At 43.7% G+C, this 72,089-nt stretch overlaps 2 protein-coding genes across 2 annotated transcripts; both read right to left on the minus strand.

The window, feature by feature from the left end:
- Positions 1-2,945: 2,945 nt before the first annotated feature.
- On the minus strand, positions 2,946-19,169 carry LOC126354132 (keratin-associated protein 5-4-like). Its single transcript, XM_050003528.1, has 7 exons — positions 19,156-19,169; positions 13,931-14,079; positions 11,880-13,534; positions 11,783-11,846; positions 7,110-8,091; positions 3,586-3,717; positions 2,946-3,024 (listed from the first exon to the last, which is right to left on the minus strand). The coding sequence occupies exons 1-3, from the start codon at positions 19,167-19,169 to the stop codon at positions 12,735-12,737; spliced, it is 963 nt and encodes a 320-aa protein (XP_049859485.1). The 3' UTR covers positions 2,946-3,024; positions 3,586-3,717; positions 7,110-8,091; positions 11,783-11,846; positions 11,880-12,734.
- A 791-nt stretch (positions 19,170-19,960) lies between these two features.
- Positions 19,961-58,404, minus strand: LOC126354133 (keratin-associated protein 16-1-like). The gene is made up of 8 exons (XM_050003530.1): positions 58,399-58,404; positions 57,213-58,191; positions 50,276-50,308; positions 35,060-35,389; positions 32,993-33,058; positions 28,601-28,765; positions 20,200-20,529; positions 19,961-20,034 (listed from the first exon to the last, which is right to left on the minus strand). The coding sequence occupies exons 1-8, from the start codon at positions 58,402-58,404 to the stop codon at positions 19,961-19,963; spliced, it is 1,983 nt and encodes a 660-aa protein (XP_049859487.1).
- Positions 58,405-72,089: the final 13,685 nt, after the last annotated feature.

Below are 72,089 nucleotides of genomic sequence, written 5' to 3' on the forward strand. Positions count from 1 at the left end.
TGTCAAACTCTTTCAGAAAATCAACGTCGAAATCCCATAAATAATAATTTGCTTCCCTCTGTCTGACAGATAGCATAACAAAGAATCAATGTTTTTCAGAAATAGCTGAAAATTTCGCTGTGGGGACCCATACACAGCTACAATCATAAAGTACCGCTATTTAGTTCAAGCTCACAGCCTGCAACCCCCCCCCCCCCCCCCCCCCACACACACACACTCGTACTAAACCTCCTGAAATGTCTCAGTGTAGCCGGTGAGTTCGTAGGTGGTGATGTACAGAGGGGGGGGGATCGCACACAGGATAACAGGCCACGCTTCTCCACTCGGGCTCTTTGCGATAATTAAGCCAGTGACGCAGTGAGCCAAAGGGTACGAATTCTCCTTACCTGTTGTGTGCAGATGCTCTCATAGTTTTATGTACCCTTGCAGGGCCGTAGCACCACGGTCGGTTTCTGAACGTGCACTACTGCTGCTTATGTTTTACATATTGAAGCGGGAACAAGTTCTTTTTTGTGCAAATAATTATTGCACAGGATGCGACTAAGGTGCGCTTATTGAAGAACCACCATAAAACATAGGAAACGTTTGTTAGCAAATGTTTATTAATAACAATTATTTGATTCGAGCCATAATGAATGTACTTTCTCTGCGTATCTCTTCGCTGACGTCACGAGCAATTTCTTTATCGGCACCTCATTCCACTGGCTCTCAAAGCGTCTTTGCTAGCTCGCGCGGGAACCTACCTTACGTACTGCAGCGCTGATACAATTACTTCACGTATGTGAAATAGCAAACTTGGAAATAAAATAAAATACGCTCTTATCTGCAAATAAGGGGTTATTTCTTTTCAAAAATGAGTTTTTTTCGTTCAAACAAAATAGTAGCATTACAAAAGCGTACTTAGGTAATTTTATTTTCTGCCAGCTACCTTAAATAATCTATTTCTCTTCAAATAAAATTTTAGTAGTTTGACATAAGTGTTTAAACGCAAAATCTACTGGTTTATGAAATCTTATTACATTCGCACCAACTGAAAGAGTTTTATTAGCTCACGATTATTAGTAGTTGTATAATCTTTGAGTTTCGATTGCCATGCTCTGCTAAATTTTAACTACCAAAGTTCTTTCACAATATCACACTGGTATACATATCAGCAAAACATATCATAGAAAGCACTTCAAGCATACTCATAAAGACAGATAAACATTAGATTTTTTAACATTTATCAAGCAGATACAAAATGTTTAGCAGATATCATGCGGATACAATCTGTTTAACTTTAACAGAAATCTATAAAAATAGTTACAAAGGTTTAGCTCACGTTTCCAAGCAAATGGCTGGCTGTCCCACGGAAGTCCATTGCAGCACAATATTTAAGAATTTTCGGAAATATACGAAATACACAATACATTTCATAAAAGTACATAGGAATTTTGTTCTTCTTGCGCTGTTATGATGTTGTCCTGATTATCACTGAAAATCATAGACGACGTACAACTCGACGTCGCACTCTGATGAATCACTGCACTTGCACACACTTATTTGGGAAGAAGGACTACACTGACACACACTTATTTGGGAAGAAGAAACTACACTGACACACACCTATTTGGGAAGAAGCAATACACTGACACACACATATTTCGGAAGAAGCAATACACTGACACAGACTTATTTGGGAAGAAGCACTACACTGACACACACTTATTTGGGACAAAGCACTACACTGAACCACACTTATTTGGGAAGAAGGACTACACTGACACACACTTATTTGGGAAGAAGCACTACACTGACACACACTTATTTGGGAAGAAGCACTACACTGACACCCATCTATTTGGGAAGAAGCACTACACTGACACACACCTATTTGGGAAGAAGCACTACACTGACACACACCTATTTGGGAAGAAGCACTACACTGACACACACCTATTTGGGAAGAAGCACTACACTGACACACACCTATTTGGGAAGAAGCACTACACTGACACACACCTATTTGGGAAGAAGCACTACACTGACACACACCTATTTGGGAAGAAGCACTACATTGACACACACCTATTTGGGGACAAGCACTACACTGACACACACCTATTTGGGGACAAGCACTACACTGACACACACCTATTTGGGGACAAGCACTACACTGACACACACCTATTTGGGGACAAGCACTACAGTGACACACACCTATTTGGGGACAAGCACTACACTGACACACACCTATTTGCGGACAAGCACTACACTGACACACACCTATTTGGGAAGAAGCACTACATGGACACACATCCATTTGGGAAGAAGCACTACACTGACACACACTTATTTGGGAAGAAGGACTACACTGACACACACTTATTTGGGAAGAAGCACTACACTGACACACACTTATTAGGGAAAAAGCACTACACTGACACACACCTATTTGGGAAGAAGCACTACACTGACACACACTTATTTGGGACAAAGCACTACAATGACACACACTTATTTGGGAAGAAGGACTACACTGACACACACTTATTTGGGAAGAAGGACTACACTGACACACACTTATTTGGGAAGAAGCTCTACACTGACACACATCTATTTGGGAAGAAGCAATACACTGACACACACTTATTTGGGAAGAAGGACTACACTGACACACACTTATTTGGGAAGAAGCACTACACCGACACACACTTATTTGGGAAGAAGCACTACACCGACACACACTTATTTGGGAAGAAGCACTACACTGACACACACTTATTTGGGAAGAAGCACTACACTGACACACACCTATTTTGGAAGAAGCACTACACTGACACACACCTATTTGGGAAGAAGCACTACACTGACACACACCTATTTGGGAAGAAGCACTACACTGACACAAACCTATTTGGGAAGAAGCACTGCACTGACACACACCTATTTGGGAAGAAGCACTGCACTGACACACACCTATTTGGGAAGAAGCACTACACGGACACACACTTATTTGGGAATAAGGACTACACTGACAAACACCTATTTGGGAAGAAGCACTACACAGACACACACTTATTTGGGAAGAAGGACTACACTGACAAACACCTATTTGGGAAGTAGCACTACACTGACACACACTTAATTGGGAAGAAGCACTACACTGACAAACACCTATTTGGGAAGTAGCACTACACTGACACACACTTATTTGGGAAGAAGCACTACACTGACACACACTTATTTGGGAAGAAGCACTACACTGACACACACCTATTTGGGAAGAAGCACTACACTGACACACACCTATTTGGGAAGAAGCACTACACTGACACACACCTATTTGGGAAGAAGCACTGCACTGACACACACCTATTTGGGAAGAAGCACTGCACTGACACACACCTATTTGGGAAGAAGCACTGCACTGACACACACCTATTTGGGAAGAAGCACTGCACTGACACACACCTATTTGGGAAGAAGCACTGCACTGACACACACCTATTTGGGAAGAAGCACTGCACTGACAAACACCTATTTGGGAAGAAGCACTACACAGACACACACTTATTTGGGAAGAAGGACTACACTGACAAACACCTATTTGGGAAGTAGCACTACACTGACACACACTTATTTGGGAAGAAGCACTACACTGACACACACTTATTTGGGAAGAAGCACTACACTGACACACACCTATTTGGGAAGAAGCACTACACTGACACACACCTATTTTGGAAGAAGCACTACACTGACACACCTATTTGGGAAGAAGCACTACGCGGACACACACATATTTGGGAAGAAGGACTACACTGACAAACACCTATTTGGGAAGAAGCACTACACTGACACACACTTATTTGGAAAGAAGCACTACACTGACACACACTTATTTGGGAAGAAGCACTACACTGACACACACCTATTTGGAAAGAAGCACTACACTGACACACACTTATTTGGGAAGAAGCACTACACTGACACACCTATTTGGGAAGAAGCACTACACTGACACACAATTATTTGGGAAGGAGCACTACACTGACACACACTTATTTGGGAAGAAGCGCTACACAGACACACACCTATATATGAAGAAGCACTACACAGACACACATCTATTTGGGAAGAAGCACAACACTGACACACACCTATTTGGGAAGAAGCACAACACTGACACACACCTATTTGGGAAGAAGCACAACACTGACACACACCTATTTGGGAAGAAGGACTACACGGACACACACTTATTTGGGAAGAAGGACTACACTTACACACACCTATTTGGCAAGAAGCACTACACTGACGCACACCTGTTTGGGAAGAAGCACTACACTGACACACAGCTATTTGAGAAGAAGCACTACACTGACAGACACCTATTTGGGAAGAAGCACTACACTGACTCACACTTATTTGCGAAGAAGATCGACACTTACACACACTTATTTGGGAAGAAGCTCTACACTGACTCACACTTATTTGGGAAGAAGCACTACACTGACACACACTTATTTGGGATGAAGCAATACACTGACACACACTTATTTGGGATGAAGCAATACACTGACACACACTTATTTGGGAAGAAGCTCTACACTGACTCACACTTATTTGGGAAGAACCACTACACTGACACACACTTATTTGCGATGAAGCAATACACTGACACACACTTATTTGGGATGAAGCAATACACTGACACACACTCATTTGGGAAGAAGCACTACACTGACACACACGTATTTGGGAAGAACCACTACACTGACACACGTATTTGGGAAGAAGCACTACACTGACACACACTTATTTGGAAAGATGCACTACACTTACACACACTTATTTGGGAAGAAGCACTACACTGACACACACTTATTTAGGGAAGAAGCACTACACTGACACACTTACTTGGGAAGAAGCACTACACTGACTCACACTTATTTGCGAAGAAGCTCGACACTTACACACACTTATTTGGGAAGAAGCGCTACACAGACACGCACCTATATACGAAGAAGCACTACACAGACACACACCTATTTGGGAAGAAGCACTACACTGACACACACCTATTTGGGAAGAAGCACAACACTGACACACACCTATTTGGGAAGAAGGACTACACGGACACACACTTATTTGGGAAGAAGGACTACACTTACACACACCTATTTGGCAAGAAGCACTACACTGACACACACCTATTTGGGAAGAAGCAATACACTGACACACACCTATTTCGGAAGGAGCAATACACTGACACAGACTTTTTTGGGAAGAAGCACTACACTGACACACACTTATTTGGGACAAAGCACTACACTGAACCACACTTATTTGGGAAGAAGGACTACACTGACACACACTTATTTGGGAAGAAGCACTACACTGACACACACTTATTTGGGAAGAAGCACTACACTGACACCCATCTATTTGGGAAGAAGCACTACACTGACACACACCTATTTGGGAAGAAGCACTACACTGACACACACCTATTTGGGAAGAAGCACTACACTGACACACACCTATTTGGGAAGAAGCAATACACTGACACACACCTATTTGGGAAGAAGCAATACACTGACACAGACTTATTTGGGAAGAAGCACTACACTGACACACACTTATTTGGGAAGAAGCACTACACTGACACACATCTATTTGGGAAGAAGCAATACACTGACACACACCTATTTGGGAAGAAGCAATACACTGACACACACCTATTTGGGAAGAAGCACTACACTGACACACACCTATTTGGGAAGAAGCAATACACTGACACACACCTATTTGGGAAGAAGCAATACACTGACACAGACTTATTTGGGAAGAAGCACTACACTGACACACACTTATTTGGGACCAAGCACTACACTGAACCACACTTATTTGGGAAGAAGGACTACACTGACACACACTTATTTGGGAAGAAGCACTACACTGACACACACTTATTTGGGAAGAAGCACTACACTGACACCCATCTATTTGGGAAGAAGCACTACACTGACACACACCTATTTGGGAAGAAGCACTACACTGACACACACCTATTTGGGAAGAAGCACTACACTGACACACACCTATTTGGGAAGAAGCACTACACTGACACACACCTATTTGGGGACAAGCACTACACTGACACACACCTATTTGGGGACAAGCACTACAGTGACACACACCTATTTGGGGACAAGCACTACACTGACACACACCTATTTGCGGACAAGCACTACACTGACACACACCTACTTGGGAAGAAGCACTACATGGACACACATCCATTTGGGAAGAAGCACTACACTGACACACACTTATTTGGGAAGAAGGACTACACTGACACACACTTATTTGGGAAGAAGCACTACACTGACACACACTTATTAGGGAAAAAGCACTACACTGACACACACCTATTTGGGAAGAAGCAATACACTGACACAGACTTATTTGGGAAGAAGCACTACACTGACACACACTTATTTGGGACAAAGCACTACACTGAACCACACTTATTTGGGAAGAAGGACTACACTGACACACACTTATTTGGGAAGAAGCACTACACTGACACACACTTATTTGGGAAGAAGCACTACACTGACACACACTTATTTGGGAAGAAGCACTACACTGACACACATCTATTTGGGAAGAAGCAATACACTGACACACACCTATTTGGGAAGAAGCACTACACTGACACACACCTATTTGGGAAGAAGCACTACACTGACACACACCTATTTGGGAAGAAGCACTACACTGACACACACCTATTTGGGAAGAAGCACTACATTGACACACACCTATTTGGGAAGAAGCACTACATTGACACACACCTATTTGGGGACAAGCACTACACTGACACACACCTATTTGGGGACAAGCACTACACTGACACACACCTATTTGGGGACAAGCACTACACTGACACACACCTATTTGGAAAGAAGCACTACACTGACACACACTTATTTGGGAAGAAGGACTACACTGACACACACTTATTTGGGAAGAAGCACTACACCGACACACACTTATTTGGGAAGAAGCACTACACCGACACACACTTATTTGGGAAGAAGCACTACACTGACACACACCTATTTTGGAAGAAGCACTACACTGACACACACCTATTTGGGAAGAAGCACTACACTGACACACACCTATTTGGGAAGAAGCACTGCACTGACACACAACTATTTGGGAAGAAGCACTGCACTGACACACACCTATTTGGGAAGAAGCACTGCACTGACACACACCTATTTGGGAAGAAGCACTACACGGACACACACTTATTTGGGAATAAGGACTACACTGACAAACACCTATTTGGGAAGTAGCACTACACTGACACACACTTATTTGGGAAGAAGCACTACACTGACACACACTTATTTGGGAAGAAGCACTACACTGACACATACCTATTTGGGAAGAAGCACTACACTGACACACACCTATTTTGGAAGAAGCACTACACTGACACACCTATTTGGGAAGAAGCACTACGCGGACACACACATATTTGGGAAGAAGGACTACACTGACAAACACCTATTTGGGAAGAAGCACTACACTGACACACACTTATTTGGAAAGAAGCACTACACTGACACACACTTATTTGGGAAGAAGCACTACACTGACACACACCTATTTGGAAAGAAGCACTACACTGACACACACTTATTTGGGAAGAAGCACTACACTGACACACTTATTTGGGAAGAAGCACTACACTGACACACACTTATTTGGGAAGAAGCACTACACTGACACACACCTATTTGGGAAGAAGCACTACACTGACACACACCTATTTTGGAAGAAGCACTACACTGACACACCTATTTGGGAAGAAGCACTACGCGGACACACACATATTTGGGAAGAAGGACTACACTGACAAACACCTATTTGGGAAGAAGCACTACACTGACACACACTTATTTGGAAAGAAGCACTACACTGACACACACTTATTTGGGAAGAAGCACTACACTGACACACACCTATTTGGAAAGAAGCACTACACTGACACACACTTATTTGGGAAGAAGCACTACACTGACACACCTATTTGGGAAGAAGCACTACACTGACACACAATTATTTGGGAAGGAGCACTACACTGACACACACTTATTTGGGAAGAAGCGCTACACAGACACACACCTATATATGAAGAAGCACTACACAGACACACATCTATTTGGGAAGAAGCACAACACTGACACACACCTATTTGGGAAGAAGCACAACACTGACACACACCTATTTGGGAAGAAGCACAACACTGACACACACCTATTTGGGAAGAAGGACTACACGGACACACACTTATTTGGGAAGAAGGACTACACTTACACACACCTATTTGGCAAGAAGCACTACACTGACGCACACCTGTTTGGGAAGAAGCACTACACTGACACACAGCTATTTGAGAAGAAGCACTACACTGACAGACACCTATTTGGGAAGAAGCACTACACTGACTCACACTTATTTGCGAAGAAGATCGACACTTACACACACTTATTTGGGAAGAAGCTCTACACTGACTCACACTTATTTGGGAAGAAGCACTACACTGACACACACTTATTTGGGATGAAGCAATACACTGACACACACTTATTTGGGATGAAGCAATACACTGACACACACTTATTTGGGAAGAAGCTCTACACTGACTCACACTTATTTGGGAAGAACCACTACACTGACACACACTTATTTGCGATGAAGCAATACACTGACACACACTTATTTGGGATGAAGCAATACACTGACACACACTCATTTGGGAAGAAGCACTACACTGACACACACGTATTTGGGAAGAACCACTACACTGACACACGTATTTGGGAAGAAGCACTACACTGACACACACTTATTTGGAAAGATGCACTACACTTACACACACTTATTTGGGAAGAAGCACTACACTGACACACACTTATTTAGGGAAGAAGCACTACACTGACACACTTACTTGGGAAGAAGCACTACACTGACTCACACTTATTTGCGAAGAAGCTCGACACTTACACACACTTATTTGGGAAGAAGCGCTACACAGACACGCACCTATATACGAAGAAGCACTACACAGACACACACCTATTTGGGAAGAAGCACTACACTGACACACACCTATTTGGGAAGAAGCACAACACTGACACACACCTATTTGGGAAGAAGGACTACACGGACACACACTTATTTGGGAAGAAGGACTACACTTACACACACCTATTTGGCAAGAAGCACTACACTGACACACACCTATTTGGGAAGAAGCAATACACTGACACACACCTATTTCGGAAGGAGCAATACACTGACACAGACTTTTTTGGGAAGAAGCACTACACTGACACACACTTATTTGGGACAAAGCACTACACTGAACCACACTTATTTGGGAAGAAGGACTACACTGACACACACTTATTTGGGAAGAAGCACTACACTGACACACACTTATTTGGGAAGAAGCACTACACTGACACCCATCTATTTGGGAAGAAGCACTACACTGACACACACCTATTTGGGAAGAAGCACTACACTGACACACACCTATTTGGGAAGAAGCACTACACTGACACACACCTATTTGGGAAGAAGCAATACACTGACACACACCTATTTGGGAAGAAGCAATACACTGACACAGACTTATTTGGGAAGAAGCACTACACTGACACACACTTATTTGGGAAGAAGCACTACACTGACACACATCTATTTGGGAAGAAGCAATACACTGACACACACCTATTTGGGAAGAAGCAATACACTGACACACACCTATTTGGGAAGAAGCACTACACTGACACACACCTATTTGGGAAGAAGCAATACACTGACACACACCTATTTGGGAAGAAGCAATACACTGACACAGACTTATTTGGGAAGAAGCACTACACTGACACACACTTATTTGGGACCAAGCACTACACTGAACCACACTTATTTGGGAAGAAGGACTACACTGACACACACTTATTTGGGAAGAAGCACTACACTGACACACACTTATTTGGGAAGAAGCACTACACTGACACCCATCTATTTGGGAAGAAGCACTACACTGACACACACCTATTTGGGAAGAAGCACTACACTGACACACACCTATTTGGGAAGAAGCACTACACTGACACACACCTATTTGGGAAGAAGCACTACACTGACACACACCTATTTGGGGACAAGCACTACACTGACACACACCTATTTGGGGACAAGCACTACAGTGACACACACCTATTTGGGGACAAGCACTACACTGACACACACCTATTTGCGGACAAGCACTACACTGACACACACCTACTTGGGAAGAAGCACTACATGGACACACATCCATTTGGGAAGAAGCACTACACTGACACACACTTATTTGGGAAGAAGGACTACACTGACACACACTTATTTGGGAAGAAGCACTACACTGACACACACTTATTAGGGAAAAAGCACTACACTGACACACACCTATTTGGGAAGAAGCAATACACTGACACAGACTTATTTGGGAAGAAGCACTACACTGACACACACTTATTTGGGACAAAGCACTACACTGAACCACACTTATTTGGGAAGAAGGACTACACTGACACACACTTATTTGGGAAGAAGCACTACACTGACACACACTTATTTGGGAAGAAGCACTACACTGACACACACTTATTTGGGAAGAAGCACTACACTGACACACATCTATTTGGGAAGAAGCAATACACTGACACACACCTATTTGGGAAGAAGCACTACACTGACACACACCTATTTGGGAAGAAGCACTACACTGACACACACCTATTTGGGAAGAAGCACTACACTGACACACACCTATTTGGGAAGAAGCACTACATTGACACACACCTATTTGGGAAGAAGCACTACATTGACACACACCTATTTGGGGACAAGCACTACACTGACACACACCTATTTGGGGACAAGCACTACACTGACACACACCTATTTGGGGACAAGCACTACACTGACACACACCTATTTGGAAAGAAGCACTACACTGACACACACTTATTTGGGAAGAAGGACTACACTGACACACACTTATTTGGGAAGAAGCACTACACCGACACACACTTATTTGGGAAGAAGCACTACACCGACACACACTTATTTGGGAAGAAGCACTACACTGACACACACCTATTTTGGAAGAAGCACTACACTGACACACACCTATTTGGGAAGAAGCACTACACTGACACACACCTATTTGGGAAGAAGCACTGCACTGACACACAACTATTTGGGAAGAAGCACTGCACTGACACACACCTATTTGGGAAGAAGCACTGCACTGACACACACCTATTTGGGAAGAAGCACTACACGGACACACACTTATTTGGGAATAAGGACTGCACTGACAAACACCTATTTGGGAAGTAGCACTACACTGACACACACTTATTTGGGAAGAAGCACTACACTGACACACACTTATTTGGGAAGAAGCACTACACTGACACATACCTATTTGGGAAGAAGCACTACACTGACACACACCTATTTTGGAAGAAGCACTACACTGACACACCTATTTGGGAAGAAGCACTACGCGGACACACACATATTTGGGAAGAAGGACTACACTGACAAACACCTATTTGGGAAGAAGCACTACACTGACACACACTTATTTGGAAAGAAGCACTACACTGACACACACTTATTTGGGAAGAAGCACTACACTGACACACACCTATTTGGAAAGAAGCACTACACTGACACACACTTATTTGGGAAGAAGCACTACACTGACACACCTATTTGGGAAGAAGCACTACACTGACACACACCTATTTGGGAAGAAGCACTACACTGACACACACTTATTTCGGAAGAAGCACGACACTGACACACACTTATTTGGGAAGAAGCAATACACTGACACACACTTAATTGGGAAGAAGCACTACACTGACACCCACTTATTTGGGAAGAAGCACTACACTGACACACACTTATTTGGGAAGAAGCACTACACTGACACACAATTATTTGGGAAAAAGCACTACACTGACACATACCTATTTGGGAAGAAGCACTACACTGACACACCTATTTAGGGAAGAAGCACTACAATAACACACACTTATTTGGGAAGAAGCACTACACAGACACACTTATTTGGGAAGAAGCACTACACAGACACACACCTATTTGGGAAAAAGCACCACACAGACACACACTTATTTGGGAAGAAGCGCTAGACTGACACACACTTATTTGGGAAGAAGCACTACACTGACTCACACTTATTTGCGAAGAAGCTCGACACTTACACACACTTATTTGGGAAGAAGCTCTACACTGACTCACACTTATTTGGGAAGAAGCACTAAACTGACACACACTTATTTGGGAAGAAGCACTAAACTGACACACACTTATTTTTGAAGAAGCACTACACTGACACACACTTATTTGGGAAGAAGCACTACACTGACACATACTTATTTGGGAAGAAGCACTACACTGACACATACTTATTTGGGAAGAAGCACTACACTGACACATACTTATTTGGGAAGAAGCACTACACTGACACACATTTATTTGGGAAGAAGCACTACACTGACACACACTTATTTGGGAAGAAGCACTACACTGACACACACTTATTTGGGAAGAAGCACTACACTGACACACACTTATTTACTTATTTGGGAAGAAGCACTACAATGACACACACTTGTTTTGGAAGAAGCACTACACTGACACACATCTATTTGGGAAGAAGCACTACACTGACACACACTTATTTTGGAAGAAGCACTACACAGACACACACTTATTTGGGAAGAAGCACTACACAGACACACACTTATTTGGGAAGAAGCACTACACAGACACACACTTATTTGGGAAGAAGCACTACACAGACACACACGTATTTGGGAAGAAGCACTACACTGACTCACACTTATTTGGGAAGAAGCATTACACTGACTCACACTTATTTGCGAAGAAGATCGACACTTACACACACTTATTTGGGAAGAAGCTCTACACTGACTCACACTTATTTGGGAAGAAGCACTACACTGACACACACTTATTTGGGATGAAGCAATACACTGACACACACTTATTTGGGATGAAGCAATACACTGACACACACTTATTTGTGAAGAAGCACTACACTGACACACACATATTTGGTAAGAACCACTACACTGACACACACGTATTTGGGAAGAAGCACTACACTGACACACACTTATTTGGGAAGAAGCACTATACTGACACACACTTATTTGGAAAGACGCACTACACTTACACACACTTATTTGGGAAGAAGCACTACACTGACACACACTTATTTGGGAAGGAGCACTACACTGATACACACTTATTTGGGAAGAAGCGCTACACAGACACACACCTATATATGAAGAAGCACTACACAGACACACATCTATTTGGGAAGAAGCACAACACTGACACACACCTGTTTGGGAAGAAGCACTACACTGACACACAGCTATTTGAGAAGAAGCACTACACTGACACACACCTATTTGGGAAGAAGCACTACACTGACTCACACTTATTTGCGAAGAAGATCGACACTTACACACACTTATTTAGGGAAGAAGCACTACACTGACACACACTTATTTAGGGAAGAAGCACTACACTGACACACTTACTTGGGAAGAAGCACTACACTGACTCACACTTATTTGCGAAGAAGCTCGACACTTACACACACTTATTTGGGAAGAAGCACTACACTGACACACACTTATTTGGGAAGAAGCGCTACACAGACACGCACCTATATACGAAGAAGCACTACACAGACACACACCTATTTGGGAAGAAGCACTACACTGACACACACCTATTTGGGAAGAAGCACAACACTGACACACACCTATTTGGGAAGAAGGACTACACGGACACACACTTATTTGGGAAGAAGGACTACACTTACACACACCTATTTGGCAAGAAGCACTACACTGACACACACCTATTTGGGAAGAAGCACTTCACAGACACACACCTATTTGGGAAGAAGCACTACACTGACACACACCTATTTGGGAAGAAGCACTACACTGACACACACTTATATGGGAAGAAGCACTACACTGACACACACTTATTTGGGAAGAGGCACTACACTGACACACACCTATTTGGGAAGAAGCACTACACAGACACACACCTATTTGGGAAGAAGCACTACACAGGCACACACCTATTTGGGAAGAAGCACTACACTCACACACACCTGTTTGGGAAGAAGCACTACACTGACACACACCTATTTGGGGACAAGCACTACACTGACACACACCTATTTGGGGACAAGCACTACACTGACACACAAATATCTGGGAAGAAGCACTACATGGACACACATCTGTTTGGGAAGAAGCACTACACGGACACACACTTATTTGGGAAGAAGCACTACAATGACACACTTATTCTGGAAGATGCACTACACTGACACACACTTATTTGGGAAGGAGCACTACACTGACACACACTTATTTGGGAAGAAGCACTACACTGACTCAAACTTATTTGCGAAGAAGCTCGACACTTACACACACTTATTTGGGAAGAAGCACTACACTGACACACACTTATTTGGGAAGAAGCACTACACTGACACACACTTATTTGGGAAGAAGCACGACACAGACATACACCTATTTGGGAAGAAGCACGACACAGACACACACCTATTTGGGAAGAAGCCCTACACAGACATACACCTATTTGGGAAGAAGCACTACACAGACACACACCTATTTGGGAAGAAGCACTACACAGACACACACCTATTTGGGAAGAAGCACTACACAGACACACACCTATTTGGGAGGAAGCACTACAGAGACACACACCTATTTGGGAAGAAACACTACACAGACACACACTTACTTGGGAAGAAGCACTACACGGACACACACTTATTAGGGAAGAAGCACTACGCAGACAAACACCCATTTGGGAAGAATCACTACACAGACACACACCTATTTGGGAAGAAGCACTACACTGACACACACCTATTTGGGAAGAAGCACTACACTGACACACACCTATTTGGGAAGAAGCACTACACTGACACACACCTATTTGGGAAGAAGCACTACACTGACACACACCTATTTGGGAAGAAGCACTACACTGACACACACTTATTTGGGAAGAAGCACTATACTGACACACACTTATGTGCAAAGAAGCTCAACACTTACACACACTTACTTGGGAAGAAGCACTACACGGACACACACTTATTTGGGAAGAAGAACTACACTGACACACACCTATTTGGGAAGAAGCAGTTCACTGACACACACCTATTTGGGAAGAAGCACTACACTGACACACACCTATTTGGGAAGAAGCACTATACTGACACACACTTAATTGGGAAGACGCAGTTCACTGACACACACCTATTTGGGAAGAAGCACTACACGGACACACACTTATTTGTGAAGAAGGACTACACTGAAAAACACCTATTTGGGAAGAAGCACTACACTGACACACACTTATTTGGAATGAAGCACTACACTGACACACACTTATTTGGGAAGAAGCACTACACTGACACACACCTATTTGCTGACAAGCACTACACTGACACACAAATATTTGGGAAGAAGCACTACACGGACACACATCTATTTGGGAAGAAGCACTACACCGACACACACTTATTTGGGAAGAAGTACAACACTGACACACACTTATTTGGGAAGAAGCACAACACTGACACACACCTATTTGGGAAGAAGCACTACACTGACACACATTTTTGGGAATAAGCACTACACTGACACACACCTGTTTGGGAAGAAGCACTACACTGACACACACCTATTTGCTGACAAGCACTACACTGACACACACTTATTTGGGAAGAAGCACAACACTGACACACACCTATTTGGGAAGAAGCACTACACTGACACACACATATTTGCGAAGAAGGACTACACTAACACACAATTATTTGGGAAGACGCAGTTCACTGACACACACCTATTTGGGAAGAAGCACTACACGGACACACACTTATTTGGGAAGAAGGACTACACTGAAAAACACCTATTTGGGAAGAAGCACTACACTGACACACACCTATTTGGGAAGAAGCACTACACTGACACACAGCTATTTGAGAAGAAGCACTACACTGACACACACCTATTTGGGAAGAAGCACTACACTGATACACACATATTTGGGAAGAAGCACTACACTGACACACACCTATTTGGGAAGCAGCACTACGCTGACACACACCTATTTGGGAAGAAGCACTACACTGACACACACCTATTTGCTGACAAGCACTACACTGACACACACTTATTTGGGGACAAGCACTAAACTGACACACACCTATTTGGGGACAGTCACTACACTGACACACAAATATTTGGGAAGAAGCACTACATGGACACACATCTATTTGGGAAGAAGCACTACACTGACACACACTTATTTGGGAAGAAGCACAACACTGACACACACCTATTGGGGAAGAAGCACTACACAGACACCCACCTATTTGGGAAGAAGGACTATACTGACACACACCTATTTGGGAAGAAGCACTACACTGACACACACCTATTTGGGAAGAAGCACTACACTGACACACACCTATTTGGGAAGAAGCACTACACTGTCACACACCTATTTGGGAAGAAGCACTACACTGACACACACTTATTTGGGAAGAAGCACTATACTGACACACACTTATTTGGGAAGAAGCACTATACTGACACACACTTATGTGCAAAGAAGCTCGACACTTACACACACTTACTTGGGAAGAAGCACTACACAGACACACACTTATTTGGGAAGAAGAACTACACTGACACACACCTATTTGGGAAGAAGCAGCTCACTGACACACACCTATTTGGGAAGAAGCACTACACTGACACACACCTATTTGGGAAGAAGCACTACACTGACACACACTTATTTGGGAAGAAGCACTGCACTGACACACACTTATTTGGGAAGAGGCACTACACTGACACACCTATTTGGGAAGAAGCACTACACACACACACCTATTTGGGAAGAAGGACTACACAGACACACACCTATTTGGGAAGAAGCACTACACTGACACACACCTATTGGGGAATAAGAACTAGACTGACACACACCTATTTGGGAATAAGCACTATTCTGACACACACCTGTTTGGGAAGAAGCACTACACTGATACACACATATTTGGGAAGAAGCACTATACTGATACACACATATTTGGGAAGAAGCACTACACTGACACACACTTATTTGGGAAGAAGCACTACACTGACACACGCTTATTTGGGAAGAAGCACGACACAGACACACACCTATTTTGGAAGAAGCCCTACACAGACACACACCTATTTGGGAAGAAGCACTACACAGACACACACCTATTTGGGAAGAAGCACTACACAGACACACACCTATTAGGGAAGAAGCACTACACAGACACACACCTATTTGGGAGGAAGCACTACAGAGACACACACCTATTTGGGAAGAAACACTACACAGACACACACTTACTTGGGAAGAAGCACTACACAGACTCACACTTATTTGGGAAGAAGCACTACACAGACAAACACCCATTTGGGAAGAATCACTACACAGACACACACCTATTTGGGAAGAAGCACTACACAGACACACACCTATTTGGGAAGAAGCACTACACAGACACACACCTATTTGGGAAGAAGCACTACACTGACACACTCCTATTTGGGAAGAAGCACTACACTGACACACACCTATTTGGGAAGAAGCACTACACTGACACACACCTATTTGGGAAGAAGCACTACACTGACACACACTTATTTGGGAAGAAGCACTATACTGACACACACCTATTTGGGAAGAAGCAGTTCACTGACACACACCTATTTGGGAAGAAGCACTACACTGACACACACCTATTTGGGAAGAAGCACTACACTGACACACACCTATTTGAGAAGAAGCACTACACTGACACACACTTAATTGGGAAGTAGCACTACACTGACACACACTTATTTGGGAAGAGGCACTACACTTACACACACCTATTTGGGAAGAAGCACTACACAGACACACACCTATTAGGGAAGAAGCACTACACAGACACACACCTATTTGGGAGGAAGCACTACAGAGACACACACCTATTTGGGAAGAAGCACTACACAGACACACACTTACTTGGGAAGAAGCACTACACAGACACACACTTATTTGGGAAGAAGCACTACACAGACAAACACCCATTTGGGAAGAATCACTACACTGACACACACCTATTGGGGAATAAGCACTACACTGACACACACTTATTTGGGAAGAAGCACTACGCTGACACACACCTATTTGCTGACAAGCACTACATTGACACACACCTATTTGGGGACAAGCACTACACTGACACACACCTATTTGGGGACAAGCACTACACTGACACACACCTATTTGGGAAGAAGCACTACACGGACCCACATCTATTTGGGAAGAAGCACTACACTGACACACATTTATTTGGGAAGAAGCACTACACTGACACACACTTATTTGGGAAGAAGCACAACACTGACACACACCTATTTGGGAAGAAGCACTACACTGACACACACCTATTTGGGAAGAAGCACTACACTGACACACACTTATTTGCGATGAAGGACTACACTGACACACAATTATTTGGGAAGACGCAGTTCACTGACACACACTTATTTTGGAAGAAGCACTACACTGACACACACCTATTTGGGAAGAAGCACTACACGGACACACACTTATTTGGGAAGAAGGACTACACTGACAAACACCTATTTGGGAAGAAGCACTACACTGACACACACTTATTTGGGAAGAAGCACTACACTGACACACACTTATTTGGGAAGAAGCACTACACTGACACACACCTATTTGGGAAGAAGCACTACACTGACACACACCTATTTGGGAAGAAGCACTACACTGACACACACCTATTTTGGAAGAAGCACAACACTGACACACCTATTTGGGAAGAAGCACTACGCGGACACACACATATTTGGGAAGAAGGACTACACTGACAAATACCTATTTGGGAAGAAGCACTACACTGACACACACTTATTTGGAAAGAAGCACTACACTGACACACACTTATTTGGGAAGAAGCACTACACTGACACACACTTATTTGGGAAGAAGCACTACACTGACACACACCTATTTGGGAAGAAGCACTACACTGACACACACTTATTTGGGAAGAAGCACGACACTGACACACACTTATTTGGGAAGAAGCACTACACTGACACACACTTAATTGGGAAGAAGCACTACACTGACACACACTTATTTGGGAAGAAGCACTACACTGACACACACTTATTTGGGAAGAAACACTACACAGACACACACTTATTTGGGAAGAAGCACTACACAGAAACACACCTATTTGGGAAGAAGCACTACACAGACACACACTTATTTGGGAAGAAGCACTACACTGACACATACTTATTTGGGAAGAAGCACTACACTGACACACAATTATTTGGGAAAAAGCACTACACTGACACACACCTATTTGGGAAGAAGCACTACACTGACACACACCTATTTAGGGAAGAAGCACTAGACTGACACACACTTATTTGGGAAGAAGCACTACACTGACACACACTTATTTGCGAAGAAGCTCGACACTTACACACACTTATTTGGGAAGAAGCTCTACACTGACTCACACTTATTTGGGAAGAAGCACTAGACTGACATACACTTATTTGGGAAGAAGCACTACACTGACACACACTTATTTGGGAAGAAGCACTACACTGACACACACTTATTTACTTATTTGGGAAGAAGCACTACAATGACACACACTTATTTTGGAAGAAGCACTACACTGACACACACCTATTTGGGAAGAAGCACTACACAGACACACACTTATTTGGGAAGAAGCACTACACTGACTCACACTTATTTGGGAAGAAGCACTACACTGACTCACACTTATTTGCGAAGAAGATCGACACTTATACACACTTATTTGGGAAGAAGCTCTACACTGACTCACACTTATTTGGGAAGAAGCACTACACTGACACACACTTATTTGGGATGAAGCAATACACTGACACACACTTATTTGGGAAGAAGCACTACACTGACACACACGTATTTGGGAAGAACCACTACACAGACACACACGTATTTGGGAAGAAGCACTACACTGACACACACGTATTTGGGAAGAAGCACTACACTGACACACACTTATTTGGGAAGAAGCACTATACTGACACACACTTATTTGGAAAGACGCACTACACTTACACACACTTATTTGGGAAGAAGCACTACACTGACACACAGCTATTTGAGAAGAAGCACTACACTGACACACACCTATTTGGGAAGAAGCACTACACTGATACACACATATTTGGGAAGAAGCACTACACTGACACACACCTATTTGGGAAGCAGCACTACGCTGACACACACCTATTTGGGAAGAAGCACTACACTGACACACACCTATTTGCTGACAAGCACTACACTGACACACACCTATTTGGGAAGAAGGACTACACGGACACACACTTATTTGGGAAGAAGGACTACACTTACACACACATATTTGGCAAGAAGCACTACCCTGACACACACCTATTTGGAAAAAAGCACTTCACAGACACACACCTATTTGGGAAGAAGCACTACACTGACACACACCTATTTGGGAAGAAGCACTACACTGACACACACTTATTTGGGAAGAAGCACTACACTGACACACACTTATTTGGGAAGAGGCACTACACTGACACACACCTATTTGGGGAGAGGCACTACACAGACACACACCTATTTGGGAAGAAGCACTACACAGACACACACCTATTTGGGAAGAAGCACTAGACAGACACACACCTATTTGGAAAGAAGCACTACACTGACACACACCTATTTGGGAAGAAGCACTACACTGACACACACCTATTTGGGAATAAGCACTACACTGACACACACCTGTTTGGGAAGAAGCACTACACTGACACACACCTATTTGGGAAGAAGCACTACACTGACACACACTTATTTGGGAAGAAGTACTACACTGACACACAGCTATTTGAGAAAAGCACTACACTGACACACACTATTTGGGAAGAAGCACTACACTGATACACACATATTTGGGAAGAAGCACTACACTGACACACATCTATTTGGGAAGAAGCACTACACTGACACACACCTATTTGGGAAGAAGCACTACACTGACACACACCTATTTGCTGACAAGCACTACACTGACACACACTTATTAGGGGACAAGCACTAAACTGACACACACCTATTTGGGGACAATCACTACACTGACACACAAATATTTGGGGAGAAGCACTACACTGACACACACTTATTTGGGAAGAAGCACTACACGGACACACACTTATTTGGGAAGAAGCACTACACTGACACACTTAGTCTGGAAGAAGCACTACACTGACACACACTTATTTGGGAAGAAGGACTACACTGACACACACTTATTTGGGAAGGAGCACTACACTGACTCAAACTTATTTGGGAAGAAGCACTACACTGACACACACTTATTTGGGAAGAGGCACTACACTGACACACACCTATTTGGGAAGTAGCACTACACACACACCTATTTGGTAAGAAGGACTACACAGACACACACCTATTTGGTAAGAAGGACTACACAGACACACACCTATTTGGGAAGAAGCACTACACTGACACACACCTATTGGGGAATAAGCACTACACTGACACACACCTATTGGGGAATAAGCACTACACTGACACACACCTATTTGGGAATAAGCACTATTCTGACACACACCTGTTTGGGAAGAAGCACAACACTGACACACACCTATTTGGGAAGAAGTACTACACTGCCGCACTCTTATTTGGGAAGAAGCAATACACTGACACACACCTATTTGTTGACAATCACTACACTGACACACAAATATTTGGGAAGAAGCACTACATGGACACACACTTATTTGGGAAGAAGCACTACACGGACACACACTTATTTGGGAAGAAGCACTACACTGACACACTTAGTCTGGAAGAAGCACTACACTGACACACATTTATTTGGGAAGAAGGACTACACTGACACACACTTATTTGGGAAGAAGCACGACACTGACACACACCTATTTGCTGACAAGCACTACACTGACACACACCTTTTTGGGGACAAGCACTACACTGACACACACCTATTTGGGAAGAAGCACTACACGGACCCACATCTAATTGGGAAGAAGCACTACACTGACACACACTTATTTGGGAAGAAGCACTACACTGACACACACTTATTTGGGAAGAAGCACTACACAGGCACACACCTATTTGGGAGGAAGCACTACACAGACACACACCTATTTGGGAAGAAGCACTACACAGACACACACTTACTTGGGAAGAAGCACTACACTGACATACTTATTTGGGAAGAAGCACTACACTGACACACACCTATTTGCTGACAAGCACTACACTGACACACACCTATTTGGGGACAAGCACTACACTGACACACACCTATTTGGGAAGAAGCACTACACGGACCCACATCTATTTGGGAAGAAGCACTACACTGACACACACTTATTTGGTAAGAAGCACTACACTGACACACACTTATTTGGGAAGAAGCACTACACTGACTCAAACTTATTTGCGAAGAAGCTCGACACTTACACACACTTATTTGGGAAGTAGCACTACACTGACACACACTTATTTGCGAAGAAGCACTACACTGACACACACTTATTGGGGAAGTAGGACTACACTGACACACACCTATTTGGGAAGACGCAGTTCACTGACACACACCTATTTTGGAAGAAGCACTACACAGACACACACCTATTTGGGAAGAAGCACTACACAGACACACACCTATTTGGGAAGAAGCACTACACAGGCACACACCTATTTGGGAGGAAGCACTACACAGACACACACCCATTTGGGAAGAAGCACTACACACACACACACTTACTTGGGAAGAAGCACTACACTGACACACACTTATTTGGGAAGAAGCACTACACTGAAACACACCTATTTGCTGACAAGCACTACACTGACACACACCTTTTTGGGAACAAGCACTACACGGACCCACACCTATTTGGGAAGAAGCACTACACTGACACACACTTATTTGGGAAGAAGCACTACACTGACACACACTTATTTGGGAAGAGGCACTACACTGACACACATCTATTTGGGAAGAAGCACTACACAGACACACACCTATTTGGGAAGAAGCACTACACAGACACACACCTATTTGGGAAGAAGCACTAGACAGACACACACCTATTTGGAAAGAAGCACTACACTGACACACACCTATTTAGGAAGAAGCACTACACTGACACACACTTATTTGGGAATAAGCACTACACTGACACACACCTGTTTGGGAAGAAGCACTACACTGACACACACCTATTTGGGAAGAAGCACTACACTGATACACACATATTTGGGAAGAAGCACTACACTGACATACACCTATTTGGGAAGAAGCACTACACTGACACACACCTATTTGGGAAGAAGCACTACACTGACACACACCTATTTGCTGACAAGCACTACACTGACACACACCTATTTGGGGACAACCACTACACTGACACACACCTATTTGGGAAGAAGCACTACACGGACCCACATCTATTTGGGAAGAAGCACTACACTGACACACACTTATTTGGGAAGAAGCACTACACTGACACACACTTATTTGGGAAGAAGCACTACACGGACACACACTTATTTGGGAAGAAGCACTACACTGACACACACTTATTTGGGAAGAAGCACTACACTGACTCAAACTTATTTGCGAAGAAGCTCGACACTTACACACACTTATTTGGGAAGAAGCACTACACTGACACACACTTATTTGCGAAGAAGCACTACACTGACACACACTTATTTGGGAAGAAGGACTACACTGACACACACCTATTTGGGTAGACGCAGTTCACTGACACACCTATTTTGGAAGAAGCACTACACTGACACACACCCATTTGGGAAGAAGCACTACACAGACACACACCTATTTGGGAAGAAGCACTACACAGACACACACCTATTTGGGAAGAAGCACTACACAGGCACACACCTATTTGGGAGGAAGCACTACACAGACACACACCCATTTGGGAAGAAGCACTACACACACACACACTTACTTGGGAAGAAGCACTACACTGACACACGCTTATTTGGGAAGAAGCACTACACTGACACACACCTATTTGCTGACAAGCACTACACTGACACACGCTTATTTGGGAAGAAGCACTACACTGACACACACCTATTTGCTGACAAGCACTACACTGACACACACCTTTTTGGGAACAAGCACTACACTGACACACACCTATTTGGGATGAAGCACTACACGGACCCACATCTATTTGGGAAGAAGCACTACACTGACACACACTTATTTGGGAAGAAGCACTACACTGACACACACTTATTTGGGAAGAAGCACAACACTGACACACACCTATTTGGGAAGAAGCACTACACTGACACACACTTATTTGGGAAGAAGGACTACACTGACACACACCTATTTGGGAAGACGCAGTTCACTGACACACACCTATTTTGGAAGAAGCACTTTACTGACACACACCTATTTGGGAAGAAGCACTACACTGACACACACTTATTTGGGAAGAGGCACTACACTGACACACACCTATTTGGGAAGAAGCACTATACTGACACACACCTATTTGGGAAGAAGCACAACACTGATACACACATATTTGGGAAAGAAGCACTACACTGACACACACCTATTTGGGAAGAAGCACTACACTGACACACTCTTATTTGGGAAGAAGCACTACACTGACACACACTTATTTGGGAAGAAGCACTGCACTGACACATACTTATTTGGGAAGAAGCACTACACTGACACACACCTATTTCGGGACAAGCACTACACTGACACACACTAATTTGGGGACAAGCACTACACTGACACACACCTATTTGGGAAGAAGCACTACACGGACCCACATCTATTTGGGAAAAAGCACTACACTGACACACACTTATTTGGGAAGAAGCACTACACAGACACACATTTATTTGGGAAGAAGCATAACACTGACACACACCAATTTGGTAAGAAGCACTACAGGGACACACACTTATTTAGGAAGAAGGACTACACTGACACCCACCTATTTGGGAAGAAGCACTTCACTGACACACACCTATTTTGGATGAAGCACTACACTGACACACACCTATTTGGGAAGAAGCACTACACTGACACACACTTATTTGGGAAGAAGCACTACACTGACACACACCTATTTGGCAACAAGCACTACACTGACACACACCTATTTGGGAAGAAGCACTTCACTGACACACACCTATTTTGGAAGAAGCACTACACTGACACACACCTATTTGGGAAGAAGCACTACACTGACACACACTTATTTGGGAAGAAGCACTACACCGACACACACTTATTTGGGAAGAGGCACTACACTGACACACACCTATTTGGGAAGAAGCACTACACAGACACACACCCATTTGGGAAGAAGCACTACACAGACACACACCTATTTGGGAAGAAGCACTACACTGACACACACCTATTTGCTGACAAGCACTACACTGACACACACCTATTTGGGGACAAGCACTACACTGACACACACCTATTTGGGGACAAGCACTACACTGACACACACCTATTTGGGGACAAGCACTACACTGACACACACCTATTTTGGAAGAAGCACTACACGGACCCACATCTATTTGGGAAGAAGCACTACACTGACACACACTTATTTGGGAAGAAGCACTACACTGACACACACTTATTTGGGAAGAAGCAGTTCACTGACACACACCTATTTTGGAAGAAGCACTACACTGACACTCACCTATTTGGGAAGAAGCTCTACACTGACACACACTTATTTGGGAAGAGGCACTACACTGACACAAACCTAAATGGGAAGAAGCACTACACAGACACACACCTATTTGGGAAGAAGCACTACACAGACACACACCTATTTGGGAAGAAGCACTACACTGACACACACCTATTGGGGAATAAGCACTACACTGACACACACCTATTTGGGAATAAGCACTACACTGACACACACCTGTTTGGGAAGAAGCACTACACTGACACACACCTACTTGGGAAGAAGCACTACACTGACCCACACCTATTTGGGAAGAAGTGCTACACTGACACACAGCTATTTGAGAAGAAGCACTACACTGACACACGTCTATTTGGGAAGAAGCACTACACTGATACACACATATTTGGGAAGAAGCACTACACTGACACACACGTATTTGGGAAGAACCACTACACTGACACACACCTATTTGGTAAGAAGCACTACACGGACACACACTTATTTGGGAAGAAGGACTACACTGACACACACCTATTTGGCAAGAAGCACTACACTGACACACAACTATTTGGGAAGAAGCACTTCACTGACACACACCTATTTTGGAAGAAGCACTACACTGACACACACCTATTTGGGAAGAAGCACTACACTGACACACACTTATTTGGGAAGAAGCACTACACTGACACACACTTATTTGGGAAGAAGCACTACACTGACACACACCTATTTGGGAAGAAGCACTACACTGACACACACCTATTTGCTGACAAGCACTACACTGACACACACCTATTTGCTGACGAGCACTACACTGACACACACCTATTTGGGGACAAGCACTACACTGACACACACCTATTTGGGGACAATCACTACACTGACACACAAATATTTGGTAAGAAGCACTACACTGACACACATATATTTGGGGAGAAGCACTACACTGACACACATATATTTGGGAAGAAAAACTACACTGACACACACTTATTTGGGAAGAAGCACTACACTGACACACACTTATTTGGGAAGAAGCACTACACTGACACACACTTATTTGGTAAGAAGTACTACACTGACACACACTTATTTGGGAAGAAGCACTACTCAGACACACACCTATTTGGGAAGAAGCACTACACAGACACACACCTATTTGGGAAGAAGCACTACACAGACACACACTTATTTGAAAAGAAGCACTACACTGACACACACTTATTTGGGAAGAAGCACTACACTGACTCACACTTATTTGCGAAGAAGCACTACACTGAATCACACTTATTTGGGAAGAAGCACTACACTGAAACACACTTATTTGGGAAGAAGCACTACACTGACACACACCTATTTGGGAGGAAGCACTACACTGACACACACCTATTTGGGAAGAAGCACTACACTGACACACACCTATTTGCTGACAAGCACTACACTGACACACACCTATTTGGGGACAAGCACTACACTGACACACACCTATTTGGGGACAAGCACTACACTGACACACACCTATTTGGGAAGAAGCACTACACGGACCCACATCTATTTGGGAAGAAGCACTACACTGACACACACTTATTTGGGAAGAAACACTACACTGACACACACTTATTTGGGAAGAAGCACTACACTGACACACACTTATTTGGGAAGAAGCACTACACTGACACACACTTATTTGGTAAGAAGCACTACACTGACTCAAACTTATTTGTGGAAGAAGCTCGACACTTACACACACTTTTTTGGGAAGAAGCACTACACTGACACACACTTATTTGGGAAGAAGCACTACACGGACACACACCTATTTAGGAGGAAGCACTACACAGACACACACCAATTTGGGAAGAAGCACTACACAACCACACACTTATTTGAAAAGAAGCACTACACTGACACACGCTTATTTGGGAAGAAGCACTACACTGACTCACACTTATTTGCGAAGAAGCACTACACTGAATCACACTTATTTGGGAAGAAGCACTACACTGACACACACCTATTTGGGAAGAAGCACTACACAGACACACACCTATTTGGGAGGAAGCACTACACAGACACACACCTATTTGGGAAGAAGCACTACACTGACACACATTTTTGGGAATAAGCACTACACTGACACACACCTGTTTGGGAAGAAGCACTACACTGACACACACCTATTTGCTGACAAGCACTACACTGACACACACTTATTTGGGAAGAAGCACAACACTGACACACACCTATTTGGGAAGAAGCACTACACTGACACACACATATTTGCGAAGAAGGACTACACTAACACACAATTATTTGGGAAGACGCAGTTCACTGACACACACCAATTTGGGAAGAAGCACTACACGGACACACACTTATTTGGGAAGAAGGACTACACTGAAAAACACCTATTTGGGAAGAAGCACTACACTGACACACACCTATTTGGGAAGAAGCACTACACTGACACACAGCTATTTGAGAAGAAGCACTACACTGACACACACCTATTTGGGAAGAAGCACTACACTGATACACACATATTTGGGAAGAAGCACTACACTGACACACACCTATTTGGGAAGCAGCACTACGCTGACACACACCTATTTGGGAAGAAGCACTACACTGACACACACCTATTTGCTGACAAGCACTACACTGACACACACTTATTTGGGGACAAGCACTAAACTGACACACACCTATTTGGGGACAGTCACTACACTGACACACAAATATTTGGGAAGAAGCACTACATGGACACACATCTATTTGGGAAGAAGCACTACACTGACACACACTTATTTGGGAAGAAGCACAACACTGACACACACCTATTGGGGAAGAAGCACTACACAGACACCCACCTATTTGGGAAGAAGGACTATACTGACACACACCTATTTGGGAAGAAGCACTACACTGACACACACCTATTTGGGAAGAAGCACTACACTGACACACACCTATTTGGGAAGAAGCACTACACTGTCACACACCTATTTGGGAAGAAGCACTACACTGACACACACTTATTTGGGAAGAAGCACTATACTGACACACACTTATTTGGGAAGAAGCACTATACTGACACACACTTATGTGCAAAGAAGCTCGACACTTACACACACTTACTTGGGAAGAAGCACTACACAGACACACACTTATTTGGGAAGAAGAACTACACTGACACACACCTATTTGGGAAGAAGCAGCTCACTGACACACACCTATTTGGGAAGAAGCACTACACTGACACACACCTATTTGGGAAGAAGCACTACACTGACACACACTTATTTGGGAAGAAGCACTGCACTGACACACACTTATTTGGGAAGAGGCACTACACTGACACACCTATTTGGGAAGAAGCACTACACACACACACCTATTTGGGAAGAAGGACTACACAGACACACACCTATTTGGGAAGAAGCACTACACTGACACACACCTATTGGGGAATAAGAACTAGACTGACACACACCTATTTGGGAATAAGCACTATTCTGACACACACCTGTTTGGGAAGAAGCACTACACTGATACACACATATTTGGGAAGAAGCACTATACTGATACACACATATTTGGGAAGAAGCACTACACTGACACACACTTATTTGGGAAGAAGCACTACACTGACACACGCTTATTTGGGAAGAAGCACGACACAGACACACACCTATTTTGGAAGAAGCCCTACACAGACACACACCTATTTGGGAAGAAGCACTACACAGACACACACCTATTTGGGAAGAAGCACTACACAGACACACACCTATTAGGGAAGAAGCACTACACAGACACACACCTATTTGGGAGGAAGCACTACAGAGACACACACCTATTTGGGAAGAAACACTACACAGACACACACTTACTTGGGAAGAAGCACTACACAGACTCACACTTATTTGGGAAGAAGCACTACACAGACAAACACCCATTTGGGAAGAATCACTACACAGACACACACCTATTTGGGAAGAAGCACTACACAGACACACACCTATTTGGGAAGAAGCACTACACAGACACACACCTATTTGGGAAGAAGCACTACACTGACACACTCCTATTTGGGAAGAAGCACTACACTGACACACACCTATTTGGGAAGAAGCACTACACTGACACACACCTATTTGGGAAGAAGCACTACACTGACACACACTTATTTGGGAAGAAGCACTATACTGACACACACCTATTTGGGAAGAAGCAGTTCACTGACACACACCTATTTGGGAAGAAGCACTACACTGACACACACCTATTTGGGAAGAAGCACTACACTGACACACACCTATTTGAGAAGAAGCACTACACTGACACACACTTAATTGGGAAGTAGCACTACACTGACACACACTTATTTGGGAAGAGGCACTACACTTACACACACCTATTTGGGAAGAAGCACTACACAGACACACACCTATTAGGGAAGAAGCACTACACAGACACACACCTATTTGGGAGGAAGCACTACAGAGACACACACCTATTTGGGAAGAAGCACTACACAGACACACACTTACTTGGGAAGAAGCACTACACAGACACACACTTATTTGGGAAGAAGCACTACACAGACAAACACCCATTTGGGAAGAATCACTACACTGACACACACCTATTGGGGAATAAGCACTACACTGACACACACTTATTTGGGAAGAAGCACTACGCTGACACACACCTATTTGCTGACAAGCACTACATTGACACACACCTATTTGGGGACAAGCACTACACTGACACACACCTATTTGGGGACAAGCACTACACTGACACACACCTATTTGGGAAGAAGCACTACACGGACCCACATCTATTTGGGAAGAAGCACTACACTGACACACATTTATTTGGGAAGAAGCACTACACTGACACACACTTATTTGGGAAGAAGCACAACACTGACACACACCTATTTGGGAAGAAGCACTACACTGACACACACCTATTTGGGAAGAAGCACTACACTGACACACACTTATTTGCGATGAAGGACTACACTGACACACAATTATTTGGGAAGACGCAGTTCACTGACACACACTTATTTTGGAAGAAGCACTACACTGACACACACCTATTTGGGAAGAAGCACTACACGGACACACACTTATTTGGGAAGAAGGACTACACTGACAAACACCTATTTGGGAAGAAGCACTACACTGACACACACTTATTTGGGAAGAAGCACTACACTGACACACACTTATTTGGGAAGAAGCACTACACTGACACACACCTATTTGGGAAGAAGCACTACACTGACACACACCTATTTGGGAAGAAGCACTACACTGACACACACCTATTTTGGAAGAAGCACAACACTGACACACCTATTTGGGAAGAAGCACTACGCGGACACACACATATTTGGGAAGAAGGACTACACTGACAAATACCTATTTGGGAAGAAGCACTACACTGACACACACTTATTTGGAAAGAAGCACTACACTGACACACACTTATTTGGGAAGAAGCACTACACTGACACACACTTATTTGGGAAGAAGCACTACACTGACACACACCTATTTGGGAAGAAGCACTACACTGACACACACTTATTTGGGAAGAAGCACGACACTGACACACACTTATTTGGGAAGAAGCACTACACTGACACACACTTAATTGGGAAGAAGCACTACACTGACACACACTTATTTGGGAAGAAGCACTACACTGACACACACTTATTTGGGAAGAAACACTACACAGACACACACTTATTTGGGAAGAAGCACTACACAGAAACACACCTATTTGGGAAGAAGCACTACACAGACACACACTTATTTGGGAAGAAGCACTACACTGACACATACTTATTTGGGAAGAAGCACTACACTGACACACAATTATTTGGGAAAAAGCACTACACTGACACACACCTATTTGGGAAGAAGCACTACACTGACACACACCTATTTAGGGAAGAAGCACTAGACTGACACACACTTATTTGGGAAGAAGCACTACACTGACACACACTTATTTGCGAAGAAGCTCGACACTTACACACACTTATTTGGGAAGAAGCTCTACACTGACTCACACTTATTTGGGAAGAAGCACTAGACTGACATACACTTATTTGGGAAGAAGCACTACACTGACACACACTTATTTGGGAAGAAGCACTACACTGACACACACTTATTTACTTATTTGGGAAGAAGCACTACAATGACACACACTTATTTTGGAAGAAGCACTACACTGACACACACCTATTTGGGAAGAAGCACTACACAGACACACACTTATTTGGGAAGAAGCACTACACTGACTCACACTTATTTGGGAAGAAGCACTACACTGACTCACACTTATTTGCGAAGAAGATCGACACTTATACACACTTATTTGGGAAGAAGCTCTACACTGACTCACACTTATTTGGGAAGAAGCACTACACTGACACACACTTATTTGGGATGAAGCAATACACTGACACACACTTATTTGGGAAGAAGCACTACACTGACACACACGTATTTGGGAAGAACCACTACACAGACACACACGTATTTGGGAAGAAGCACTACACTGACACACACGTATTTGGGAAGAAGCACTACACTGACACACACTTATTTGGGAAGAAGCACTATACTGACACACACTTATTTGGAAAGACGCACTACACTTACACACACTTATTTGGGAAGAAGCACTACACTGACACACAGCTATTTGAGAAGAAGCACTACACTGACACACACCTATTTGGGAAGAAGCACTACACTGATACACACATATTTGGGAAGAAGCACTACACTGACACACACCTATTTGGGAAGCAGCACTACGCTGACACACACCTATTTGGGAAGAAGCACTACACTGACACACACCTATTTGCTGACAAGCACTACACTGACACACACCTATTTGGGAAGAAGGACTACACGGACACACACTTATTTGGGAAGAAGGACTACACTTACACACACATATTTGGCAAGAAGCACTACCCTGACACACACCTATTTGGAAAAAAGCACTTCACAGACACACACCTATTTGGGAAGAAGCACTACACTGACACACACCTATTTGGGAAGAAGCACTACACTGACACACACTTATTTGGGAAGAAGCACTACACTGACACACACTTATTTGGGAAGAGGCACTACACTGACACACACCTATTTGGGGAGAGGCACTACACAGACACACACCTATTTGGGAAGAAGCACTACACAGACACACACCTATTTGGGAAGAAGCACTAGACAGACACACACCTATTTGGAAAGAAGCACTACACTGACACACACCTATTTGGGAAGAAGCACTACACTGACACACACCTATTTGGGAATAAGCACTACACTGACACACACCTGTTTGGGAAGAAGCACTACACTGACACACACCTATTTGGGAAGAAGCACTACACTGACACACACTTATTTGGGAAGAAGTACTACACTGACACACAGCTATTTGAGAAAAGCACTACACTGACACACACTATTTGGGAAGAAGCACTACACTGATACACACATATTTGGGAAGAAGCACTACACTGACACACATCTATTTGGGAAGAAGCACTACACTGACACACACCTATTTGGGAAGAAGCACTACACTGACACACACCTATTTGCTGACAAGCACTACACTGACACACACTTATTAGGGGACAAGCACTAAACTGACACACACCTATTTGGGGACAATCACTACACTGACACACAAATATTTGGGGAGAAGCACTACACTGACACACACTTATTTGGGAAGAAGCACTACACGGACACACACTTATTTGGGAAGAAGCACTACACTGACACACTTAGTCTGGAAGAAGCACTACACTGACACACACTTATTTGGGAAGAAGGACTACACTGACACACACTTATTTGGGAAGGAGCACTACACTGACTCAAACTTATTTGGGAAGAAGCACTACACTGACACACACTTATTTGGGAAGAGGCACTACACTGACACACACCTATTTGGGAAGTAGCACTACACACACACCTATTTGGTAAGAAGGACTACACAGACACACACCTATTTGGTAAGAAGGACTACACAGACACACACCTATTTGGGAAGAAGCACTACACTGACACACACCTATTGGGGAATAAGCACTACACTGACACACACCTATTGGGGAATAAGCACTACACTGACACACACCTATTTGGGAATAAGCACTATTCTGACACACACCTGTTTGGGAAGAAGCACAACACTGACACACACCTATTTGGGAAGAAGTACTACACTGCCGCACTCTTATTTGGGAAGAAGCAATACACTGACACACACCTATTTGTTGACAATCACTACACTGACACACAAATATTTGGGAAGAAGCACTACATGGACACACACTTATTTGGGAAGAAGCACTACACGGACACACACTTATTTGGGAAGAAGCACTACACTGACACACTTAGTCTGGAAGAAGCACTACACTGACACACATTTATTTGGGAAGAAGGACTACACTGACACACACTTATTTGGGAAGAAGCACGACACTGACACACACCTATTTGCTGACAAGCACTACACTGACACACACCTTTTTGGGGACAAGCACTACACTGACACACACCTATTTGGGAAGAAGCACTACACGGACCCACATCTAATTGGGAAGAAGCACTACACTGACACACACTTATTTGGGAAGAAGCACTACACTGACACACACTTATTTGGGAAGAAGCACTACACAGGCACACACCTATTTGGGAGGAAGCACTACACAGACACACACCTATTTGGGAAGAAGCACTACACAGACACACACTTACTTGGGAAGAAGCACTACACTGACATACTTATTTGGGAAGAAGCACTACACTGACACACACCTATTTGCTGACAAGCACTACACTGACACACACCTATTTGGGGACAAGCACTACACTGACACACACCTATTTGGGAAGAAGCACTACACGGACCCACATCTATTTGGGAAGAAGCACTACACTGACACACACTTATTTGGTAAGAAGCACTACACTGACACACACTTATTTGGGAAGAAGCACTACACTGACTCAAACTTATTTGCGAAGAAGCTCGACACTTACACACACTTATTTGGGAAGTAGCACTACACTGACACACACTTATTTGCGAAGAAGCACTACACTGACACACACTTATTGGGGAAGTAGGACTACACTGACACACACCTATTTGGGAAGACGCAGTTCACTGACACACACCTATTTTGGAAGAAGCACTACACAGACACACACCTATTTGGGAAGAAGCACTACACAGACACACACCTATTTGGGAAGAAGCACTACACAGGCACACACCTATTTGGGAGGAAGCACTACACAGACACACACCCATTTGGGAAGAAGCACTACACACACACACACTTACTTGGGAAGAAGCACTACACTGACACACACTTATTTGGGAAGAAGCACTACACTGAAACACACCTATTTGCTGACAAGCACTACACTGACACACACCTTTTTGGGAACAAGCACTACACGGACCCACACCTATTTGGGAAGAAGCACTACACTGACACACACTTATTTGGGAAGAAGCACTACACTGACACACACTTATTTGGGAAGAGGCACTACACTGACACACATCTATTTGGGAAGAAGCACTACACAGACACACACCTATTTGGGAAGAAGCACTACACAGACACACACCTATTTGGGAAGAAGCACTAGACAGACACACACCTATTTGGAAAGAAGCACTACACTGACACACACCTATTTAGGAAGAAGCACTACACTGACACACACTTATTTGGGAATAAGCACTACACTGACACACACCTGTTTGGGAAGAAGCACTACACTGACACACACCTATTTGGGAAGAAGCACTACACTGATACACACATATTTGGGAAGAAGCACTACACTGACATACACCTATTTGGGAAGAAGCACTACACTGACACACACCTATTTGGGAAGAAGCACTACACTGACACACACCTATTTGCTGACAAGCACTACACTGACACACACCTATTTGGGGACAACCACTACACTGACACACACCTATTTGGGAAGAAGCACTACACGGACCCACATCTATTTGGGAAGAAGCACTACACTGACACACACTTATTTGGGAAGAAGCACTACACTGACACACACTTATTTGGGAAGAAGCACTACACGGACACACACTTATTTGGGAAGAAGCACTACACTGACACACACTTATTTGGGAAGAAGCACTACACTGACTCAAACTTATTTGCGAAGAAGCTCGACACTTACACACACTTATTTGGGAAGAAGCACTACACTGACACACACTTATTTGCGAAGAAGCACTACACTGACACACACTTATTTGGGAAGAAGGACTACACTGACACACACCTATTTGGGTAGACGCAGTTCACTGACACACCTATTTTGGAAGAAGCACTACACTGACACACACCCATTTGGGAAGAAGCACTACACAGACACACACCTATTTGGGAAGAAGCACTACACAGACACACACCTATTTGGGAAGAAGCACTACACAGGCACACACCTATTTGGGAGGAAGCACTACACAGACACACACCCATTTGGGAAGAAGCACTACACACACACACACTTACTTGGGAAGAAGCACTACACTGACACACGCTTATTTGGGAAGAAGCACTACACTGACACACACCTATTTGCTGACAAGCACTACACTGACACACGCTTATTTGGGAAGAAGCACTACACTGACACACACCTATTTGCTGACAAGCACTACACTGACACACACCTTTTTGGGAACAAGCACTACACTGACACACACCTATTTGGGATGAAGCACTACACGGACCCACATCTATTTGGGAAGAAGCACTACACTGACACACACTTATTTGGGAAGAAGCACTACACTGACACACACTTATTTGGGAAGAAGCACAACACTGACACACACCTATTTGGGAAGAAGCACTACACTGACACACACTTATTTGGGAAGAAGGACTACACTGACACACACCTATTTGGGAAGACGCAGTTCACTGACACACACCTATTTTGGAAGAAGCACTTTACTGACACACACCTATTTGGGAAGAAGCACTACACTGACACACACTTATTTGGGAAGAGGCACTACACTGACACACACCTATTTGGGAAGAAGCACTATACTGACACACACCTATTTGGGAAGAAGCACAACACTGATACACACATATTTGGGAAAGAAGCACTACACTGACACACACCTATTTGGGAAGAAGCACTACACTGACACACTCTTATTTGGGAAGAAGCACTACACTGACACACACTTATTTGGGAAGAAGCACTGCACTGACACATACTTATTTGGGAAGAAGCACTACACTGACACACACCTATTTCGGGACAAGCACTACACTGACACACACTAATTTGGGGACAAGCACTACACTGACACACACCTATTTGGGAAGAAGCACTACACGGACCCACATCTATTTGGGAAAAAGCACTACACTGACACACACTTATTTGGGAAGAAGCACTACACAGACACACATTTATTTGGGAAGAAGCATAACACTGACACACACCAATTTGGTAAGAAGCACTACAGGGACACACACTTATTTAGGAAGAAGGACTACACTGACACCCACCTATTTGGGAAGAAGCACTTCACTGACACACACCTATTTTGGATGAAGCACTACACTGACACACACCTATTTGGGAAGAAGCACTACACTGACACACACTTATTTGGGAAGAAGCACTACACTGACACACACCTATTTGGCAACAAGCACTACACTGACACACACCTATTTGGGAAGAAGCACTTCACTGACACACACCTATTTTGGAAGAAGCACTACACTGACACACACCTATTTGGGAAGAAGCACTACACTGACACACACTTATTTGGGAAGAAGCACTACACCGACACACACTTATTTGGGAAGAGGCACTACACTGACACACACCTATTTGGGAAGAAGCACTACACAGACACACACCCATTTGGGAAGAAGCACTACACAGACACACACCTATTTGGGAAGAAGCACTACACTGACACACACCTATTTGCTGACAAGCACTACACTGACACACACCTATTTGGGGACAAGCACTACACTGACACACACCTATTTGGGGACAAGCACTACACTGACACACACCTATTTTGGAAGAAGCACTACACGGACCCACATCTATTTGGGAAGAAGCACTACACTGACACACACTTATTTGGGAAGAAGCACTACACTGACACACACTTATTTGGGAAGAAGCAGTTCACTGACACACACCTATTTTGGAAGAAGCACTACACTGACACTCACCTATTTGGGAAGAAGCTCTACACTGACACACACTTATTTGGGAAGAGGCACTACACTGACACAAACCTAAATGGGAAGAAGCACTACACAGACACACACCTATTTGGGAAGAAGCACTACACAGACACACACCTATTTGGGAAGAAGCACTACACTGACACACACCTATTGGGGAATAAGCACTACACTGACACACACCTATTTGGGAATAAGCACTACACTGACACACACCTGTTTGGGAAGAAGCACTACACTGACACACACCTACTTGGGAAGAAGCACTACACTGACCCACACCTATTTGGGAAGAAGTGCTACACTGACACACAGATATTTGAGAAGAAGCACTACACTGACACACGTCTATTTGGGAAGAAGCACTACACTGATACACACATATTTGGGAAGAAGCACTACACTGACACACACGTATTTGGGAAGAACCACTACACTGACACACACCTATTTGGTAAGAAGCACTACACGGACACACACTTATTTGGGAAGAAGGACTACACTGACACACACCTATTTGGCAAGAAGCACTACACTGACACACAACTATTTGGGAAGAAGCACTTCACTGACACACACCTATTTTGGAAGAAGCACTACACTGACACACACCTATTTGGGAAGAAGCACTACACTGACACACACTTATTTGGGAAGAAGCACTACACTGACACACACTTATTTGGGAAGAAGCACTACACTGACACACACCTATTTGGGAAGAAGCACTACACTGACACACACCTATTTGCTGACAAGCACTACACTGACACACACCTATTTGCTGACGAGCACTACACTGACACACACCTATTTGGGGACAAGCACTACACTGACACACACCTATTTGGGGACAATCACTACACTGACACACAAATATTTGGTAAGAAGCACTACACTGACACACATATATTTGGGGAGAAGCACTACACTGACACACATATATTTGGGAAGAAAAACTACACTGACACACACTTATTTGGGAAGAAGCACTACACTGACACACACTTATTTGGGAAGAAGCACTACACTGACACACACTTATTTGGTAAGAAGTACTACACTGACACACACTTATTTGGGAAGAAGCACTACTCAGACACACACCTATTTGGGAAGAAGCACTACACAGACACACACCTATTTGGGAAGAAGCACTACACAGACACACACTTATTTGAAAAGAAGCACTACACTGACACACACTTATTTGGGAAGAAGCACTACACTGACTCACACTTATTTGCGAAGAAGCACTACACTGAATCACACTTATTTGGGAAGAAGCACTACACTGAAACACACTTATTTGGGAAGAAGCACTACACTGACACACACCTATTTGGGAGGAAGCACTACACTGACACACACCTATTTGGGAAGAAGCACTACACTGACACACACCTATTTGCTGACAAGCACTACACTGACACACACCTATTTGGGGACAAGCACTACACTGACACACACCTATTTGGGGACAAGCACTACACTGACACACACCTATTTGGGAAGAAGCACTACACGGACCCACATCTATTTGGGAAGAAGCACTACACTGACACACACTTATTTGGGAAGAAACACTACACTGACACACACTTATTTGGGAAGAAGCACTACACTGACACACACTTATTTGGGAAGAAGCACTACACTGACACACACTTATTTGGTAAGAAGCACTACACTGACTCAAACTTATTTGTGGAAGAAGCTCGACACTTACACACACTTTTTTGGGAAGAAGCACTACACTGACACACACTTATTTGGGAAGAAGCACTACACGGACACACACCTATTTAGGAGGAAGCACTACACAGACACACACCAATTTGGGAAGAAGCACTACACAACCACACACTTATTTGAAAAGAAGCACTACACTGACACACGCTTATTTGGGAAGAAGCACTACACTGACTCACACTTATTTGCGAAGAAGCACTACACTGAATCACACTTATTTGGGAAGAAGCACTACACTGACACACACCTATTTGGGAAGAAGCACTACACAGACACACACCTATTTGGGAGGAAGCACTACACAGACACACACCTATTTGGGAAGAAGCACTACACAGACAGACACCTATTTGGGAAGAAGCACTACACAGACAGACACCAATTTGGGAAGAAGCACTACACAGACAGACACCTATTTGGGAAGAAGCACTACACAGACACATACCTATTTGGGAAGAAGCACTACAAAGACACACACTTATTTGGGAAGTAGCACTACACAGACACACATCTATTTGGGAAGAAGCACTACACAGACACACACCTATTTGGGAAGAAGCACTACACTGACACACACTTATTTGGGAAGAAGCACTACACTGACACACACCTATTTGGGAAGAAGCCCTACACTAACACATACTTATTTGGGAGGAAGCACTACAATGACACATACTTATTTGGTAAGAAGCACTACACTAACGCATACTTATTTGGGAAGAAGCACTACACTGACACACACTTATTTGGGAAGAAGCACAACACTGACACTCACTTATTTGGGAAGAAGCACTACACAGACACACACCTATTTGGGAGGAAGCACTACACAGACACACACCTATTTGGGAAGAAGCATTACACAGACACATACTTATTTGTGAAGAAGCACTACACTGACACACACTTATTTGGGAAGAAGCACTACACTGACACACGCTTATTTGGGAAGAAGCACTACACTGACACACACATATTTGGGTAGAAGCACTACACGAACACATATGTATTTGGGAAGAAGCACTACACTGACACACACGTATTTGGGAAGAAGCAATACACTGACACACACCTATTTGGGAAGAAGCACTACACTGACACACACCTATTTGGGAAAAAGCACTACACACACACACACCTATTTGGGAAGACGCACCACACTGACACACACCTATTTGGGAAGAAGCACTACACTGACACACACCTATACGGGAAGAAGCACTACACTGACACACACCTATTTGGGAAGAGGCACTATACTGACACACACTTATTTGGGAAGAAGCACTACACTGGCACACACCCATTTGGGAAGAAGCACTACACTGACACACACTTATTTGGGAAGAAGCACTACACTGAAACACACTTATTTGGGAAGAAGCACTACACTGAAACACACTTATTTGGGAAGAAGCACTACACTGACACACACTTATTTGGGAAGAAGCACTACACTGACACACACTTAGTTGGGAATAAGCACTACACTGACACACACTTAGTTGGGAATAAGCACTACACTGACACACACTTAGTTGGGAAGAAGCACAACACTGACACACACCTATTTGGTAAGAAGCACTACACGGACACACACTTATTTGGGAGAAGGACTACACTGACACACACCTATTTCTCCATAAGCACTACACTGACACACACCTATTTGGGAAGAAGCACTTCACTGACACACACCTATTTTGGAAGAAGCACTACACTGACAAACACCTATTTGGGAAGAAGCACAGCACTGATACACACATATTTGGGAAGAAGCACTACACTGACACACACCTATTTGGGAAGAAGCACTACACTGACACACACCTATTTGGGAAGAAGCACTACACTGACACACACCTATTTGGGAAGAAGCACTACACTGACACACACCTATTTGCTGACAAGCACAACACTGACACACACACCTATTTGGGGACAAGCACTACACTGACACACACCTATTTGGGGACAATCACTACACTGACACACAAATATTTGGGAAGAAGCACTACACTGACACACATATATTTGGGAAGAGGCACTACATTGACACACATTTATTTGGGAAGAAGCACTACACTGACACACACTTATTTGGGAAGAAGCACTACACGGACCCACATCTATTTGGGAAGAAGCACTACACTGACACACACTTATTTGGGAAGAAGCAGTACACTGACACACACTTATTTGGGAAGAAGCACTACACTGACCCACACCTATTTGGGAAGAAGCACTACACTGACACACAGCTATCTGAGAAGAAGCACTACACTGACACACACCTATTTGGGAAGCAGCACTACACTGACACACACCTATTTGGGAAGAAGCACTACACTGAAACACACCTATTTGGGAAGAAGCACTACACTGACACACACCTATTTGGGAAGAAGCACTACACTGACACACACCTATTTGCTGACAATCACTACACTGACACACACCTATTTGGGGACAAGCACTACACTGACACACACCTATTTGGGGACAATCACTACACTGACACACAAATATTTGGGAAGAAGCACTACACTGACACACATATATTTGGGAAGAAGCACTACACTGACACACATATATTTGGGAAGAAGCACTACACTGACACACACTTATTTGGGAAGAAGCACTACACTGACACACACTTATTTGGGAAGTAGCACAACACTGACACACACCTATTTGGTAAAAAGCACTAAACGGACACACACTTATTTGGGAAGAAGGACTACACTGACACACACCTATTTGGCAAGAAGCACTACACTGACTCACACTTATTTGCGAAGAAGCACTACACTGAATCACACTTATTTGGGAAGAAGCACTACACTGAATCACACTTATTTGGGAAGAAGCACTACACTGACACATACTTATTTGGGAAGAAGCACTACACTGCCACACACCTATTTCGGGACAAGCACTACACTGACACACACATTAATTTGGGGACAAGCACTACACTGACACACACCTATTTGGGAAGAAGCACTACACAGACACACACTTATTTGGGAAGAAGCACAACACTGACACACACCAATTTGGTAAGAAGCACTACACGGACACACACTTATTTGGGAAGAAGGACTACACTGACACCCACCTATTTGGGAAGAAGCACTTCACTGACACACACCTATTTTGGATGAAGCACTACACTGACACACACCTATTTTGGATGAAGCACTACACTGACACACACCTATTTGGGAAGAAGCACTACACTGACACACACCTATTTGGCAAGAAGCACTACACTGACACACACTTATTTGGGAAGAGGCACTACACTGACACACACCTATTTGGGAAGAAGCACTACACAGACACACACCTATTTGGGAAGAAGCACTACACTGACACACACCTATTTGCTGACAAGCACTACACTGACACACACCTATTTGGGGACAAGCACTACACTGACACACACCTATTTGGGGACAAGCACTACACTGACACGCACCTATTTGGGAAGAAGCACTACACGGACCCATATCTATTTGGGAAGAAGCACTATACTGTCACACACGTATTTGGGAAGAAGCACTACACTGACACACACTTATTTGGGAAGAAGCACAACACTGACACACACCTATTTGATAAGAAGCACTACATGGACACACACTTATTTGGGAAGAAGGACTACACTGACACACACCTATTTGGCAAGAAGCACTACACTGACACACACCTATTGATGAAGGAGCACTACACTGACACACACTTATTTGTGAAGAAGCACTACACTGACTCACAGTTATTTACAAAGGAGCTCAACACTTACACACACTTATTTGGGAAGAAGCACTACACTGACACACACCCATTTGGGAAGAAGCACTACATTGACTCACACTTATTTGGGAAGATTCACTACACAGACACACACCTATTTGGGAAGTAGCACTACACAGACACACACATATTCGGGAAGAAATACTACACAGACACACACCTATTTGTGAAGAAGCACTTCACAGACACACACCTATTTGTGAAGAAGCACTTCACAGACACACACCTATTTGTGAAGAAGCATTTCACAGACACACACCTATTTGGGAAGAAGCACTACACAGACACACACCTATTTGGGAAGAAGCACTACACAGACACACACCTATTTGGGAAGAAGCACTACACAGACACACACCTATTTGGGAAGAAGCACTACTCAGTCACACACCTATTTGGGAAGAAGCACTACACAGACACACACCTATTTGGGAAGAAGCACTACACAGACACACACCTATTTGGGAAGAAGCACTACACTGACACACACTTATTTGGGATGAAGCACTACACTGACACACACTTATTTGGGAAGAAGCTCTACACTGACACACACTTATTTGGGAAAAAGTACTACACTGACACACACTTATTTGGGAAGAAGCACCACACAGACACACACCTATTTGGGAAGAAGCACCACACAGACACACACCTATTTGGGAAGAAACACTACTCTGACACACACCTATTTGGGAAGAAGCACTACACTGACACACCCATATTTGGGAAGAAGCACTACACAGACACACACCTATTTGGGAAGAAGCACTACACAGAAACACTCCTAATTGAAAAGAAGCACTCCACTGACTCACACCTATTTGGGAACAAGCACTACACTGACACACACCTATTTGGGAAGAAGCACTACACTGACACACACCTATTTGGGAAGAAGCACTACACTGACACACACCTATTTGGGAGGAAGCACTACACAGACACACACCTATTTGGGAAGAAGCATTACACAGACACATACTTATTTGTGAAGAAGCACTACACTGACACACACTTATTTGGGAAGAAGCACTACACTGACACACGCTTATTTGGGAAGAAGCACTACACTGACACACACATATTTGGGTAGAAGCACTACACGAACACATATGTATTTGGGAAGAAGCACTACACTGACACACACGTATTTGGGAAGAAGCAATACACTGACACACACCTATTTGGGAAGAAGCACTACACTGACACACACCTATTTGGGAAAAAGCACTACACACACACACACCTATTTGGGAAGACGCACCACACTGACACACACCTATTTGGGAAGAAGCACTACACTGACACACACCTATACGGGAAGAAGCACTACACTGACACACACCTATTTGGGAAGAGGCACTATACTGACACACACTTATTTGGGAAGAAGCACTACACTGGCACACACCCATTTGGGAAGAAGCACTACACTGACACACACTTATTTGGGAAGAAGCACTACACTGACACACACTTATTTGGGAAGAAGCACTACACTGACACACACTTAGTTGGGAATAAGCACTACACTGACACACACTTAGTTGGGAATAAGCACTACACTGACACACACTTAGTTGGGAAGAAGCACAACACTGACACACACCTATTTGGTAAGAAGCACTACACGGACACACACTTATTTGGGAGAAGGACTACACTGACACACACCTATTTCTCCATAAGCACTACACTGACACACACCTATTTGGGAAGAAGCACTTCACTGACACACACCTATTTTGGAAGAAGCACTACACTGACAAACACCTATTTGGGAAGAAGCACAGCACTGATACACACATATTTGGGAAGAAGCACTACACTGACACACACCTATTTGGGAAGAAGCACTACACTGACACACGCTTATTTGGGAAGAAGCACTACACTGACACACACATATTTGGGTAGAAGCACTACACGAACACATATGTATTTGGGAAGAAGCACTACACTGACACACACGTATTTGGGAAGAAGCAATACACTGACACACACCTATTTGGGAAGAAGCACTACACTGACACACACCTATTTGGGAAAAAGCACTACACACACACACACCTATTTGGGAAGACGCACCACACTGACACACACCTATTTGGGAAGAAGCACTACACTGACACACACCTATACGGGAAGAAGCACTACACTGACACACACCTATTTGGGAAGAGGCACTATACTGACACACACTTATTTGGGAAGAAGCACTACACTGGCACACACCCATTTGGGAAGAAGCACTACACTGACACACACTTATTTGGGAAGAAGCACTACACTGAAACACACTTATTTGGGAAGAAGCACTACACTGAAACACACTTATTTGGGAAGAAGCACTACACTGACACACACTTATTTGGGAAGAAGCACTACACTGACACACACTTAGTTGGGAATAAGCACTACACTGACACACACTTAGTTGGGAATAAGCACTACACTGACACACACTTAGTTGGGAAGAAGCACAACACTGACACACACCTATTTGGTAAGAAGCACTACACGGACACACACTTATTTGGGAGAAGGACTACACTGACACACACCTATTTCTCCATAAGCACTACACTGACACACACCTATTTGGGAAGAAGCACTTCACTGACACACACCTATTTTGGAAGAAGCACTACACTGACAAACACCTATTTGGGAAGAAGCACAGCACTGATACACACATATTTGGGAAGAAGCACTACACTGACACACACCTATTTGGGAAGAAGCACTACACTGACACACACCTATTTGGGAAGAAGCACTACACTGACACACACCTATTTGGGAAGAAGCACTACACTGACACACACCTATTTGCTGACAAGCACAACACTGACACACACACCTATTTGGGGACAAGCACTACACTGACACACACCTATTTGGGGACAATCACTACACTGACACACAAATATTTGGGAAGAAGCACTACACTGACACACATATATTTGGGAAGAGGCACTACATTGACACACATTTATTTGGGAAGAAGCACTACACTGACACACACTTATTTGGGAAGAAGCACTACACGGACCCACATCTATTTGGGAAGAAGCACTACACTGACACACACTTATTTGGGAAGAAGCAGTACACTGACACACACTTATTTGGGAAGAAGCACTACACTGACCCACACCTATTTGGGAAGAAGCACTACACTGACACACAGCTATTTGAGAAGAAGCACTACACTGACACACACCTATTTGGGAAGCAGCACTACACTGACACACACCTATTTGGGAAGAAGCACTACACTGAAACACACCTATTTGGGAAGAAGCACTACACTGACACACACCTATTTGGGAAGAAGCACTACACTGACACACACCTATTTGCTGACAATCACTACACTGACACACACCTATTTGGGGACAAGCACTACACTGACACACACCTATTTGGGGACAATCACTACACTGACACACAAATATTTGGGAAGAAGCACTACACTGACACACATATATTTGGGAAGAAGCACTACACTGACACACACTTATTTGGGAAGTAGCACAACACTGACACACACCTATTTGGTAAGAAGCACTAAACGGACACACACTTATTTGGGAAGAAGGACTACACTGACACACACCTATTTGGCAAGAAGCACTACACTGACTCACACTTATTTGCGAAGAAGCACTACACTGAATCACACTTATTTGGGAAGAAGCACTACACTGAATCACACTTATTTGGGAATAAGCACTACACTGACACATACTTATTTGGGAAGAAGCACTACACTGCCACACACCTATTTCGGGACAAGCACTACACTGACACACACTAATTTGGGGACAAGCACTACACTGACACACACCTATTTGGGAAGAAGCACTACACAGACACACACTTATTTGGGAAGAAGCACAACACTGACACACACCAATTTGGTAAGAAGCACTACACGGACACACACTTATTTGGGAAGAAGGACTACACTGACACCCACCTATTTGGGAAGAAGCACTTCACTGACACACACCTATTTTGGATGAAGCACTACACTGACACACACCTATTTTGGATGAAGCACTACACTGACACACACCTATTTGGGAAGAAGCACTACACTGACACACACCTATTTGGCAAGAAGCACTACACTGACACACACTTATTTGGGAAGAGGCACTACACTGACACACACCTATTTGGGAAGAAGCACTACACAGACACACACCTATTTGGGAAGAAGCACTACACTGACACACACCTATTTGCTGACAAGCACTACACTGACACACACCTATTTGGGGACAAGCACTACACTGACACACACCTATTTGGGGACAAGCACTACACTGACACGGACCTATTTGGGAAGAAGCACTACACGGACCCATATCTATTTGGGAAGAAGCACTATACTGTCACACACGTATTTGGGAAGAAGCACTACACTGACACACACTTATTTGGGAAGAAGCACAACACTGACACACACCTATTTGATAAGAAGCACTACACGGACACACACTTATTTGGGAAGAAGGACTACACTGACACACACCTATTTGGCAAGAAGCACTACACTGACACACACCTATTGATGAAGGAGCACTACACTGACACACACTTATTTGTGAAGAAGCACTACACTGACTCACAGTTATTTGCAAAGGAGCTCAACACTTACACACACTTATTTGGGAAGAAGCACTACACTGACACACACCCATTTGGGAAGAAGCACTACATTGACTCACACTTATTTGGGAAGATTCACTACACAGACACACACCTATTTGGGAAGTAGCACTACACAGACACACACATATTCGGGAAGAAATACTACACAGACACACACCTATTTGTGAAGAAGCACTTCACAGACACACACCTATTTGTGAAGAAGCACTTCACAGACACACACCTATTTGTGAAGAAGCATTTCACAGACACACACCTATTTGGGAAGAAGCACTACACAGACACACACCTATTTGGGAAGAAGCACTACACAGACACACACCTATTTGGGAAGAAGCACTACACAGACACACAACTATTTGGGAAGAAGCACTACTCAGTCACACACCTATTTGGGAAGAAGCACTACACAGACACACACCTATTTGGGAAGAAGCACTACACAGACACACACCTATTTGGGAAGAAGCACTACACTGACACACACTTATTTGGGATGAAGCACTACACTGACACACACTTATTTGGGAAGAAGCTCTACACTGACACACACTTATTTGGGAAAAAGTACTACACTGACACACACTTATTTGGGAAGAAGCACCGCACAGACACACACCTATTTGGGAAGAAGCACCACACAGACACACACCTATTTGGGAAGAAACACTACTCTGACACACACCTATTTGGGAAGAAGCACTACACTGACACACCCATATTTGGGAAGAAGCACTACACAGACACACACCTATTTGGGAAGAAGCACTACACAGAAACACTCCTAATTGAAAAGAAGCACTCCACTGACTCACACCTATTTGGGAACAAGCACTACACTGACACACACCTATTTGGGAAGAAGCACTACACTGACACACACCTATTTGGGAAGAAGCACTACACTGACACACACCTATTTGGGAAGAAGCACTACACTGACACACACCTATTTGGGAAGAAGCACTACACAGACACACACCTATTTGGGAAGAAGCACTACACAGACACACACCTATTTGGGAAGAAGCACTACACAGACACACACCTACTAGGGAGGAAGCAATACACAGACACACAACTGTTTGGGAAGAAGCACTACACAGACACACACTTATTTGGGAAGAAGCACTACACTGACACACACTTATTTGGGAAGAAGCACTACACTGACACACACTTATTTGGGAAAAAGCACTACACTGACACACACTTATTTGGGAAGAAGCACTACACAGACCCACATCTATTTGGGAAGAAGCACTACACTGACACACACTTATTTGGGAAGAAGCACTACACTGACACACACTTATTTGGGAAGAAGCACAACACTGACACACACCTATTTGGTAAGAATCACTACACGGACACACACTTATTTGGGAAGAAGGACTACACTGACACACACCTATTTGGCAAGAAGCACTACACTGACACACACCTATTTGGGAAGAAGCACTTCACTGACACACACCTATTTTGGAAGAAGCACTACACTGACGCACACCTATTTGGGAAGAAGCACTACACTGACACACACTTATTTGGGAAGAAGCACTACACTGACACACACTTATTTGGGAAGAAGCACTACACTGACACACACCTATTTGGGAAGAAGCACTACACTGACACACACCTATTTGGGAAGAAGCACTACACTGACACACACCTATTTGCTGACAAGCACTACACTGACACACACCTATTTGCTGACAAGCACTACACTGACACACACCTATTTGCTGACAAGCACTACACTGACACACACCTATTTGTTGACAAGCACTACGCTGACACACACCTATTTGGGGACAATCACTACACTGACACACAAATATTTGGTAAGAAGCACTACACTGACACACATATTTGGGAAGAAGCACTACACTGACACACACTTATTTGGGAAGAAACACTACACTGACACACACTTATTTGGGAAGAAGCACTACACTGACACACACTTATTCTGGAGGAAGCACTACACTGAGACACACTTATTTGGGAAGAAGCACTACCCTGACACACACTTATTTGGTAAGAAGCACTACACTGACTCAAACTTATTTGCGATGAAGCTCGACACTTACACACATGTTTTGGGAAGAAGCACTACACTGACACACACTTATTTGGGAAGAAGCACTACACAGACACACACTTATTTAGGAGGAAGCACTACACAGACACACACCTATTTGGGAAGAAGCACTACACTGACACACACCTATTTGGGAAGAAGCACTACACTGACACACACCTATTTGCTGACAAGCACTACACTGACACACACCTATTTGCTGACAAGCACTACACTGACACACACCTATTTGGGGACAAGCACTACACTGACACACACCTATTTGGGGACAAGCACTACACTGACACACACCTATTTGGGGACAATCACTACACTGACACACAAATATTTGGTAAGAAGCACTACACTGACACACATATATTTGGGAAGAAGCACTACACTGACACACACTTATTTGGGAAGAAACACTACACTGACACACACTTATTTGGGAAGAAGCACTACACTGACACACACTTTTTCTGGAAGAAGCACTACACTGACACACACTTATTTGGGAAGAAGCACTACACTGACACACACTTATTTGGTAAGAAGCACTACACTGACTCAAACTTATTTGCGAAGAAGCTCGACACTTACACACACGTTTTGGGAAGAAGCACTACACTGACACACCTATTTGGCAAGAAGCACTACACTGACACACACCTATTTGGGAAGAAGCACTTCACTGACACACACCTATTTGGGAAGAAGCACTACACTGACACACACCTATTTGGGAAGAAGCAATACACAGACACACACTTATTTTTGAAGAAGCACTGCACTGACACACACCCATTTGGGAAGAAGCACTACACTGACGCACACCTATTTGGGATGAAGCACAACACTGACACACCTATTTGGGATGAAGCACAACACTGACACACCTATTTGGGATGAAGCACAACACTGACACACACTTATTTGGGAAGAAGCACTACACTGACACACACTTATTTGTAAAGAAGCACTACACTGACTCACACTTATTTGCAAAGAAGCTCAACACTTACACACACTTATTTGGGAAGAAGCACTACACTGACACACACTCATTTGGGAAGAAGCACTACACAGACACACACCTATTTGGGAAGAAGCACTACACAGACACACACGTATTTGGGAAGAAGCACTACTCTGACACAGACGTATTTGGGAAAAAGCAATACACTGACACACACCTATTTGGGAAGAAGCACTACACTGACACACACCTATTTGGGAATAAGCACTACACTGACACACACCTGTTTGGGAAGAAGCACTACACTGACACACACCTGTTTGGGAAGAAGCACTACACTGACACACACCTGTTTGGGAAGAAGCACTACACTGACGCACACCTATTTGGGAAGAAGCACTACACTGACACACAGCTATTTGAGAAGAAGCACTACACTGAGACACACCTATTTGGGAAGAAGCACTACACTGATACACACATATTTGGGAAGAAGCACTACACTGACACACACCTATTTGGGAAGAAGCACTACACTGACACACACCTATTTGGTTAAAAGCACTACACTGACACACACCTATTTGGCAAGAAGCACTACACTGACACACACCTATTTGGGAATAAGCACTACACAGACACACACCCATTTAGGAAGATGCACGACACTGACACACACCTATTTGGAAGGAAGCTCGACACTGACACAAATCCATTTGCTAAGAATCTCGACACTTAAACACACTTATTTGGGAAGAAGCACTACACTGACACACACTTATTTGGGAAGAAGCACTACGCTGACACACACTTATTTGGGAAGAAGCACTACACTGACACACACTTATTTGTGAAGAAGCACTACACTGACACACACTTATTTGTGAAGAAGCACTACACTGACACACACTTATTTGGGAAGAAGCACTACACTGACATACACTTATTTACTTATTTTGGAAGAAGCACTACAATGACACACACTTATTTGGGAAGAAGCACTACACTGACACACACTTATTTGGGAAGAAGCACTACACTGACACACACTTATTTGGGAAGAAGCACTACACTGACAGACACTTATTTACTTATTTTGGAAGAAGCACTACAATGACACACACTTATTTGGGAAGAAGCACTACACTGATACACACCTATTTGCTGACAAGCACTACACTGACACACACCTATTTGGGGACAAGCACTACACTGACACACACCTATTTGGGGACAAGCACTACACTGACACACACCTATTTGGGAAGAAGCACTACACTGACACAAACTTATTTGGGAAGAAGCACTACACTGACACACACTTATTTGGGAAGAGGCACTACACTGACACACACTTATTTGGGAAGAAGCACTACACAGACACACACACATTTGGGAAGAAGCACTACACAGACACACACCTATTTGGGAAGAAGCACTACACTGATACACACCTATTTGCTGACAAGCACTACACTGACACACACCTATTTGGGGACAAGCACTACACTGACACACAGCTATTTGGGGACAAGCACTACACTGACACACACCTATTTGAAAGAAGCACTACACGGACCCATATCTATTTGGGAAGAAGCACTACACTGACACACACGTATTTGGGAAGAAGCACTACACTGACACACACTTATTTGGGAAGAAGCACAACACTGACACACACCTATTTGGTAAGAAGCACTACACGGGCACACACTTATTTGGGAAGAAGCACTACACTGACACACACCTATTTGGCAAGAAGCACTACACTGACACACACCTATTTGGGAAGGAGCACTACACTGACACACACTTATTTGTGAAGAAGCACTACACTGACTCACAGTTATTTGCAAAGAAGCTCAACACTTAGACACACTTATATGGGAAGAAGCACTACACTGACACACACTCATTTGGGAAGAAGCACTACACTGAATCACGCTTATTTGGGAAGAAGCACTACACGGACACACACCTATTTGGGAAGAAGCAGTACACTGACACACACCTATTTGGATAAAAGCACTACACTGACACACACCTATTTGGCAAGAAGCACTACACTGACACACACCTATTTGGCAAGAAGCACTACACTGACACACACCTATTTGGGAAGAAGCACTACACTGACACACACCTATTTGGGAAGAAGCACTACACTGATGCACACTTATTAGGCAAGAAGCACTACACTGACACAGACCTATTTGGGAAGAAGCACCACACAGACACACACCCATTTGGGAGGATGCACGACACTGACACACACCTATTTGGAAAGAAGCTCGACACTGACACAAATCTATTTGCGAAGAATCTCGACACTTACACACACTTATTTGGGAAGAAGCACTACACTGACACACACTTATTTGGGAAGAAGCACTACACGGACACACACTTATTTGGGAAGAAGGACTAAACTTACACACACTTATTTGGCATGAAGCACTACACTGACACACACCTATTTGGGAAGAAGCACTTCACTGACACACACCTATTTGGGAAGAAGCAATACACAGACACACACGTATTTGGGAAGAAGCACTACACTGACACACACTTATTTTTGAAGAAGCACTGCACTGACACACACCTATTTGGGAAGAAGCACTACACTGACGCACACCTATTTGGGATGAAGCACAACACTGACACACCTATTTGGGATGAAGCACAACACTGACACACACTTATTTGGGAAGAAGCACTACACTGACACACACTTATTTGTAAAGAAGCACTACACTGACTCACACTTATTTGCAAAGAAGCTCAACACTTACACACACTTATTTGGGAAGAAGCACTACACTGACACACACTCATTTGGGAAGAAGCACTACACAGACACACACCTATTTGGGAAGGACTACACAGACACACACGTATTTGGGAAGAAGCACTACTCTGACACAGACGTATTTGGGAAAAAGCAATACACTGACACACACCTATTTGGGAAGAAGCACTACACTGACAAACACCTATTTGGGAATAAGCACTACACTGACACACACCTGTTTGGGAAGAAGCACTACACTGACACACACCTGTTTGGGAAGAAGCACTACACTGACACACACCTGTTTGGGAAGAAGCACTACACTGACGCACACCTATTTGGGAAGAAGCACTACACTGACACACAGCTATTTGAGAAGAAGCACTACACTGAGACACACCTATTTGTGAAGAAGCACTACACTGATACACACATATTTGGGAAGAAGCACTACACTGACACACACCTATTTGGGAAGAAGCACTACACTGACACACACCTATTTGGTTAAAAGCACTACACTGACACACACCTATTTGGCAAGAAGCACTACACTGACACACACCTATTTGGGAATAAGCACTACACAGACACACACCCATTTAGGAAGATGCACGACACTGACACACACCTATTTGGAAGGAAGCTCAACACTGACACAAATCTATTTGCGAAGAATCTCGACACTTAAACACACTTATTTGGGAAGAAGCACTACGCTGACACACACTTATTTGGGAAGAAGCACTACGCTGACACACACTTATTTGGGAAGAAGCACTACACTGACACACACTTATTTGTGAAGGAGCACTACACTGACACACACTTATTTGTGAAGAAGCACTACACTGACACACACTTATTTGGGAAGAAGCACTACACTGACATACACTTATTTACTTATTTTGGAAGAAGCACTACAATGACACACACTTATTTGGGAAGAAGCACTACACTGACACACACTTATTTGGGAAGAACCACTACACAGACACACACCCATTTGGGAAGAAGCACTACACAGGCACACACCTATTTGGGAAGAAGCACTACACTGATACACACCTATTTGCTGACAAGCACTACACTGACACACACCTATTTGGGGACAAGCACTACACTGACACACACCTATTTGGGGACAAGCACTACACTGACACACACCTATTTGGGAAGAAGCACTACACGGACCCATATCTATTTGGGAAGAAGCACTACACTGACAAACACGTATTTGGGAAGAAGCACTACACTGACACACACTTATTTGGGAAGAAGCACAACACTGACACACACCTATTTGGGAAGAAGCACAACACTGACACACACCTATTTGGTAAGAAGCACTACACGGGCACACACTTATTTGGGAAGAAGGACTACACTTACACACACCTATTTGGCAAGAAGCACTACACTGACACACACCTATTTGGGAAGGAGCACTACACTGACACACACTTATTTGTGAAGAAGCACTACACTGACTCACAGGTATTTGCAAAGAAGCTCAACACTTACACACACTTATTTGGGAAGAAGCACTACACTGACACACACTCATTTGGGAAGAAGCACTACATTGACACACACTTATTTGGGAAGATTCACTACACAGACACACACCTATTTGGGAAGTAGCACTACACAGATACACACATATTTGGGAAGAAGCACTACACAGACACACACCTATTTGTGAAGAAACACTTCACAGAGACACACCTATTTGTGAAGAAGCACTTCACAGACACACACCTATTTGGGAAGAAGCACTACACAGACACACACCTATTTGGGAAGAAGCACTACACAGACACACACCTATTTGGGAAGAAGCACTACACAGACACACACCTATTTGGGAAGAAGCACTACACAGACACACACCTATTTAGGAGGAAGCACTACACAGACACACACCTATTTGGGAAGAAGCACTACACTGATACACACCTATTTGCTGACAAGCACTACACTGACACACACCTATTTGGGGACAAGCACTACACTGACACACAGCTATTTGGGGACAAGCACTACACTGACAGACACCTATTTGAAAGAAGCACTACACGGACCCATATCTATTTGGGAAGAAGCACTACACTGACACACACGTATTTGGGAAGAAGCACTACACTGACACACACTTATTTGGGAAGAAGCACAACACTGACACACACCTATTTGGTAAGAAGCACTACACGGGCACACACTTATTTGGGAAGAAGCACTACACTGACACACACCTATTTGGGAAGAAGCACTACACAGACACACACCTATTTGGGAAGGAGCACTACACTGACACACACTTATTTGTGAAGAAGCACTACACTGACTCACAGTTATTTGCAAAGAAGCTCAACACTTAGACACACTTATATGGGAAGAAGCACTACACTGACACACACTCATTTGGGAAGAAGCACTACACTGAATCACGCTTATTTGGGAAGAAGCACTACACTTACACACACTTATTTGGGAAGAAGCAGTACACTGACACACACTTATTTGGGAAGAGGCACTACACTGACACACACCTATTTGGGAAGAAGCACTACACTGACACACACCTATTTGGGAAGAAGCACTACACTGACACACACCTATTTGGGAAGAAGCACTACACTGATGCACACCTATTTGGGACGAAGCACTACACTGACACACAGCTATTTGGGAAGAAGCACTACACTGACACACAGCTATTTGAGAAGAAGCACTACACTGATACACACATATTTGGGAAGAAGCACTACACTGATACACACATATTTGGGAAGAAGCACTACACTGATACACACATATTTGGGAAGAAGCACTACACTGACACACACCTATTTGGGATGAAGCACTACACTGACACACACTTATTTGCTGACAAGCACTACACTGACACACACTTATTTGGGGACAAGCACTAAACTGACACACACCTATTTGGGGACAATCACTACACTGACACACAAATATTTGGGAAGAAGCACTACACAGACACACACCTAGTTGGGAAGAAGCACTACTCTGACACACACCTATTTGGGAAGAAGCACTACACTGACACACACCTATTTGGGAAGAAGCACTACACAGACACACACCTATTTGGGAAGAAGCACTACACAGAAACACTCCTATTTGAAAAGAAGCACTACACTGACTCACACCTATTTGGGAACAAGCACTACACTGACACACACCTATTTGGGAAGATGCACTACACTGACACACACTTATTTGGGAAGAAGCACTACTCTGACACACACCTATTTGGGAAGAAGCACTACACTGACACACACCTATTTGGGAAGAAGCACTACACTGACACACACCTATTTGGGAAGAAGCACTACACTGACACACACCTATTTGTGAAGAAGCACGACTCTTACACACACCTATTTGGGAAGAAAGACGACACTGACACAAATCTATTTGCGAAGAAGCTCGACACTTAAACACACTTATTTGGGAAGAAGCACTACGCTGACACACACTTATTTGGGAAGAAGCACTACACTAACACACACTTACCTGGGAAGAAGCACTACACTGACACACACTTATTTGGGAAGAAGCACTACACTGACACACACCTATTTGGGAAGAAGCACTACACTGACACACACCTATATGGTTAAAAGCACTACACTGTCACACACCTATTTGGCAAGAAGCACTACACTGACACACACCTATTTGGGAATAAGCACTACACAGACACACACCCATTTAGGAAGATGCACGACACTGACACACACCTATTTGGAAGGAAGCTCGACACTGACACAAATCTATTTGCGAAGAATCTCGACACTTAAACACACTTATTTGGGAAGAAGCACTACACTGACACACACTTATTTGGGAAGAAGCACTACGCTGACACACACTTATTTGGGAAGAAGCACTACACTGACACACACTTATTTGTGAAGAAGCACTACACTGACACACACTTATTTGGGAAGAAGCACTACACTGACATACACTTATTTACTTATTTTGGAAGAAGCACTACAATGACACACACTTATTTGGGAAGAAACACTACACTGACACACACTTATTTGGGAAGAACCACTACACAGACACACACCCATTTGGGAAGAAGCACTACACAGACACACACCTATTTGGGAAGAAGCACTACACTGACACACACCTATTTGGGGACAAGCACTACACTGACACACACCTATTTGGGAAGAAGCACTACACGGACCCATATCTATTTGGGAAGAAGCACTACACTGACACACACGTATTTGGGAAGAAGCACTACACTGACACACACTTATTTGGGAAGAAGCACAACACTGACACCCACCTATTTGGGAAGAAGCACAACACTGACACACACCTATTTGGTAAGAAGCACTACACGGGCACACACTTATTTGGGAAGAAGGACTACACTGACACACACCTATTTGGCAAGAAGCACTACACTGACACACACCTATTTGGGAAGGAGCACTACACTGACACACACTTATTTGTGAAGAAGCACTACACTGACTCACAGGTATTTGCAAAGAAGCTCAACACTTACACACACTTATTTGGGAAGAAGCACTACACTGACACACACTCATTTGGGAAGAAGCTCTACATTGACACACATGTATTTGTGAAGAAGCGCTAGATTGACACACACGTATTTGTGAAGACGCACTACACTGACACACACTTATTTGGGAAAAAGTACTACACTGACACACACTTATTTGGGTAGAAGCACCGCACAGACACACACCTATTTGGGAAGAAACACTACACTGATACACACCTATTTGGGAAGAAGCACTACACTGACACACACCTATTTGGGAAGAAGCACTACACAGACACACACCTATTTGGGAAGATGCACTACACAGAAACACTCCTAATTGAAAAGAAGCACTACACTGACTCACACCTATTTGGGAACAAGCACTACACTGACACACACCTATTTGGGAAGATGCACTACACTGACACACACCTATTTGGGAAGAAGCATTACACTGACACACAACTATTTGGGAAAAAGCACTACACTGACACACACCTATTTGGGAAGAAGCACTACACTGACACACACCTATTTGGGAAGAAGCACTACAATGACACACTTCTATTTGGGAAGAAGCACTACACTGACACACACCTATTTGGGAAGAAGCACTACACTGACACACACCTATTTGCTGACAAGCACTACACTGACACACACCTATTTGGGACAAGCACTACACTGACACACACCTATTTTTTAAGAAGCACTTTACGGACCCACATCTATTTGGGAAGAAGCACTACACGGACCCACATCTATTTGGGAAGAAGCACTACACTGACATACACTTATTTGGGAAGAAGCACTACACTGACACACACTTATTTGGGAAGAAGCACTACACTGACACACACTTATTTGGGAAGAAGCACAACACTGACACACACCTATTTGGGAAGAAGGACTACACTTACACACACCTATTTGGCAAGAAGCACTACACTGACACACACCTATTTGGGAAGAAGCACTTCACTGACACACACCTATTTGGGAAGAAGCACTACACTGACACACACCTATTTGGGAAGAAGCACTACACTGACACACACTTATTTGGGAAGAAGCACTACACTGACACACACTTATTTGGGAAGAAGCACTACACTGACACACATTTATGTGGGAAGAGGCACTACACTGACACACACCTATTTGGGAAGAAGCACTACACAGACACACACCTATTTGGGAAGAAGCACTACACAGACACACACCAATTTGGGAAGAAGCACTACACTGACACACACCTATTTGGGAATAAGCACTACACTGACACACACCTGTTTGGGAAGAAGCACTACACTGACACACACCTGTTTGGGAAGAAGCACTACACTGACACACACCTATTTGGGAAGAAGCACTACACTGATGCACACCTATTTGGGAAGAAGCACTACACTGACACACAGCTATTTGAGAAGAAGCACTACACTGACACACACCTATTTGGGAAGAAGCACTACACTGATACACACATATTTGGGAAGAAGCACTACACTGACACACACCTATTTGGGAAGAAGCACTACACAGACACACATTTATTTGAAAAGAAGCACTACACAGACAAACACTTATTTGGGAAGAAGCACTACACAGACACACACCTATTTAGGAGGAAGCACTACACAGACACACACCCATTTGGGAAGAAGCACTACACTGTCACACACCTATTTGGGAATAAGCACTACACTGACACACACCTATTTGGGAATAAGCACTACACTGATACACACCTGTTTGGGAAGAATCACTACACTGACACACACCTATTTATGAAGAAGCACTACACTGACACACACTTATTTGGGAAGAGGCACTACACTGACGCACACCTATTTGGGAAGAAGCAGTTCGTTGACACACACCTATTTTGGAAGAAGCACTACACTGACACACACCTATTTATGAAGAAGCACTACACTGACACACACTTATTTGGGAAGAGGCACTACACTGACGCACACCTATTTGGGAAGAAGCACTACACAGACACACACCTATTTGGGAAGAAGCACTACACAGACACACACCTATTTGGGAAGAAGCACTACACAGACACACACCTATTTGGGAAGAAGCACTACACAGACACACACCTATTTGGGAAGAAGCACTACACTGACACACACCTATCGGGGAATAAGCACTACAATGACACACACCTATTTGGGAATAAGCACTACACTGACACACACCTGTTTGGGAAGAAGCACTACACTGACACACACCTATTTGGGAAGAAGCAGTTCGTTGACACACACCTATTTTGGAAGAAGCACTACACTGACACACACCTATTTATGAAGAAGCACTACACTGACACACACTTATTTGGGAAGAGGCACTACACTGACGCACACCTATTTGGGAAGAAGAACTACACAGACACACACCTATTTGGGAAGAAGCACTACAATGACACACACCTATTTGGGGACAAGCACTACACTGACACACACCTATTTGGGGACAATCACTACACTCACACAAATATTTGGGAAGAAGCACTACACTGACACACATATATTTGGGAGGAAGCACTACACTGACACACACTTATTTGGGAAGAAACACTACACTGACACACACTTATTTGGGAAGAAACACTACACTGACACATACTTATTTGGGAAGATGCACTACACTGACACACACTTATTTGGGAAGAAGCATGACACAGACACACACCTATTTGTGATGAAGCACTACACAGACACACACCTATTTGGGAAGAAGCACTACACAGACACACACCTATTTGGGAAGAAGCACTACACAGACACACACCTATTTGGGAAGAAGCACTACACAGACACACACCTATTTAGGCGGAAGCACTACACAGACACACACCTATTTGGGGAGAAGCACTACACGGACACACACTTATTTGAAAAGAAGCACTACACTGACACACACTTATTTGGGAAGAAGCACTACACTGACTCACACTTATTTGCGAAGAAGCACTACACTGAATCACACTTATTTGGGAAGAAGCACTACAATGAATCACACTTATTTGGGAAGAAGCACTACACTGACACACACTTATTTGGGAAGAAGCACTACACTGACACACACCTATTTGGGAAGAAGCACTACACTGACACACACCTATTTGGGAAGAAGCACTACACTGACACACACCTATTTGCTGACAAGCACTACACTGACACACACATATTTGGGGACAAGCACTACACTGACACACACCTATTTGGGGACAAGCACTACACTGACACACACCTATTTGGGAAGAAGCAGTACACGGACCCACATCTATTTGGGAAGAAGCACTACACTGAGACACACTTATTTGGGAAAAAGCACTACACTGACACACACTTATTTGGGAAGAAGCACAACAGTGACACACACCTATTTGGTAAGAAGCACTACACAGACACACACGTATTTGGGAAGAAGGGCTACACTGACACACACCTATTTGGGAAGAAGCACTACACTCATACACACATATTTGGGAAGAAGCACTACACGGACCCACATCTATTTGGGAAGAAGCACTACACTGACACACACTTATTTGGGAAGAAGCACTACACTGACACACACTTATTTGGGAAGAAGCACAACACTGACACACACCTATTTGGGAAGAAGCACTACACGGACACACACTTATTTGGGAAGAAGGACTACACTGACACACACCTATTTGGGAAGAAGCAGTTCGTTGACACACACCTATTTTGGAAGAAGCACTACACTGACACACACCTATTTATGAAGAAGCACTACACTGACACACACTTATTTGGGAAGAGGCACTACACTGACGCACACCTATTTGGGAAGAAGCACTACAAAGACACACACCTATTTGGGAAGAAGCACTACACAGACACACACCTATTTGGGAAGAAGCACTACACAGACACACACCTATTTGGGAAGAAGCACTACACAGACACACACCTATTTGGGAAGAAGCACTACACTGACACACACCTATCGGGGAATAAGCACTACAATGACACACACCTATTTGGGAATAAGCACTACACTGACACACACCTGTTTGGGAAGAAGCACTACACTGACACACACATACTTGGGAAGAAGCACTACACTGACACACACCTATTCGGGAAGAAGCACTACACTGACACACAGCTATTTGAGAAGAAGCACTACACTGACACACACCTATTTGGGAAGAAGCACTACACTGATACACACATATTTGGGAAGAAGCACTACACTGACACACACCTATTTGGGAAGAAGCACTACACTGACACACACCTATTTGCTGACAAGCACTACACTGACACACACCTATTTGGGGACAAGCACTACACTGACACACACCTATTTGGGGACAATCACTACACTCACACAAATATTTGGGAAGAAGCACTACACTGACACACATATATTTGGGAGGAAGCACTACACTGACACACATATATTTGGGAGGAAGCACTACACTGACACACACTTATTTGGGAAGAAACACTACACTGACACACACTTATTTGGGAAGAAACACTACACTGACACATACTTATTTGGGAAGAAGCACTACACTGACACACACTTATTTGGGAAGAAGCATGACACAGACACACACCTATTTGTGATGAAGCACTACACAGACACACACCTATTTGGGAAGAAGCACTACACAGACACACACCTATTTGGGAAGAAGCACTACACAGACACACACTTATTTGAAAAGAAGCACTACACTGACACACACTTATTTGGGAAGAAGCACTACACTGACTCACACTTATTTGCGAAGAAGCACTACACTGAATCACACTTATTTGGGAAGAAGCACTACAATGAATCACACTTATTTGGGAAGAAGCACTACACTGACACACACTTATTTGGGAAGAAGCACTACACTGACACACACCTATTTGGGAAGAAGCACTACACTGACACACACCTATTTGGGAAGAAGCACTACACTGACACACACCTATTTGCTGACAAGCACTACACTGACACACACATATTTGGGGACAAGCACTACACTGACACACACCTATTTGGGGACAAGCACTACACTGACACACACCTATTTGGGAAGAAGCAGTACACGGACCCACATCTATTTGGGAAGAAGCACTACACTGAGACACACTTATTTGGGAAAAAGCACTACACTGACACACACTTATTTGGGAAGAAGCACAACAGTGACACACACCTATTTGGTAAGAAGCACTACACAGACACACACGTATTTGGGAAGAAGGGCTACACTGACACACACCTATTTGGCAAGAAGCACTACACTGACACACACCTATTTGGGAAGAAGCACTTCACTGATACACACCTATTTTTGAAGCAGCACTACACTGACACACACCTATTGTGGAAGAAGCACTACACTGACACACACTTATGTGGGAAGAAGCACTACACTGACACACAATTATTTGGGAAGAGGCACTCCACTGACACACACCTATTTGGGAAGAAGCACTACACAGACACACACCCATTTGGGAAGAAGCACTACACAGACACACACCTATTTGGGAAGAAGCACTACACAGACACACACCTATTTGGGAATAAGCACTACACTGACAAACACCTATTTGGGAATAAGCACCACACTGACACACACCTGTTTGGGAAGAAGCACTACACTGACACACACCTATTTGGGAAGAAGCACTACACTGACGCACACCTATTTGGGAAGAAGCACTACACTGACGCACACCTTTTTGTTAAGAAGCACTACACTGACACACACATATTTGGGAAGAGGCACTACACTGACACACACCTATTTGGGAAGAAGCACTACACAGACACACACCTATTTGGGAAGAAGCACTACACAGACACACACCTATTTGGGAAGAAGCACTACACAAACACACGCCTATTTGGGAAGAAGCACTACACTGACACACACCTATTGGGGAAGAAGCACTACACTGACACACACCTATTTGGGAATAAGCACTACACTGACACACACCTGTTTGGGAAGAAGCACTACACTGACACACAGTTATTTGAGAAGAAGCTCTACACTGACACACACCTATTTGGGAAGAAGCACTACACTGATACACACATATTTGTGAAGAAGCACTACACTGACTCACACCTATTTGGGAAGAAGCACTACACTGACACACATCTATTTGGGAAGAAGCACTACACTGACACACACCTATTTGCTGACAAGCACTACACTGACACACACCTATTTGGGGACAAGCACTACACTAACACACACCTATTTGGGGACAATCACTACACTGACACACACTTATTTGGGAAGAAGCACTACACTGACACACACCTATTTGGGAAGAAGCACTACACAGACACACACCTATTTGGGAAGAAGCACTACACTGACACACACCTATCGGGGAATAAGCACTACGCAGACACACACCTATTTGGGAAGAAGCACTACACAGACACACACCTATTTGGGAAGAAGCACTACACAGACACACACCTATTTGGGAAGAAGCACTACACAGACACACACCTATTTGGGAAGAAGCACTACACTGACACACACCTATCGGGGAATAAGCACTACAATGACACACACCTATTTGGGAATAAGCACTACACTGACACACACCTGTTTGGGAAGAAGCACTACACTGACACACACATACTTGGGAAGAAGCACTACACTGACACACACCTATTCGGGAAGAAGCACTACACTGACACACAGCTATTTGAGAAGAAGCACTACACTGACACACACCTATTTGGGAAGAAGCACTACACTGATACACACATATTTGGGAAGAAGCACTACACTGACACACACCTATTTGGGAAGAAGCACTACACTGACACACACCTATTTGCTGACAAGCACTACACTGACACACACCTATTTGGGGACAAGCACTACACTGACACACACCTATTTGGGGACAATCACTACACTCACACAAATATTTGGGAAGAAGCACTACACTGACACACATATATTTGGGAGGAAGCACTACACTGACACACACTTATTTGGGAAGAAACACTACACTGACACACACTTATTTGGGAAGAAACACTACACTGACACATACTTATTTGGGAAGATGCACTACACTGACACACACTTATTTGGGAAGAAGCATGACACAGACACACACCTATTTGTGATGAAGCACTACACAGACACACACCTATTTGGGAAGAAGCACTACACAGACACACACCTATTTGGGAAGAAGCTCTACACAGACACACACCTATTTAGGCGGAAGCACTACACAGACACACACCTATTTGGGAAGAAGCACTACACAGACACACACTTATTTGAAAAGAAGCACTACACTGACACACACTTATTTGGGAAGAAGCACTACACTGACTCACACTTATTTGCGAAGAAGCACTACACTGAATCACACTTATTTGGGAAGAAGCACTACAATGAATCACACTTATTTGGGAAGAAGCACTACACTGACACACACTTATTTGGGAAGAAGCACTACACTGACACACACCTATTTGGGAAGAAGCACTACACTGACACACACCTATTTGGGAAGAAGCACTACACTGACACACACCTATTTGCTGACAAGCACTACACTGACACACACATATTTGGGGACAAGCACTACACTGACACACACCTATTTGGGGACAAGCACTACACTGACACACACCTATTTGGGAAGAAGCAGTACACGGACCCACATCTATTTGGGAAGAAGCACTACACTGAGACACACTTATTTGGGAAAAAGCACTACACTGACACACACTTATTTGGGAAGAAGCACAACAGTGACACACACCTATTTGGTAAGAAGCACTACACAGACACACACGTATTTGGGAAGAAGGGCTACACTGACACACACCTATTTGGGAAGAAGCACTACACTCATACACACATATTTGGGAAGAAGCACTACACGGACCCACATCTATTTGGGAAGAAGCACTACACTGACACACACTTATTTGGGAAGAAGCACTACACTGACACACACTTATTTGGGAAGAAGCACAACACTGACACACACCTATTTGGGAAGAAGCACTACACGGACACACACTTATTTGGGAAGAAGGACTACACTGACACACACCTATTTGGGAAGAAGCAGTTCGTTGACACACACCTATTTTGGAAGAAGCACTACACTGACACACACCTATTTATGAAGAAGCACTACACTGACACACACTTATTTGGGAAGAGGCACTACACTGACGCACACCTATTTGGGAAGAAGCACTACACAGACACACACCTATTTGGGAAGAAGCACTACACAGACACACACCTATTTGGGAAGAAGCACTACACAGACACACACCTATTTGGGAAGAAGCACTACACAGACACACACCTATTTGGGAAGAAGCACTACACTGACACACACCTATCGGGGAATAAGCACTACAATGACACACACCTATTTGGGAATAAGCACTACACTGACACACACCTATTTGGGAAGAAGCACTACACTGACACACACCTATCGGGGAATAAGCACTACAATGACACACACCTATTTGGGAATAAGCACTACACTGACACACACCTGTTTGGGAAGAAGCACTACACTGACACACACATACTTGGGAAGAAGCACTACACTGACACACACCTATTCGGGAAGAAGCACTACACTGACACACAGCTATTTGAGAAGAAGCACTACACTGACTCACACTTATTTGCGAAGAAGCACTACACTGAATCACACTTATTTGGGAAGAAGCACTACAATGAATCACACTTATTTGGGAAGAAGCACTACACTGACACACACTTATTTGGGAAGAAGCACTACACTGACACACACCTATTTGGGAAGAAGCACTACACTGACACACACCTATTTGGGAAGAAGCACTACACTGACACACACCTATTTGCTGACAAGCACTACACTGACACACACATATTTGGGGACAAGCACTACACTGACACACACCTATTTGGGGACAAGCACTACACTGACACACACCTATTTGGGAAGAAGCAGTACACGGACCCACATCTATTTGGGAAGAAGCACTACACTGAGACACACTTATTTGGGAAAAAGCACTACACTGACACACACTTATTTGGGAAGAAGCACAACAGTGACACACACCTATTTGGTAAGAAGCACTACACAGACACACACGTATTTGGGAAGAAGGGCTACACTGACACACACCTATTTGGCAAGAAGCACTACACTGACACACACCTATTTGGGAAGAAGCACTTCACTGATACACACCTATTTTTGAAGCAGCACTACACTGACACACACCTATTGTGGAAGAAGCACTACACTGACACACACTTATGTGGGAAGAAGCACTACACTGACACACACTTATTTGGGAAGAGGCACTCCACTGACACACACCTATTTGGGAAGAAGCACTACACAGACACACACCCATTTGGGAAGAAGCACTACACAGACACACACCTATTTGGGAAGAAGCACTACACTGACACACACCTATTTGGGAATAAGCACTACACTGACAAACACCTATTTGGGAATAAGCACCACACTGACACACACCTGTTTGGGAAGAAGCACTACACTGACACACACCTATTTGGGAAGAAGCACTACACTGATGCACACCTATTTGGGAAGAAGCACTACACTGACGCACACCTTTTTGTTAAGAAGCACTACACTGACACACACATATTTGGGAAGAGGCACTACACTGACACACACCTATTTGGGAAGAAGCACTACACAGACACACACCTATTTGGGAAGAAGCACTACACAGACACACACCTATTTGGGAAGAAGCACTACACAAACACACACCTATTTGGGAAGAAGCACTACACTGACACACACCTATTGGGGAAGAAGCACTACACTGACACACACCTATTTGGGAATAAGCACTACACTGACACACACCTGTTTGGGAAGAAGCACTACACTGACACACAGTTATTTGAGAAGAAGCTCTACACTGACACACACCTATTTGGGAAGAAGCACTACACTGATACACACATATTTGTGAAGAAGCACTACACTGACTCACACCTATTTGGGAAGAAGCACTACACTGACACACATCTATTTGGGAAGAAGCACTACACTGACACACACCTATTTGCTGACAAGCACTACACTGACACACACCTATTTGGGGACAAGCACTACACTAACACACACCTATTTGGGGACAATCACTACACTGACACACACTTATTTGGGAAGAAGCACTACACTGACACACATATATTTGGGAAGAAGCACTACACTGACACACACTTATTTGGGAAGAAACACTACACTGACACACACTTATTTGGGAAGAAGCACTACACTGACACACACTTATTCTGGAAGAAGCACTACACTGACACACACTTATTTGGGAAGAAGCACTACACTTACACACACTTATTTGGGAAGAAGCACTACACTGACACACACTTATTTGGGAAGAAGCACTACACTGACACACACTTATTTGGGAAGAAGCACGACACAGACACACACCTATTTGGGAAGAAGCACTACACTGACACACACCTATTTGGGAAGAAGCACTACACTGACACACACCTATTTGCTGACAAGCACTACACTGATACACACCTATTTGCTGACAAGCACTACACTGACACACACCTATTTGTTGACAAGCACTACACTGACACACACCTATTTGGGGACAAGCACTACACTGATGCACACCTATTTGGGGACAAGCACTACACTGACACACACCTATTTTTTAAGAAGCACTACACGGACCCACATCTATTTGGGAAGAAGCACTACACTGACACACACTTATTTGGGAAGAAGCACTACACTGACACACACTTATTTGGGAAGAAGCACTACACTGACACACACTTATTTGGGAAGAAGCACTACACTGACACACACTTATTTGGGAAGAAGCACTACACTGACACACACTTATTTGGGAAGAAGCACAACACTGACACACATCTATTTGGGATGAAGCACTACACGGACACACACTTATTTGGGAAGAAGGACTACACTTACACACACCTATTTGGCAAGAAGCACTACACTGACACACACCTATTTGGGAAGAAGCACTTCACTGACACACACCTATTTGGGAAGAAGCACTACACTGACACACACCTATTTGGGAAGAAGCACTACACTGACACACACTTATTTGGGAAGAAGCACTACAATGACACACACTTATTTGGGAAGAAGCACTACAATGACACACACTTATTTGGGAAGAGGCACTACACTGACACACACTTATTTGGGAAGAGGCACTACACTGACACACACCTATTTGGGAAGAAGCACTACACTGACACACACCTATTTGGGAAGAAGCACTACACTGACACACACCTGTTTGGGAAGAAGCACTACACTGACACACACCTATTTGGGAAGAAGCACTACACTGATGCACACCTATTTGGGAAGAAGCACTACACTGACACACAGCTATTTGGGAAGAAGCACTAAACTGACACACAGCTATTTGAGAAGAAGCACTACACTGATACACACATATTTGGGAAGAAGCACTACACTGATACACACATATTTGGGAAGAAGCACTACACTGACACACACCTATTTGGGAAGAAGCACTACACTGACACACACCTATTTGCTGACAAGCACTACACTGACACACACTTATTTTAGGACAAGCACTAATCTGACACACACCTATTTGGGGACAATCACTACACTGACACACAAATATTTGGGAAGAAGCACTACACAGACACACACCTAGTTGGGAAGAAGCACTACACTGACACACACCTATTTGGGAAGAAGCACTACACTGACACACACCTATTTGGGAAGAAGCACTACACAGACACACACCTATTTGGGAAGAAGCACTACACAGAAACACTCCTATTTGAAAAGAAGCACTACACTGACTCACATCTATTTGGGAACAAGCCTACACTGACACACACCTATTTGGGAAGATGCACTACACTGACACACACTTATTTGGGAAGAAGCACTACACTGACACACACCTATTTGGGAAGAAGCGCTACACTGACACACATCTATTTGGGAAGAAGCACTACACTGATACACACCTATTTGGGAAGAAGCACTACACTGACACACACCTATTTGTGAAGAAGCACGACTCTTACACACACCTATTTGGGAAGAAAGACGACACTGACACAAATCTATTTGCGAAGAATCTCGACACTTAAACACACTTATTTGGGAAGAAGCACAACACTGACACACACTTATTTGGGAAGATGCACTACACTAACACACACTTATTTGGGAAGAAGCACTACACTGACACATACTTATTTGGGAAGAAGCACTACACTGACACATACTTATTTGGGAAGAAGCACTGCACTGACACACAATTATTTGGGAAGAAGCACTACACTGACACACACTTATTTGGGAGGAAGCACTACACTGACACACACCTATTTGGGAAGAAGCACTACACAGACACACACTTATTTGGGAAGAAGCACTACACAGACACACACTTATTTGGGAAGAAGCACTAGACTGACACACACTTATTTGGGATGAAGCACTACACCGACTCACACCTATTTGGGATGAAGCACTACACAGACACGCACCTATTTGGGAAGAAGCACTACACTGACACACACCTATTTGGGAAGAAGCACAACACTGACACACACCTATTTGGGAAGAAGCACTACACTGACACACACCTATTTGGGAAGAAGCACTACACTGACACACACCTATTAGGCAAGAAGCACTACACTGACACACACCTATTTGGGAAGAAGCACTACAGACACACACCCATTTGGGAAGATGCACGACACTGACAC

Source organism: Schistocerca gregaria, chromosome 3 (assembly GCF_023897955.1).
Source record: "Schistocerca gregaria isolate iqSchGreg1 chromosome 3, iqSchGreg1.2, whole genome shotgun sequence".
Lineage (NCBI taxonomy): Eukaryota > Metazoa > Arthropoda > Insecta > Orthoptera > Acrididae > Schistocerca > Schistocerca gregaria.

What these genes read in the sequence shown, in the direction of transcription:
- LOC126354132 (XM_050003528.1), bottom strand. An exon ending in TTGTGCTTCTTCCCAAATAG is followed by an intron (nt 13,535 to 13,930) that starts GTGTGTGTCAGT and finishes CTTCCCAAACAG; the next exon opens with GTGTGTGTCAGTGTTGTGCT.
- LOC126354133 (XM_050003530.1), bottom strand. An exon ending in TAGTGCTTCTTCCCAAATAG is followed by an intron (nt 50,309 to 57,212) that starts GTGTGTGTCAGT and finishes CTTCCCAAATAG; the next exon opens with GTGTGCGTCAGTGTAGTGCT. An exon ending in TAGTGCTTCTTCCAAAATAG is followed by an intron (nt 35,390 to 50,275) that starts GTGTGTGTCAGT and finishes CTTCCCAAATAG; the next exon opens with GTGTGTGTCAGTGTAGTCCT.